This window comes from Nicotiana sylvestris, chromosome 4 (assembly GCF_000393655.2).
Source record: "Nicotiana sylvestris chromosome 4, ASM39365v2, whole genome shotgun sequence".
In the NCBI taxonomy this organism is placed as follows: domain Eukaryota; kingdom Viridiplantae; phylum Streptophyta; class Magnoliopsida; order Solanales; family Solanaceae; genus Nicotiana; species Nicotiana sylvestris.
The window spans coordinates 112,061,097-112,133,185 of NC_091060.1; the positions used below are offsets into that span (position 1 = coordinate 112,061,097).

Sequence of the window (72,089 nt, forward strand, 5' to 3'; positions counted from 1 at the left end):
GTGTATAAAACAAATTTGAATACATATGTAATTCAATTCAAAATACTTTTGAATACATAATACAACTATGTACATGATCATACTAATACATAAATACTACAGAATACAAACATAGGAAATAAAACATAATATAATAATTGAAGATAGTTAAGTTTGAAATATATTAAATACAGTAAAATACGGTGAATACAATCAGAAAAATAGTGAAAATACCCACTAAATTATGCTGAATATGGCAATAATATTTATTAGCAGCAGAATATATAATACAACTATGTACATGAACATACTAATACATAAATACAGCAGAATACATGTATTAACAGCATAACTTAAATACTATTAGTATAACTACGTTTTATTACATTATTGACAGAACTTTTGAAAAACAATTAAAGTTAAAAATGAGTATTGAATCATGAGAATTTAAATACATAAGCATATAAAAAATAAATTGAATTTATTCTGAGTGAGTTGCATTAAGACAAGAAGACGTTCATGTATTCAAAATCAAAAAGGTTGCGTAAAACCACGATAAATTCAGCAATAAGATGAAAATACAATTCGTATAACAGAAAACTATTCTAAAACTATCTTCACAGAAGTATCTGATTCTGTGATTTGCCTAACAATCTTTGCGGGTGCTTCATTGTCACTTATTGCATCGATGTCTAACTTTCGCATAGCATAGTCCCAAAGGAGGGCACCATATCTTTGACGGAGTAAATTGGCATCAAAGGTTGTTTGTGGAACCAATCCATAAGTGCTAAAATTCTCTGCATATGATGAGACTGTCACGACCCTAAATCCGGACCCGGTCGTGATGGCGCCTCTCGTGAAGACAAGGTCAGTCAACACTACCCATTTCAGTATTTAACAGTTAAGCATTAAGAAATAGTCTAATCATGATCAAATAAACCAAGGTTTAAGCAGTTAATAGCATAATTCGCGGAAAATAACCCAACATAGCCTGATACCGGGGTGTCACTAGTCATGAGCATCTAACAAAAAGGAATACTCCAAATCAAACTACAGAGTTTAATACAGAAAATCAAGAACATGAAAAAGTAAGATAAGGAAGAGCTCTAGGCTGCGAACGCCAACAACTACCTAGAGATTCCTTGGATCCGCCTGAGCCGGAAATGATCAGCACTCGGGAGTGGGACCAGATACGCCTGAATCTGCACACAGGGTGCAGCGAGTAAAGTGATACTCCAACTCAGTGAGAAATAATCATAAATAAAGACTAGAAGCAGGAAATCACGTAAGATACAAAGTATGCTATAATGAAGCAGTAAAACCATTAAAATAGTAAACCAGTGAAAGATAGGTAAAAATCCTTAAACTCAAATTTAACTTCATGAAAAGCCTTTTTCAACAATTAAGCATGGTAATTGACAGGCAATTAAGAAAAGATAAACACATAAAGGTTCGTCCCTCGAGCACCATATCAACAAATCCGCCCCTCGTGCAATATCTCAGAATAATACCAGCCCTTCGGCCTCAATCTCACTTCACAATGGGTACCCCGCGCTCACTGGGGGTATGCAAACTCTTGGAGGGGCCACTTATGGCCCAAGCGCAATAGCAAGCCATCTCGTGGCATCATCACTAGGCCCTCGACCTCATATCAATCAAGCCACCTCGTGGCGTATATATCTCAGGCCCTCGGCCTCATAATCAGTATCAAATTTTTCTTCACAATATAGGCCCTCGGCCTTACTCAGTCAAAATCCTCACAAGCCACTCGGGCAATAGTAAAACATGATTCTCAGCCCAAGATATCATTTAAAAGATCATTTAAGTGTTAAAACAGAGTAAACATGGCTGAGTATGAAAACAGTGAAATATAACATGACTGAGTTCAAGTATAAAGTCAAAATAGTGAGGAAATATCAGTAAAAATCCCCAAAGGGTCCAAATAATTGGCACAAGGCCCAAATATGGCATTCAACCCAAATCATGATTATAGCAAATAGATTTCAGTTTACGCAGTAAAATAGTCATTCGGGACGGGTAAGTAACAATCCCCAACAGTGAACGACCCCATGCTCGTCATCAAGTGTGTGCGTCACCTCAATATAGCACAACGATGTGCAATCCACGGTTTCATACCCTCAGAACATCATTTACAATCATTACTCACCTCGAATCGGTCAAATCTCTAGCTTGTGACGCCTTTGCCCCTCGAATCGGCCTTCACTCGTGTCGAATCTATCCAAAATCAAACAAGGACATCAAAATATGCTAAGGGAACGAAGCCCAAGCGAAAATAATCAAAATACGACACAAATCCTGAAATTACCAAAATTTGACCCCCGGACCGATGTCTCGGAATTCGATAATTTTTACATCAACAGAATCCTTATTCTCCCACGAGTCCATACATACCAAGAACACTAAAATTGGAGTCCAAATGGCCCCTCAAATTCTCATTTTAAAGTCTTTTAATCTCAAGCCCTAATTGCTCAATTTTTGGTTTAGATTCCATGATTTATTAGGTAGGTTTCACAATAGAATCGAGTTTTAAGTCCAAAATTCTTATCGCCAAGTGATTCCCCTTGAATCCCTCTTCAATCCCCTTCAAAAAGCTCCAAAAATGACCAACAATGGAAGAAATAAACCTCAAAATTGCGGACAAGATGAGTATTTAAACATTCTGCCTAGGCCTGAAATCCTTCTTCGCGAACGCGGTCAACGCCTCGCGTTTGCGAAACACAAAATGACTTTGACCAAAAAATACTCTTATGCGAACGCGACATACCCATCACGAACGCGATGGTTCCTCAGACTTACTCTTCGTGAACGCACTCCCTCTCTCGCGAATGCGATGAACAACTCGACCTCAAACCCAGTTGACTAATTTCCTCTACGCGACCGCGCACCCCTTCTCGCGAACGCGATGCACAAACACCCATCCCTTCATGAACGCGGAGCCTTCCTTGAAAATGCAAAGGCTAAAATCATCTGCCTTCTCACTAACCCTTCGCGAACGCGAGGACCTACTCGCGAATGCGAAGGTCAAATTCTCTACAACACTTCAGCAGTTATCTGCAATTCCAAACAACATGAAATGGTCCGATTGACCACCAAAAACTCATCGGAGGCCCTCGGGACCTCAACCAAACATGCCAACATATCCATAACCTCATTCGAACTTATTCCAATCTTCAGAACGCTCAAAACAACATCGAAACACCAATTAGTATCGGATTCAAGCCTAAGAATTCTAAAATCTTCTAAATTACGCTATTGATAAAAAAACCCAACCAAACCACATTCGAATTACCTGAAATTTTGCACACACATCCCAAATGACACAATGGAACTAAAGCAACTCTCAGAATTCCATTCCGACCCCTAAATAAAAATCTCACCTATCAACCGGAAATCGCCAAAAATTCGATTTCGCCAATTCAAGAATAAATCTACTCTGAACGTCCAAAACTCATTCTGAACATGCTCCTAAGTCCAAAATCACCTACCAAAGCTATCTGAACCATCGAAACTCACATCTGAACCCTCTAACACATAAGTCAACATCCGGTTGACTTTTCCAACTTAAGCTCCCTCAAAAGAGACTAAGTCTCTCAAATCTTACCAAAATTATTCCGGATTCGATCTGACCAAATCGATACCACATAACACGGATAAACAAAGCATAAAGAAGAAGAAATGGGGGAAACGGAGCAGTAACTCATGAGACGACTGGCTGGGTCGTCACATCCTCCCCAACTTAAACAAACGTTCGTCCTCGAATGAGTCAAGAAACATACTTGAAGCCTCAAATAGGTGAATATATCTGCTCCGCATCTCCCGCTCGGTCTCCCAGCTAGCCTCCTCCACGGGCCGACCTCTCCATTGCACTTTCACTGAAGCTATATCTTTTGACCTCAACTTTCAAACCTGACGCTCCAAAATAGTTGTTGGCTCCACATCATAAGTCAAATCACCATCCAAACTGAACCGTGCTGAAATCCAGAACATGAGATGGATCCCCAATATACTTCTGCAGTATAAAAACATGACATACCGGATGCACACTCGACAAGCTAGGTAGCAAAGCAAGCTCATAAGCTACCTCTCCAATCCTCCGAAGCACCTCATATGATGACCCGACCGGTCGTCTTAAGAATTAATGCCCCGATCCCCTATTAATTGCTTTTCCCATGTTTATTTCTGCTATTTTGATTTGCCGGGATGTTCGATTTTGAGTTTCGAAGAGTTTTAGGACACTTGTCCTTAAATGAGAGCTTAAGTGTTGGAAAGTTGATCATAGTTGGAGTAGTATGAAGACGGCCTTGGAATGGAAATCTGATGGTTCCATTAGCTTTGTAGGGTGATTTCGGTCTTAGCGGCGTGTTCGAATTGTGTTTTGGAGGTCCGTAGCTAATTTAGGCTTGAAATGCCGAAAGTTGAATTTCTGAAGTTTCCGGTTCGATAGTGAGATTTTGATACGAGGGTTGGAATGGAATTTCGGAAGTTGGTGTTGCTCCATAGTGTTTAATGTAATGTGTGTGCAAAATTTCCGGTCATTCGGACGAGGTTTGGTAGACCTTTTTTATCGAAAGCGTATTTTTATGAGTTTTGGAATTCTTAGGCTTGAATCCGATGAAAAATAGGCGTTTTGATGTCGTTTTGAGAGTTTCGAAAGTTGGAACAAGTTTTAATGATGTTTTAGGATTGGTTGGCAGGGTTGGTTGAGGTCCTGGGGGCCTCGGGTGTGTTTTGGATGCTCAATAGTCCATTTTTGGACTTGGAAAGATTGCAAATTTTCTGCTATTGTGTTGCAGAGGAAACATTCATCGCGTTCGCAAGAGGGTCTCACATTCGCGAAGGGAAACTGGGTGAAGCAGCTGAATCATGCTTTATGTTCGCGATGAGATCCCGCGTTCGCGAAGGTATGGACCCGTTGGTCTTCGCGTTCGCGACATGGTCCTCGCATTCGTGTAGGGTCTGCAGGTATGAGCTACGCGTTCGCGAGTGGACCATGCGTTCGCAAAAGATGAAGTTGGCCAGTAGATTTTTTGTGCATCGCGTTCGCGATAGTGGTCTCGCGTTCGCGAAGAAGAACGCGTTTGGGCAGAATATAAAATTTCAAAGTCGATGGTTTAGCCATTTTTGTGAAAACTAAAGCTTGGGAGCTCGGATTTGAGCAATGTATTGAGGGATTTTCAGAGATATCGATTGGGTAACGATTCTTAACTCCTTTTTTCTTGTAACCCATTAATCTAAACATGAATTCATCATTTAATTTCGGAATTTGTATGAAAAATGGGGGAAAGTTCTTAGACCAAGAATTTGAGTTTTAATTGGGGATTTGACATTGGATTGGGATAATTTTGGTATGGTTAGACTCGTGAGAGTGTGAGAATTCTGGAAATGTAAATTTTATCCGATTACGAGATGTGGGCCCAAGGGGCATTTTGGTCATTTTATCTAATTTTGCGTATTAGCTTAGAATTTCTTTATAGAATCAGTTACTTGAAGTGTTATTTACATTATGCAATTGAATTGAATAGATTTGGGCTATTTGGAGTCGAGTACTCGTGGAAAGAGCGTGGTTTCGGATTGATTATTGAGTCGATTCGAGGTAAGTGGCTTGCCTAACCTTGTGTGGGGGACCTTCCCTTTAGGATTTGGTATTATTGTTAATTGAAATTCCTTGTACGTGAGGTGACGAGTGCGTACTTGTGATAATTGTTAAAAATCCAGTTTTCATTAAGTAATTACTAGTATGTTTTCTTTCTTGTTTATATTACTTGCACTTTAAGCTTGTTGTTAGCTTAGGAAAGCATGTCTAAGTGATTTAATTGCTTTATTTGATCAAACTATTTTACCTAAATTCGGTGCAGCATGCTAGACTAGAATTACTTGTTTGCCTTAATATGAAACTAACATTTGCTGAATATATTCCCATGTTGCTGCTGTGTATTTATGTTTGGGACTACGGATGTGGGATTCCGGTAGATCCCCCTTGTCTATTTATTTGGGACTACGGATGTAGGATTCCAGTAGATCCCCCTACACAGTTATATGGAACTACGGGACTACACTCGGTAGATTCCCCCAGTACTGGGTATTTATATTTGGGGACTACGGAACGGGATTCCGGTAGATCATTGGCGCATTATGAGTTGGACTACGGGACAACACTCGGAAGATCCATTGTACATTTACATTTGGGGGTTACAGGACAGTATCCTGGTAGATCCCCGGTTGCTATCTCCATGTTGAGCTGTGTTCCCTCAGTGATTATTTTGCCTCTGTTCTAGTTGTTGTTGCTCTTTATATTCTATGTTATTTCTTACTGTTGCACTTAATTATATTGTCTTATTCTACACTGTTATACTTTGTATTTTATTTAACCTCAGTAGGGCCCTGACCTTCCTCGTCACTACCCGATCGAGGTTAGGCTTGGCACTTACTGAGTGTCGCTGTGGTGTACTCATGCCCTTTTTGCACATGTTTTTCGTGTGCAGATCCAGGTACTTTCACTCAGTCTTATCATCCTTGAGGCGAGGCGCTTCTATAGAGACTTCGAGGTATATCTGCCACGTCCGCAGACAGAGGAGTCCATTTCTATCTTTCTGTAATAGTATAGCCCTTCAGTATTTCCCTTTTGTTAGACAAATTCTAGAGTTAGAGCTTCTTATGTATCTCTTAGCTTGTGATTCATGGGTTTCCGGGTCTTGGAAGTATGTATTAGTTTGAGAGTTAAGTATTGTGTGTGCCGAGCGGCACTTTTAAACACTGTTTTATCACACTTCATTCTGTTTTAATTTGTTTTATTGCGTACTTTGGTTATCTTCCGCAATTTAGGCTTACCTAGTTGTAGAGGACTAGGTGCCGTCACGATGGTTCACGGGGGAGAACCGAGGTCGTGACAAGTTGGTATTATAGCTCTAGGTTCATAGGAGTCATGAATTACAAGCTGGTTTATTAGAGTCTCGTTGATCGGTACGGAGACGTCTGTACTTATCTACGAGAGGCTATGTAACCGTTAGGAAAAGTCCACTTCATTTGAATTCCATGTCGTGCGAGATTTTTGATATCATAATTCTAAACTTCTATCTTCTATTTTCTCACTGATGGTGAGGACACACGCTACCAGAGATGATCAGGCACCCGCACCCCTATGAGAGTCGCCAGAAGTCGGGGTCGGGGTAGAAGCCGAGGATGCGCACGCGGTGCAGCCAGAGCACCTGTGCGAGCTGCCACCGAGAAGCCACCAGCAGTTTCAGCTAGAGCCTAGGCACCGGATACGCCTATTGTTACTACTACTCCAGCACTTTAGGAGACCTTAACACAGTAACTAAGCATGTTTGGTACATTGGTTCAGGCGGGGTTGATTCAGGTTGTACCAACTACTTCATAGATCAGGGGATGGACCCGGACTTCCACCACCCCCACTCTAGAGTATCGAGTTCACATTGTTCAAGTTCCAAGTGTCATGGCGACATAGCTTGTGGTCCCAGTTCAGCGGGTGGTGAGGACCTCTTGCTGAGTAGAGGACAGGTGGGTCCAGGAGAGAGAGAGGACAGACGAGGTCAGGAGAAAGAGTATAGGGAAGTGAGGAGACCTCGTAGACTAGAGAGACCCACTGGTTCTTATTTTGGAGGAAGAGTATGGCATGGTAGAGGTTTTGTAGGTCAACCAGCTCAGTTTGCATCTTAGATTTCACACAGTGTTTTAGGTGTTCAGGGGTCTTAGAGTACCCGTACTGTACAGTTCCCACTGCCACCTCCTCCTAGAGCTTGTTTTGAGTGTAGTGACACCCACCATATTGTGAGGGATTGCCCTAGACTTGGGAGGAGTGCACCTCCACAAACTTCTCAGCCACAGCATGCTCCGTAGAGTTCTTAGGCTATGATCACAGCACCAGTTGCTATCCCACCTGCTCAGCTAGCTTGAGGGGAAGGCCAGGGCAGATATTATGCTCTTCTTGCCCGTACCGAGGCTATTGCCTCCAATTCTGTCATCACAAGTATTGTACCAGTTTTTCACAGAAATGCATCGGTTCTATTCGATCCAGGCTTCACTTATTCTTATGTGTCTTCTTATTTTGCTCTGCATTTGGGTGTATCTCGGGATTCTTTGAGTTCCTCGGTTTATGTTTCTACTTCTGTGGGAGATTCTCTTATTGTGGACTGCATTTATCGGTCGTGTTTGGCTGCTCTTAGTGGTTTTGAGACCAGAGCCGATTTATTATTGCTCAGCATGGTAGATTTTGACATTATCTTGGGCATGGACTGGTTGTCGCCCCATTACACTATTCTTGATTGTCACGCCAAAACCGTGACGCTAGCTATGCTAGGTGTGCCGCATGTTGAGTAGATGGGTACTTTAGATCACACTCAAAGTAGAGTTATCTATTTTCTTAAATCTCAGCGTATGGTTGAGAAGGGGTGTGACACATATTTAGCTTATGTGAGAGATATCAGTATTGACACCCCTTCAATTGATTCAGTTCCAGTAGCATGGGATTTTCCCGATGTGTTTCCAGCTAATCTTCCTGGCATGCCGCCTGATAGAGATATTGATTTTGGCATTGATCTGTTGCCGAGCACTCAGCCTATTTCTATTCTTCTGTATCATATGGATCCTCCTAAGTTGAAGGAGTTGAATGATCAGTTACAAGAATTGCTTGATAAGGGTTTTATTCAGCCTAGTGTATCACCTTGAGGTGCTCCTGTCTTGTTTGTAAAGAAAAAGGATAGTTCTATGCGTATGTGTATTGATTATCGCCAATTGAACAAAGTTACAGTTAAGAACTGTTATCATTTTCCTCGTATTGATGATCTGTTTGACTAGCTTCAGGGCGTACGGGTGTTTTCTAAGATTGACTTGCGCTCAGGTTACCATCAGTTGAAGATTCGGGAACCAGATATCCCAAAGACTGCTTTCAGGACTCGGTATGTTCATTACGAGTTCCTTGTTATGTCATTTGGGATGACCAATGCCCCATCAGGCTTTATGCATTTGATGCACAGTATGTTCCGGCTGTATCTTGACTCGTTCGTTATTGTCTTTATTGATGATATTCTGGTGTATTCCCGGAGTTGGGAAGATCATGAGCAGCACCTAAGGACAGTGCTTCAGACCTTGAGAGAAAAGAAGTTATATGCTAAGTTCTCGAAATATGAGTTTTAGTTGGATTCTATGGCATTCTTAGGCCACGTGGTATCGAGTGAGGGTATTCAGGATCCGAAAAAAGTAGAGGCCATGCAGAGTTGGACTAGACCATCCTCAACTACAGAGATTCGTAGTTTCCTTGGCTTGGCGGGTTACTACCGCCGTTTCATGAAAAGGTTTTCATCGATTGCAGCCCCTATGACCAGGTTGACCCAGAAGGGTGCTCCATTCCAGTGGATGGAGGAGTGTGAGGCGAGCTTTCAGGAGCTCAAGAAAGCTTTGACCACAGCCCCAATTTTGATATTGCCTACAGGTTCGGGGTCTTATACGGTCTATTGTAATGCCTCAAGGATTGTCCTCGGAGTGATGTTGATATAGGACGATAGGGTGATTGCCTACGCGTCCAGACAGTTGAAGATATATGAGAAGAATTACCCTTTCCATGACCTTGAGTTAGCTTCCATTGTTCACATCCTGAAGATTTGGCGCCATTATTTATACGGAGTTCTCTATGAGATTTATACTGACCATTGGAGCTTGCAGCACCTGTTCAAGCAAAAGGATCTAAATTTGCGCCAGATGAGGTGGTTAGAGTTGCTGAAGGACTATGACATCACTATTTTGTATCACCCGGGCAAGGACAATGTGGTGTCCGATGCTTTGAGTCGTCGGGCAGAGAGTATGGGGAGTTTGGCTTATTTACCAGCATTGGAGAGGCCTATGGCGATGGATGTTCAGGCCTTAGCCAGCCAGTTTATGAGATTGGATCTTTCGGAGCCCAGTCGGGTTCCAGCTTGCGTGGTTTCTCGGTATTCCTTATTTAATCGTATCAAGGAGTGTCAGTATGATGACCCTCATTTGCTTGTCCTCAAGGACAAGATTCAGCACGGTGATGCCAAAGATGTGACTATTTGTGATGATGGGGTATTGAGGATGTAGGGTCGGATTTGTGTACCCAATGTTGATGGGCTTCGGGAGTTGATTCTGGAGGAGGCCCATAGCTCGTGGTATTCCATTCATCCGGGTGCCGTGAAGATGTATCAGGATTTGAGGCAGCACTATTGGTGGAGGCGGATGAAGAAAGATATAGTGGATTCGTAGCTCGGTGTCTCAACTGTCAGCAGGTGAAGTATGAGCACCAGAGACCGGGTGGGTTGCTTCAGCAGATAGAGATTCCGGAGTAGAAGTGGGAGCGGATCACCATGGACTTTGTAGTTGGGCTCCCACGGACTTTGAGAAAGTTCGATGCTATTTGGGTGATTGTGGATGGGCTGACTAAGTCCGCTCACTTTATTCCTGTGTGTACTACTTATTCCTCGAAGCGGTTGGCGGAGATCTATATCCGGGAGATTGTTTGTCTGCATGGTATTCCGGTTTCCATCATTTCAGATAGAGGTACTCAGTTCACATCACGGTTCTAGAGAGCCATTCAACATGAGTTGGGTACTCGGGTAGAGTTGAGTACAACATTTCACCCGCAGACGGATGGATAGTCCAAGCACACTATTAAGATTCTTGAGGATATGCTCCGTGCGTGTGTGATTGAGTTTGGAGGGTCTTGGGATCAGTTCTCACTATTGGTGGAGTTTGCTTACAACAACAACTATCAGTACAACATTTAAATGGCACTGTATGAGGCTTTATATGGTAGGCGGTGTAGATCCCCGGTGGGTTTGTTTGAGCTGAGTGAGGTAGATTATTGGGCACAGACTTAGTTCAGAATGATTTGGAGAAGGTTAAAGTAATTCAGGATAGACTCCGTACAGCCCAGTCCAGATAGAAGAGTTACGCGGACCGGAAGGTTCGTGATATTTCTTATATGGTTGGAGAGCGGGTTCTGCTTCGAGTTTCGCCTATAAAGGGCATTATGAGATTTGGGAAGAAAGGGAAGTTGAGTCCGAGGTTTATTGACCCTTTTGAGATATTGAGGTGTGTTGGGAAGTTGCTTATGAGCTTGCCTTACCTCCCAGCTTGGCAAGAGTTCATCCGGTATTTCATGTTTTGATGCTCCGGAGGTATCACGGTTACCCGTCGCACATGTTGGATTTCAGTCCAGTCTAGTTGGACAAGAATATATCTTATGTTGAGGAGCCAGTGACAATATTGGATAGGCGGGTTAGAAAGCTAAGGTCAAAGAACATTGCATCAGTAAAGGTTCAGTGGAGGGGCCAGCCGGTCAAGGAGGCGACCTGGGAGACCAAACAGGATATGCGCAGACATTACCCTCATCTTTTCACTACTTCAGGTATGTCTCTATGCTCGTTCGAGGACGAACGAATGTTTATGTGTAGGAGGATGTGACGACCCGGCCGATTGTCTTAAGAATTAACGCCCCGATCCCCTATTAACTGCTTTCCCCATATTTATTTCTGCTATTTTGATTTGCCGGGATGTTCGATTTTGAGTTTCGGAGAGTTTTGGGACACATAGTCCCTAAATGAGAGCTTAAGTGTTGGAAAGTTGACCGTAGTCGGAACAGTATGAAGACAACCTCGGAATGGAAATCTGATGGTTCTATTAGCTCTGTTGGGTGATTTCGGGCTTAGGGACGTGTTCGGATTGTGTTTTGGAGGTCCGTAGCTAATTTAGGCTTGAAATGCCGAAAACTGAATCTTTGAAGTTTCCGGTTCGATAGTGAGATTTTGATCCGAGGGTCAGAATGGAATTTCGGAAGTTGGAGTAGCTCCGTAGTGTTTAATGTGATGTGTGTGCAAAATTTCAGGTCATTCGGACGAGGTTTGATAAACTTTTTGATCGAAAGCGTATTTTTAGAGTTTTGGAATTCTTAGGCTTGAATCCGATGAAAAATAGGTGTTTTGATGTCGTTTTGAGAGTTCCGAAAGGTGGAACAAGTTTGAATGATATTTTAGGATTGGTTGGTTGAGGTCATGGGGGCCTCGGGTGTGTTTCGGATGCTCAATAGTCCATTTTTGGACTTGGAAAGATTGCAAATTTTCTGCTATTATGTTGCAGAGGAAACATTCATCGCGTTCGCGAGAGGGTCTCGCATTCGCGAAGGGCAACTGGGTGAAGCAGCTGAATCATGCTTTATGTTTGCGATGAGATCCCACGTTCGTGAAGGTATGGACCCGTTGGTCTTCGCGGTCGCGACATGGTCCTCGCATTCGTGTAGGGTCTGCAGGTATGAGCTACGCGTTCGCGAGTGGACCTTGCGTTCGCAAAAGAGGAAGTTGGCCAGTAGATTTTTTGAGCATCGTGTTCGCGACAATGGTCACACGTTCGCGAAGAAGAACGCGTTTGGGCAGAATATAAAATTTCAAAGTCGATGGTTTAGCCATTTTTGTGAAAACTAAAACTTGGGAGCTCGGATTTGAGCAAGGTATTGAGGGATTTTCAGAGATATCGATTGGGTAACGATTCTTAACTCCTTTTTGCTTGCAACCCATTAATCTAAACATGAATTTATCATTTAATTTCGGAATTTGTATGAAAAATGGAAGAAAGTTCTTAGACCAAGAATTTGAGTTTTGATTGGGGATTTGACATTGGATTGGGATAATTTTGGTATGGTTAGACTCGTGAGTGTGTGAGAATTCGGGAAATATAAATTTTATCCGATTACGAGACGTGGGCCCAAGGGGCATTTTGGTCATTTTACCTAATTTTGCGTATTAGCTTAGAATTTCTTTGTAGAACCAGTTACTTGATGTGTTATTTACATTATGAAATTGAATTGAATAGATTTGGGCCATTTGGAGTCGAGTACTCGTGGCAAGAGCGTGGTTTTGGATTAATTATTGAGCCGATTCGAGGTAAGTGGCTTGTCTAACCTTGTGTGGGGGACCTTCCCCTTAGGATTTGGTATTATTGTTAATTGAAATGCCTTGTACGTGAGGTGACGAGTGCGTACTTGTGCTAATTGATGAAAATCCAGTTTTCATTAAGTAATTATTAGTATGTTTCCTTTCCTGTTTATATTACTTACACTTTAAGCTTGTTGTTAGCTTAAGAAAGCATGTCTAAGTGATTTAATTGCTTTATTTGCTCAAACTGTTTTACCTGAATTCTGTGCAGCATGCTAGACTAGAATTATCTGTTTGCCTTAATATGAAACTGACATTTGCTGAATATATTCCCATGTTGTTGCTGTGTATTTACATTTGGGACTACGGATGTGGGATTCCGGTAGATCCCCTTTGCCTGTTTATTTGGGACTACAGATGTGGGATTCCAGTAGATCCCCCTTGTCTATTTATTTGGGACTACGGATGTAGGATTCCGGTAGATCCCCCTACACAGTTATATGGAACTACGGGACTGCACCTGGTAGATTCCCCCAGTACTAGGTATTTACATTTGGGGACTACGGAACGGGATTCCGGTAGATCATTGGCGCATTATGAGTTGGACTATGGGACAACACCCGGAAGATCCATTGGACATTTACATTTGGGGGTTACAGGACATTATCCTGGTAGATCCCCGGTTGTTATCTCTGTGTTGAGCTGTGTTCCCTCGGTGATTATTTTGCCTCTGTTCTAGTTGTTGTTGCTCTTTCTATTCTATGTTATTTCTTACTGTTGCACTTAATTATATTGTCTTCTTATACACTGTTATACTTTATATTTTATTTAACCTCAGTAGGGCCCTGACCTTCCTCGTCACTACCCAACCGAGGTTAGACTTGTCACTTACTGAGTACCGATGTGGTGTATTCATGCCCTTTTTCTGCATGTTTTTCATGTGCAGATCCAGGTACTTTCACTCAGTCTTATCATCCTTGAGGCGAGGCGCTTCTGTAGAGACTTCGAGAAATATCTGCCGCATCCGTAGACCGAGGAGTCCCTTTCTATCTTTCTGTAATAGTATAGCCCTTCAGTATTTCCTTTTGGTTAGACAAATTCTGGAGTTAGAGCTTCTTATGTATCTCTTAGCTTGTGATTCATGGGTTTCCGGGTCTTGGAAGTATCTATTGGTTTGAGAGTTAAGTATTGTGTATGCTAAGCGACACTTTTAAACACTACTTTATCACTCTTCATTCTGTTTTAATTTGTTTTATTCCGCACTTTGGTTATCTTCCGCAATTTAGGCTTACCTAGTCGTAGAGGACTAGGTGCCGTCATGATGGTTCACGGAGGGCGAACCGGGGTCGTGACACCTCAAAAGGCCCAATGAACCGAGGACTCAATTTCCCTTTCTTCCCAAATCTCATAACTCCCTTCATGGGTAAAATCTTCAACAGAACCTTCTTGCGAACCATGTAGGACATATCCCGAACCTTCCTATCAGCATAACTCTTTTTCCTCGACTGCGTTGTACGAAGCCTCTCCTGAATCACCTTCACCTTTTCTAAGGCATCCTGCACCAAGTCTATCCCCAATAACCTAGCCTCACCGGGCTCGAACCAACCAACTGGAGATCTACACCGCCTCCCATACAAAGCCTCATATGGAGCCATTTGAATACTCGACTGGTAGCAGTTGTTACAAGCAAACTCTGCAAGCGGTAGAAACTGATCCCATGACCCTCCGAAATCAATGACACAAGCACGCAACATGTCCTCCAATATCTATAGTGCACTCGGACTGCCCGTCTGTCTGAGGGTGAAAAGCTGTGCTCAACTCAATCTGAGTACCCAACTCTCGCTGCATAGACCTCTAAAACTGCAAAGTAAACTGAGTGCCCCTATCTGAAATTATGGAAACTGGGACACCATGCAAATGAACAATCTCCCGGATATATATCCCAGCCAACCGCTCTGAAGAATAGGTAGTACACACAGGAATGAAGTGCGCGGACTTGGTCAGTCGATCCACAATCACCCAAATAGCATCGAACTTCTTCAAAGTCCGTGGAAGTCCAACAACAAAGTCCATAGTGATCTTCTCCCACTTTCACTTTGGAGCTCATATTTCACCTGCTGACAATTGAGATACCGAGCTACAAATCCCACAATATCTTTCTTCATTCTCCTCTACCAACGGTGCTACCTCAAATCCTGATACATCTTCGCGACACCCGGATGAATGGAGTACCACGAGCTATGAGCCTCCTCCAGAATCAACTTCCGAAGCCCATCCACATTGGGTATATAAATCCGGCCCTGCATCGTTAACACCTCATCATCACCAATGGTTACATCTCTGGCATGATCGTGCTGAACTCTGTCCTTAAGGACAAGCAAATGCGGATCATCATACTGGCATTCTCTGATGCGATCATATAAGGAAGACCGAGAAACCAAACAAGTCAATACTCGATTGGGCTCCAAAATATCTAACCTCATGAACCGATTGGCCAAGGCCTGAATATCAATCGCAAGAGGGATATATGCCAAACTTCCCATACTCACTGCCTTTCAGCTCAAAGCATCGGCCACCACATTGGCCTTCCCCGGATGATACAATATAGTGATATCATAATCCTTTAGCAACTCCAACCATCTACGTTGCCTCAAATTAAGATCCTTCTGCTTGAACAAGTGCTGGAGACTACGATGATCGATAAACACCTCACAAGACACACCATATAAGTAATGCCTCCAAATTTTCAACGCGTGAACTATGGCAGCCAACTCCAAATCATGAATGGGGTAGTTATTCTCATGGGGATTCAACTGATGAGAAGCATAAGCAATAACTCTACCCTCCTGCATCAAAACACAACCAATACCAACTCTCGAAGCATCACAATACATGGTATATGAACCTGAAGCTGATGGCAAAACCAACACTGGAGTTGTGGTCAAGGCTGTCTTGAGCTTCTGAAAGCTCTCCTCACACTCGTCTGACCATTCAAATGAAGCACCCTTCTGAGTCAACTTGGTCAAGGGCGATGCAATAGATGAGAATCCCTGAATAAACCGACGATAATAGCCTGCCAAACCAAGAAAGTTGCAAATCTCTATGGCTGAGGACGGTCTAGGCCAGCTCTGAACCGCCTCTATCTTCTTCGGATCAACCTGAATACCCTCGCTGGACACTACGTGCCCCAAGAAAGCCACTGAACTGAGCCCAAAACTCACACTTGGAGAATTTTGCATAAAGCTTCTCCTCCCTCAAACTCTGCAACACAACTTTCAAATGCTCCGCGTGCTCCTCCTGACTACACGAATACACCAGAATATCATCAATGAAGACTATGACAAACGAGTCGAGATAAGGCTAAAACACGATGTTCATCAAATGCATGAACGATGTTGGGGCATTGGTCATCCCAAAAGACATCACCAAGAACTCGTAATGACCATATTGGGTCCTGAAAGCTGTCTTAAGAATGTCTGAGTCCCTGTTCTTCAACTGGTGATAACTTGAACGGAGATCAATCTTGGAGAACACTCTCGCTCCCTGAAGCTGGTCGAATAAATCATCAATGTGAGGCAAAGGATACTTGTTCTTAATTGTTACCTTGTTCAATTGCCTATAATCAATGCACATCCTTATAGTGCCATCCTTCTTCTTTACAAATAGAACCGGCGCATCCCAAAGTGACACACTAGGCCGAATGAACCCTTTATCAAGGAGTTCCTGAAGCTGCTCTTTTAACTCCCTCAGCTCCACTGATGTCATACGATACGGCGCAATAGAAATGGGCTGAGTGCCCAACACCAGGTCAATGCCAAAATCAATATTCCTGTCCGGTGGCATGCCCGGCAGGTCTGCAGGAAAGACAATGGGAAAATCCCTCACAACTAGAACAGAATCAATACTGGGAGTCTCAGCACCGACATCCCTCACAAAGGCTAGATATGAAAGAAAACCCTTCCCAACAATACGATAGGCTTTCAAGAATGTGATCACTCTACTGGGAACATAATCAGTTACACCTTGTTGCGACCAAAACACTCACGCAAGTGTACGCGATCGACAAGTAATATAGTAGTAAGTAAAGTATCGTTCCCATGAGGAATTGTGATCAACTTATCGACTGATGTAGACTCAAACAATTATCAATTCAAGCTAAATTATCACAAAATATATAAATAACCAATTTACAACTTACTTAATAATTGCACAATAATTCAACACAAAATTACTACACCAATTTCACAATATGTTTATAACAATTTGGATAAATATATTCCCGGGTCATGGACTTGCTAGAAATTATGCTACTATTTTAGCTTAAAATGGATTTATTGAATTATCCGGGTTATTGATTATAGGGTTAATAATATTCATAAGAATCTTTCGAGTTCTTATGCATCTATTCAAGTTAAACTAATACCTATATGTCTATGGTATTAATATTAGCAAGAATGCATTTACAACTCCTATTTTTCAACCAAACAAGGCAATTAAGTATATGTCTATCTTAATTGCGAATTCTTCACCCGATGCCCGAGATTCAAAACTTGTTCTATTTGATTCTATATGCAACCAAGAATTTCCTTTTTCAAGTTTAACTCGAGATTCGTAAATAATATTTCACTGTTAGCTACGCAGTAAAATAATTAGAAGCAGAATCAAATAAATAACCCATAACAATAAATTCAATATCTTCAATCTAAGCTTCAAATAACATAATTATCTAACATCTATGACCCAAGAATACTAGAGTTTTTAGCTACTCATAATCATACAAAAATCAACAATAAAAGTTTTAAACATAATATTAACAAGCAAATAGAAGAAAGTTTAGAAGAACTCTTTGAATCCTTGCTCCAAGATGTTGTTCTTCTTCTAATTTCTTAGCTCCAAGATGAAGCTCCTCCTTCTTTTATGGCTTTTTCTCTCTCAAAATCTGATTTTTTTCCTCCCAATAATGGAGCTTTACTTTATGTAAGTTGAGTGGATCCTCTCAGATTTCCCATTTTGCCCCCAAATAATTAATTTCCCGGACAGGACTAGCGCGGGAGCGCATGACCAACGCACATCCCGCGCATATCGAGTTTCTTTCTGTCCAAATCACTGAACTAGCGCGGGAGCGCATGACCAGCGCTAGTGGGGTTTTCTCTTGTTAAAATGTTGCTGCTCAACTTTTCGTCATTTGACTCCATTTTTCACTTGATTACCATCATAAATCCTCATTTATTTATTGAACTCCTGTGAGACATTAAAGTCATGATTAGAGCTAATTTTTGCATTATTTGAACATTTACAATAGTAAATCATCCTTAAGTTGAGCTAAAACATAGGCTATATTAAACAATTTAGCCTATTATCATACCTCGCCACTCAATCTGTGGCACACCCGGTATAGCCAATGTGACTGTCTTAGCGTGACAGTCCAGAATAGCACGACACGGAGATAGCCAATCCATGACCAAAATGACATCCACCATACACAATAATAAAAGATCCACACGGGTCTCCAAACCCCAAATAGTCGACACACACGACCGGTACATACGGTCTACAACAATAGTATCGCCCACCGGGGTAGATACATGAACAGGTAAAGTAAGAAACTCACGGAGCGTACCCAAATAACGAGCAAAGTATGATGACACATAAGAAAAGGTGGAACCAAGAACAAATAATACAGAGTCATCTCTGTGGCAGACTGAAACAATACCTGTAATAACAGCATCTAAAGCAATAGCATCGGGTCTGCCTAGAAGTGCAAAGAAACGGGCCTGACCGCCACCTGATCGACCTTCCCCTTTGGGGCAACCCCTAGCTGACTGACCTCCACCTCTTACTGGCGGGGCAGGTGGTGGTGAAGTAACTGGCGCTGAAGTCGATGACTGTTTCTCCCGAACGCCTCAAACTGGAACTAACATAGCACATAACCGTGCAATCAACTAATCAATAGCAGACTCTCTCACTTGGCTCAAAGCCATAGATCAAAACACACTCAATAACTCATAACACATATACTCTATTGCTGCCATAATACCATAGTGAGATTAAACTCAATCCTACATAAGCTTGTGAAACACAGACCATCCGATACTTTAACTCTTATGCAAATCTCGCATTCACTCTCGTAACAGTTAAACCCACTCTCTTAAGCGACCCAAATTTAAATTGCAACACATATATTTCACTTATAAATAAGATCTTCTAACATATAACATAAGGGTCACACAACCTCAGAACACTCCGCAGGAGATAACCCACCGGCTTTGCCTCAAACTAGCATTTCTGTATACCTTCCACCGTCCTAAACGTTACGCAGTCACTTAATCTTCCTGAGTCTGAACTCATACCGCAACATGAAATTTACTTCACTCCCAACTAAAAGACATGAAAAGGTTCTTCACACACCCATAACTCAGGGCTATACCTCAAATCAAGATTAAAAAAAATCGAGCACCTAATAGTCCTTCTATCCCCCAGCATACCCTTCTTGTCGCTTCCAAATCACATGAATACATCTCGCAGTCTCATCATACTCATCACGTAACTATCCAATCATCACCTACCTTAATAGGGACATAATATAACATATGGATCCAAAAACACGCGCTCACGAAATCAACAGCTCAGGGCTCAAGCTATAAGCAAAAATCAGGCCTTGAGTCCTCTAGACTGGCCCAACATCAACGCACAGAGATCACATATTGCCCCTCGATCAGGGAATCACAAGACATCAATGCACATCTGATACCGAGCGCTTATGTGCGCATATGAATGCGTGGAAGGAATTCAATGAGTTGCATTTCAAGCTGAATCAAGGACGCACGATAAGAATTTCAAGAATATGAAGCTTTTCTTAAAGGTTTTGCAGCCTTCCGAGGATAAGTACAGACTTCTCTATACCGATCCGCGAGACTCTACTAAACCTGCTCATGACTCGTGAGACCTATGTAACCTAGGCTCTAATACCAACTTGTCACGACCCTAAACCCGGACCCGGTCATAATGGTGCCTCTCGTGAAGACAAGGCCAACCGACACTACCCATTTCAATATTTAAAAGTTAAGCATTAAGAAACAGTCTAAGCATGATCAAATAAACCAAGGTTTAAGCAATTAATAGCATAATTCGCGGAAAATAACCCAACACAGCCTGATACTGGGGTGTCATTAGTCATGAGCATCTAACAAAACGGAATACTCCAAATCAAACTACAGAGTTTAATACAGAAAACCAAGAACATGAAGAAGTAAGATATGGAAGAGCTCCGAGCTGCAAACGCCAACAGCTACCTAGAGACTCCTCGGATCCGCTTGAGCTGGAAATGATCAGCACTCGGGAGCGGGACCAGATACGCCTGAATCTGCATATAGGGTACAGGGAGTAAAGTGAGTACTCTAACTCAGTGAGTAATAATCATAAATAAAGACTAAAAACAGGAAATCACGTAAGGAACAAAACATGCTATAATGAAGTAGTAAAACAATTAAAACAGTAAACCAGTGAAAGATAGGTTAAAATCCTTAAACTCAAATTTAACTTCATAAAAAGCCTTTTTCAGCAATTAAGCATGGTAATTGGCAGGCAATTAAGAAAAGATAAACACATAAAGGTTCACCCCTCGGGCACCGTGTCAACAAATCCGCCCCTCGGGCAACATCTTAGAACAATACAGCCCATCGGCCTCAATCTCACATCACAATTGGTACCCACACTTACTGGGGGTGTGCAGACTCCTGGAGGGGCCCCTTATGGCCCAAGCACAATATCAAGCCATCACGTGGCATCATCACTAGGCCATCGGCCTCATATCAATCAAGCCACATCGTGGCATACATATCTCAGGCCCTCGGCCTCATAATCAGTATCAAATGTTTCCTCACAACATAGGCCATCGGCCTTACTCAGTCAAAATCCTCACAAGCCACTCGGGCAATAGTAAAACATGATTCTCAGCCCAAGATATTATTTAAAAGATCATTTAAGTGTTAAAATAGAGTGAACATGGCTGAGTATGAAAACAGTGAAATATAACATGACTGAGTTGAAGTATAAAGTCCAAACAGTAAGGAAATATCAGTAAAAATCCCCGAATGGTCCAAATAGTTGGCATAAGGCCCAGATATGGCATTCAACCCAAATCATGATTATAGCAAATAGATCTCAGTCAAATACGCGGTAAAATAGTCATTCGAGACGGGCTAAGTCACAATCCCCAACAGAGCATGACCCCACGCTCGTCATCAAGCGTGTGCGTTACCTCAATATAGCACACGGATGTGCAATCTGGGGTTTCATACCCTCAGAACATCATTTACAATCATTACTCACCTCGAACCGGTCAAATCTCTAGCTCATGACGCCTTTGCCCCTTGAATCGGCCTCCACACATGTCGAATCTATCCAAAATCAGAACGACGACATCAAAATATGCTAAGGGAACGAAGCCCAAGCAAAAATAATCAAAATACGACAAAAATCCCGAAATTACCAAAATCCGACCCCAGGGCCCACATCTCGGAATTCGATAATTTTTACATCAGGGGAATCCTTATCCTCCCACGAGTCCATATATACCAAGAACACTAAAATCGAAGTCCAAATGACCCCTCAAATTCTCATTTTAAAGTCTTTTAATCTCAAGCCCTAATTCCTCAATTTTTGGTTTAGATTCCATGATTTATTAGGTAGGTTTCACAATAGAATCGAGTTTTAAGTCCAAAATTCTTACCTCCAAGTGATTCCCCTTGAATCCCTCTTCAATTCCCTTCAAAAAGCTCCAAAAACAACCAACAATGGAAGAAATAAACCTCAAAATCCCGCACAAGATGAGTATTTAAACATTCTGCCCAGACCTGAAATCCTTCTTCGCGAACGCGGTCAAGCCTCGCATTCGTGAAAGCACAAAATGACTTTGACCAAAAATATCCTCTTACGCAAACGCGACATACCCATCGCGAACGCGATGGTTCCTCATACTTACTCCTCGCGAATGCAAAAGTCAAATTCTCTCCAACACTTCAGTAGTTTTTCTGCAATTCCAAACAACATGAAATGGTCCGATTGACCGCCTGAAACTTACCCGAGGCCCCCAGGACCTCAACTAAACATGCCAACATATCCCATAACCTCATTCAAACGTGTTCCGACCTTCAGAACGCTCAAAACAACATCAAAACACCAATTTGCATCGGATTCAAGCTTAAGAATTCCAAAATCTTCTATATTACGCTTTTGATAAAAAACACAACCAAACCACATTCGACTGACCTGAAATTTTGCACACATATCCCAAATGGCACAACGGAACTATAGCAACTCTCGGAATTTGATTCCAACCCCTAAATCAAAATCTCACCTATCAACCGGAAATCGCCAAAAATCTGATTTCGCCAATTCAAGCTTAAATCTACTCTGAACCTCCAAAACTCATTCCGATCAAGCTCCTAAGTCCCAAATCACCTCCCGAAGCTATCCGAACCATCGGAATTCACATATGAGCCCTCTAACACATAAGTCAACATCTGGTTGACTTTTCCAACTTAAGCTCCCTCAAAAGAGACTAAGTATCTCAAACCTTACCAAAATCATTCCGGATTCGATCCGACCAACTCGATACCACATAACACGGATAAACAAAGAATAAAGAAGAAGAAATGGGGGAAACGAAGCGGTAACTCATGAGACGACTGGTCGGGTCGTCATAGCGACATACAAATCACAATCCCTAAAAAAGTAGATTGACAACAGTTAAATGTAATACATATATATAATCTTTTATTTGAGGTCGGTGTCACGACCCAAATTCCATATTAGGCCATGATGGCGTCCAACACCGTTGCTAGGCAAGCCAACACTGATTATATAGTAAACCCTCACTCATGTGGATAGTACGTGATATCTTCCATTTTAGATTTGAGAAATTTATAGTATTCAAAAACTAAAGCATATTTAAGTGAAATAAATAAATGCAAATCTCAATAATTAAGACAATCCAAAAATATCATAATTCTACTAATGTGTGTGCCAAGATCTGGTATCACAAGTGTGTAGGAAATCTAGTAGAATATACAAAATCATACTATCCTACTGTCTGAAAAAGAAATAGATAGGGACATAAAGACAAAAGAGAGACTCCAGCTGCTGCAGATTGGCTGGGAAGGGCAGCTCACCGGAAAGTCTCGAGTTGAGATGTCCACTCTATGCGCCGGACTGATGGCCAGATGCACTTGCCTCAAAGCATGTACAATCAAGTACAGAAGCGTAGCATGAGTACATAAAAATATGTACCCAGTAAGTATCTTGCCTAACCTCGTAGAAGTTGTGACCGGGGGTCGACTTCGACACTTACTAGGCTAGCAAATATATAATAATATGAAGTTCAACATATTTAATTCACAGTGTATATAGATAACATCAAGATCAAACAAGAATAATTATTGAAAATCCTTTGCTCCACTAAACAAAACTAAGCATTTTCCTCATTTAAAATAGTGATCTTTCCAGCAATAAGTAATACAAATTATAAGGGTTACGGTTCCATTAGCACGCACAAATACCACCGAGGACGATCAGCCCAATCCAACATAAAAGTAGAATGTGCATTGCCGAGGGTCGAACGGCATGAACCATATATGCATCTATTCACCCCACTCGCAAATCATACATGCAACGCGGTAAAAAAAACATAACACCGCTCGCGAATTACGTGCGATGTGGTAAACCTAATATTTTCATCAGTTAAACACAACAATTCTTAAATTCCCTTTTTAACAAAATGAATACAATTCACTTGAAGCCCCTAAGTCTTTAGATTTCCTTCAACTTACTTCCTTTCATACCGTTAGCATATATAAGCAATTAATATCAACCACGAAGCATGATGTGATCCTGGAACTACCCGGACATAACAAGAATAGTAGCCACGTACGGACTCTCGTCACCTCGTGCGTACGTAGCCCCCACAGTTAATCATATATTAATTAAGTACACCTATGGGGACATTCTCCCTATAAGGTTAGAAAAGAGACTTACCTCATTTCGAGCCTACTTCCAATTCAAGAATATGTTCCAACTCTCAAATCGGAGCCGCACAATCCAAAATTATTCAAATAGTGTAAAAGTCCATTATTATAGGCTTACAAAATCATATCCTAGTTATTAAAGCTATTATCCAACCCTAAGGGAAAGGTTCCTAAAATTCAACCCAGGGCCCACGTGCCCGGATTCCGAAAATTTTCGAAGGAAGTTGACACCCATAACCTAAGGGTCAAGAATATATGGTTTTTACTCCATTCCATAACGAATTTTGTGGTTAAATCTTGTTTTTATCAAAACCCTAGGTAATACTCTAATTCCATGATTTTTCACTAATCTTTACATGTTAATCTACACAAAATCCAAGTATTTAACTCACAAAGTGCAGGGATCACTTACCTCTAAGAGCTTGGTGAAAATCTTCTCTCAAGAGCTCCAAAATCTCCCAACTTTTGAGTAGAAAATGAGACAAAAATGGCTAACACCCGCAATAAATAAAGGTTACTGGCTTCAGTGATTTCCGCATATGCGGTCCTAGGCCGAGCCTGCAACTACCGCAACGGCGGAAGGGGGTCCGCTTCTGCCGAAAGCAAACTGCTTCTGCGGCTTCGCTTCTACGGAAGGTAAGCCGCTTCTGCAACTCCTGGGCTAACCACCCTTGGCCGCTTCTACAATTGATCGACCGCTCCTGCGGTCCCGCACCTGCGGCTGGCCAACCGCATGTGTGGTTATGACAGGGACCAGGAGCTTCAGCTCCTTCTAAAATTCCTAACTCAACTCGAGCCTTGTTCATTTGATGCTCGAGGCCCCCGGGGCTCCGCCTGAATATACCCACAAGTTTGAAATGATAAAACGGACTTTCTCGAACCCTCGGAACACCCGAAACAACACTAAATCTAAGAATCACCCCCTAAAACTAATAGAATCAAACTTATGAACTTCAAGTTCTTCAATTCATATCCAATGCGACAAAACACACTTATACTACTCAGATTGACACCAAATTTTGCATGCAAGTCTTAAATGACAATACGGAACTATTACCGATCTCGGAATTCCTTTCGGACCTCAATAACACAAAAACCCGTTCCAAACAAAATATTTAAGAACTTCAAAATCCTTAAGGAATCAACTTTCACTATTAGGCGACAAAACGCTCCTGGTTCATCCAAAACCTGATAGGACATACGCCCAAGTCCGAAATCATCATACGAACTTGTTGGAACCTTCAAATCTGGATTCCGAGGTCATTTACTCAAAATGTTGACCGAAGTCAAACTTGACCTTTTAAGCCAACCTTAAGGAACCAAGTGTTCCGATTTCAACCCAAACTCTTCCAAATTCCGAACCAACCATCCCCGCAAGTTATAAATCTATAAAAGCAAGTACGAGAATTCTTATTTAGGGGAACATGGTTCTAGAAAGCAAAACGACTAGTCGGGTCATTACAGTAGGAGACCTCTTAAACAAACGTTCATCCTTGAATGAGTTTGGATTCATATCTAAAGTGCCGATAAGCATGGATATCTGCTCCCATGTCCTCCTCGGATTCCCAGGTTGCCTCCTCGGCTGGTTGGCCCCTCCACTAGACCTTTACAGTAGAAATCCTCTTATATCTCAATTGGCGACCCTGCCTTTCAATAATGACAATTGGCTCCTCCTCATAAACCAAACTCTCATCTAGCTGAATAGTACTGAAGTCTAATACATGAGACAAGTCGGCGTGATACCTCGAAGCATAGATATGTGAAAAACTAGATGGACCCTTGTTAAGTTGGGAGGTAAAGCAAGTTCATAAGCAACCTCCCCAACTCGCCTCAACACCTCGAATGGGCCTATAAACCTTGGGCTCAACTTGCCCTTCTTCTAGAATCTTATAGCACCCTTCATCGGTGAGACTTTCAAGAGAACCTTGAATGCTACATCACGAGCCTTCTAGTCCACGTAACTCTTCTGTCTGGACTGTGTTGTGCAAAGTCTTTCCTGAATCAACTTTACCTTTTCCAAGGCATCACTTACCAAGTTTGTACCATACAACCTAGCCTCACTAGGCTCAAACCACCCGATAGGAGAACGACATCGCCGACCATATAAAGCCTCAAATGGAGACATCTCATTACTGGATTGATAGTTGTTGTTATAAGCAAACTCGGCCAAAGGCAAGAATTGATCCCATATCCTCCAAAATCTAAACTATCAACTCCGACTATCCGTCGGTCTGAGGATGGAATGTTGTGTTGAACTCCACACGGGTCCCCAACTCACTCTGAACAGCTTTCCAGAAATGTGAAGTGAACTGAGGGCCTCTATCTGATATGATGGAAATAGGCACACCGTGCAACCGAACTATCTCCCGAAGGTAGATCTGAGCCAACCTCTCTAATGTATAAGTAGTCATCACTGGAATGAAGTGTGCTGACTTGGTCAACCTGTCGATAATGACCCACACCGCATCAAACTTCCGCAAGGTCGGCGGAAACCCAACTACGAAATCCATGGTAATGCGCTCCCACTTCCACTCAAGTATAGGCATCTGCTGAAGTAGGCCACCTAGACTCTGGTGCTCATATTTAACCTGCTGGCAATTCAAGCATCTAGCCACATACTCAACTATGTCTTTCTTCATCCGTCGCCACCAATAATGTTGCTTCAGGTCCCGATACATCTTCATAGCACCTAGATGAATGGAATATCGTGAACTGTGTGACTCCTCTAGTATCCTCTCCCTTAAGCCATCGACACTAGGAACACATAGGCGACCCTGGAGTTGCAGAACACCATCCTCGTGAATAGAAATCTCCTTGGCACCACTCTGTAGTACCGTCTCTCTGAGAATTTCCAAATGCGGATCATCGGACTGCCAAGCCTTAATCTTCCCCAGTAGTGAAGATTGAGCAACAACACATACAAGGACTCGGCTGGGCTCTGAAATATCTAACCTCACCAGTCTATTAGCCAAGTACTGAATGTCCAAAGCTAGTGGCCTCTTCTCTGCTGATATGAACACGAAGCTACCAATACCCTCTACTTTCCTACTCAAGGCATCTACGACCACGTTTGCCTTGCTGAATGATAAAGAATGGTGATGTCATAATCCTTTAGAAACTCAAGCCATCTACAATGCCTCAAATTGAGATCCCTATGCTTGAAAAAATGCTGCAAGCTGCGATGATCAGTACAAACCTCACATGACACCCCATACAGATAATGCATCCATATCTTAAGAGCATGAACCATCGCTGCTAACTCTAGGTCATGCATAGGGTAATTTTTCTCATGAATCTTCCGCTGACATGAAGCATATGCAATAACTTGCCCCTCTTTCATCAATACACATCCCAAGCCAATGCGTGAAGCATCGTAATATACCATATACATCCCCGAACTAGAATGGAACCCTAGAACCGGTGATGTAGTCAAAGCCGTCTTAAGCTTCTGAAAGCTCGCCTGACAGTCATCGAACCAATAGAAAGGAGCACCCTTCTGGGTCAATCTAGTCAGAGGTGATCCAATAGATGAAAAGCCCTGCCCGAATCGACGGTAATAACCTGCTAACCCCAAGAAACTCCTGATCTCGGTCACTGAAGTAGGATGTGGCCAACTCTGAACTGTCTCGATCTTCTTGGGATCCACCTTAATACCCTCTCCTGACACAATATGCCCCAAGAATGCCACTGACTCTAGCCAAAGCTCACACTTGGAGAACTTTGCATATAGCTTCTGCTCTCGCAAGGTCTGAAGCACTACCCTCAAATGCTGCTCGTGCTCTCCTAGGCTGCGGGAGTATATCAAGATATCATCAATAAAAAGACAATAACAAAGGAATCAATATAAGGCCTGAACACCTTGTTCATTAAGTCCATAGACGCCGCTGGAGCATTAGTCAAGCCAAAGGACATCACCAGAAACTCATAATGCCCATATCTGGTACGGAAAGCAGTCTTCGGGACATCTGAGTCCCGAATCTTCAGCTGATGATACCCTGATCTCAAGTCGATCTTAGAAAACACCCTAGCACCCTGCAACTGGTCAAACAAATCATCGATACGAGGCAATGGGTACTTGTTCTTGATGGTAGCTTTGTTCAGCTGGCGGTAATCAATGCACATCCGCATTGTCCCATTCTTCTTCTTTACAAACAATATTGGTGCACCCTAAGGTGACACACTTGGTCTAACAAACCCCTTTGCTAACAACTCCTCAAGCTACTCCTTCAACTCTTTCGGAGCCATACGGTACGGTGGAATAAATATAGGCTGAGTACCTAGAGCCAAATCAATGCAAAAATAAATATCACGATCCAATGGCATGCCAGGAAGATCAGAAGGAAATACATCGGCGAACTCCCAGACTACCGGTACTAAATCATTCATCGGAAACTTTGCGGTGATGTCCCGACATAAGCTAGGTACGCCAAACAACCCTTCTCGACCAGATGTCGAGCCTTTAAAAAAGAGATAACCCAACTGGATGCACTAACGGAGGAACCCTTCCATTCTAATCTTGGCAACTCTAGCATCGCTAATGTATCAGTCTTGGCATTATAATCAAGAATGGTGTGATATGGAGATAACCAATCCATACCTAGGATGACCTCAAAGTAGATTATATCAAGTAGCAAAAGGTCTGCTCTAGTCTCAAAAACATAGAATGTAACCACACAGGACCAGTAGATCCAATCCACGACCACAAAATCGCCCACAGGAGTGGACACATAGATAAGAGTACCCAAAGACTCACGAGGAATGTCCAGGAAATGAGCAAACAGAGATGACACATATGAATATGTAGACTCTAGATCAAATAATACCGAAGCATCCCTACCACATACAGAAATAATACATGTGATCACAGCATCTGAGGCCACTGCATCTGGTTTGGCCGAAAAAGTATAGAATTTAGCTGGAGCGCCGGTTGACTGAAGAGTAGATGACTGAACTCCCCCTGCCTGGCCTCCACCACTAGGACGACCCCTACCTACCTGTCCCCTACCTCTGAGCAACCGGACGGCTGGTGCTGAAATCATAGGCTGATAACCCTACTGTACTTCCTTGCCTCGAAGTCTGGGGCAGGTCCTCTTTATGTGACCCGGATCTCCACACTCGTAACAACCCCGCAGTGCTATAGACTGTTGTCTTGAAGCCTGACCCTGATGGTGCGAATATCCACTAGAAGAACCCTGATGTCCAAAATACCCACCGGAGGAACCCTGAATAGCTGGTGGGCGGTGAAACTCTCCAGTATCGCACTGAAATAAAGCCTCACTGGAGCACCTCGAGGAGGAGGTGGTAGTGCTAAATATGGGGGCCTGCTGGACTGGCCCCTCCCAAACTAACCTCTACCCCTAGCTGGGGCACCTCTAAACTCTCTAGAGAATCGGGCCCTCTTGTCATACTGTAACTGTTCTCTGCTCCTCTGGTGGTAACCCTCAATTCTCCGTGCAATCTCTACCACTAGCTGGTACTCAGTCCCCATCTCAACCTCTCATGCCATACTAGCTCGAATGTCGGGGTATAGCCCTGCAACAAATCTTCACACTCTCTCTACGTCCATAGGAAGTATCATAAGTGCATGGCGAGACAACTTAGAGAATCTCGCCTCATAGTTGGTCACAGACATCTACCCCTACTCGAGCTGCTCAAACTCCACAACTCTTCCCTCTAGGAGGGTGGAATATACCTGTCCAATAGAAGCCGTGTAAACTGATCCCAGGTCATGGGAGGAGAACCTGCTGGTATGCTGAGAAGGTAAGACTGCCACCATCTACGGGCCCTTCCCTCTAATTGGAAGGCGGTGAAATCCACTCCATAGGACTCCAATATCCTCATGTTGTGTAGTCTATCCCTGCACCTGTCAATAAAATCCTAGTCATCCTCATAACGCTTACCTCCAAATATAGGAGGGTGTAGCATGGACCATCTGTCCAATAGCTTCTACGAATCGCCGTCCATAGCTGGTCTGAGCTTAGGTGCCACTACTGTAACTGGCTGAGCACCGCCCGCGGGTAGAGTACCCGGAGTATGATATACGATAGTTGCATGCCTAGGAGCTTGAGCAGTAGGGGTCTGTGCTCCCCGTCCTACCTGAGATATGGCCGGGTTTGCTGAAATAAACTAGCCTAAGTCATCGAGTCCATGAACCGCAACATACGGCCCATGACCTCTTAGAAGCCCGGTGCTGTCATGAAATCTGCCAGGGCAGGCTCTGCTGCGAGCACCTCGCCCTGCTCCTCGATTTTGGGGCCCCCGTTGGGTCCGCTAGTGGTGCAACTGCGGCAGTTCTAGGACGCCCTCATCCCCTACCTCGGGCTGGTACCCTCCCCAGGCCTTCGCTTCGGCCTTTAGTAACGGTCGGAGTAGCTCCTCCAGGGTCTAAAACGTCTGTCGTACGCATCCTCACTATCTGTGAGAGAATAGAATAAGGAAATTTAGTACATCATCAACTGTACGATAAGAGATGAATAAAGAGTAGTTTCCTAACACCCTATAGTCTCTCGAAGATAAGCACAAACGTCTCTGTACCGATCCGAAAGACCCTACCAGGTTTGCCCATAACTTGTGAGACCTACGTGAACCTAGTGCTCTGATATAATGTTGTCACGACCCAAATTCCATATTAGGCCGTGATGGCGCCTAACACCGTTCCTAGGCAAGCTAACACTGATTATATACTAAACCCTCACTCATGTGGATAGCATGTGATATCTTCCATTTTAGATTTAAGAAATTTATAGTTTTCAAAAACTAAAGCATAGTTAAGTGAAAGAAATAAATGCAAATCTCAATCATGAAGACAAGCCAAAATATCATAATTCTACTAATATGTGTGCTAAGACCTGGTGTCACAAGTGTGTGGGCAATCTAATAGAATATACAAAACTATACTATCCTACTGTCTGGAAAAGAAATAGATAGGAATATAAAGACAAAAGAGAGACTCTAGCTGCTGCAGATCGACTGGGAAGGGCAGCTCACCGAAAAGTCTCGAGCTGAGATGTCCACTCTATGCGCCGGACTGATAGCGAGATGCACCTGCCTCAAAGCCTGACAATCAAGTACAGAAGCATAGCATGAGTACATAAAAATATGTACCCAATAAGTATCTTGACTAACCTCGCAGAAGTAGTGATGAGAGGTCGACTTCGACACTTACTAGGCCAGCAAATATATAATAATATGAAGTTCAACATATTTAATTCACAGTGTATATAGATAACATCAAGCTCAAATAAGAATAATCATTGAAAATCCTTTCCTCCGCTAAACAAAACTAAGCATTTTCCTCATTTAAAATAGTGACCTTTCCAGCAATAAGTAATAAAAATTATAAGGGTTACGGTTCCATTAACACGCATAAATACCACCGAGGACGATCGGCCCGATCCAACATAAAAGTAGAATGTGCATTGCCGAGGGTCGAACGGCACGAACCATAGATGCATCTATTCACCCCGCTCGCAAATCATACATGTGATGCGGTAAAAAAATATAACCCCGCTCGCGAATCATACATGCGACGCGGTAAACATAAATTTTTCATCATTTAAACACAGCAATTCTTAAATTCCCTTTTTAACAAAATGAATACAATTCACTTGAAGCCCGTAAATCTTTAGATTTCCTTAAACTTACTTCCTTTCATACCATTAGCATATATAAGCAATTAATAGCGACCACGAATCATGATGTGATCCTAGAACTACCCGGACATAACAAGAATAGTAGCCACGTACAGACTCTCATCACTTCGTGCGTACGTAGCTTCCACAGTTAATCATATATTAATTAAGAACACCTATAGTGATGTTCCCCCTTCAAGGTTAGAAAAGAGACTTACCTCGTTTCGAGCCTACTTCCAATTCAAGAATGTGTCCCAACGCTCAAACCGGAGCCGCACAATCCGAAACTATTCAAATAGTGTAAAAGTCCATTATTATAGGCTTACAAATTCATATCCTAGCTATTAAAGCGATTATCCAACCCTAAGGGCTTCCTAAAATTCAACCCCGGGCCTACGTGCCCGGATTCAGAAAATTTTCAAAGGAAGTTGACACCCATAACCTATGGGTCAAGAATATATGTTTTTACTCCATTCCATAACAAAATTCGTGGTTAAAACTTGTTTTTATCAAAACCCTAGGTTTTACTCTAATTCTATGATTTTTCACTAATCTTTACATGTTAATCTATCCAAAATGCAAGTATTTAACTCATAAAGCATAGGGATCACTTACCTCTAAGAGCTTGGTGAAAATCTTCTCTGAAAAGCTCCAAAATCGCCCAACTTTTGAGTGGAAAATGAGCCAAAAATGGCTAACACCCGCTATAAATGAAGGTCACTGCCTTCAGTGATTTCTGCATCTGCGGTCCTAGGCTGTACATGTGACTACCGCATCTGCGAAAGGGGGGTCCGCTTCTGCGGAAAGCAAACTGCTTCTGCGGCTCCGCTTCTATAGCCTTGGGCTGACCACCCTTGGCCGCTTTTGCGATTGATCGACCGCTCCCGCGGTCCTGCACCTACGGCTGGCCAACCGCAGGTGCGGTTATGACAACAACTAGGAGCTTCAGCTCCTTCCAAAATTCCTAACTCAACTCGAGCCTTGTCCATTTGATGCTCGGGCCCCCCGAGGCCCGGCCCGAACATACCCACAAGTTTGAAATGATAAAATGGACTTGCTCAAACCCTTGGAACGCCCGAAACAACTCTAAATCTAAGAATCACCCCTAAAACCAATAGAATCAAACTTATGAACTTCAAGTTCTTCAATTCACACCCAATGCGACAAAACACACTTATACCACTCGAATTGACACCTAATTTTGCGTGCAAGTATTAAATGACAATACAGAACTATTTCCAGTCTCAGAATTCTATCGGACCTCGATAACACAAAAGCCCGCTCCAAACCAAATATTTAATAACTTCAAAATCTTAAGGAATCAACTTTCACTATTAGGCGACAAAACACTCCCGGGTCATCCAAAACCCGATTCGGATATATGCTCAAGTCCGAAATCATCATACGAACCTCTTGAAACCTTCAAATCCGGATTCTGAGGTCGTTTACTCAAAATGTTGACCGAAGTCAAACTTGGCCTTTTAAGCCAACCTTAAGGAACCAAGTGTTCCGATTTCAATCCAAATCTTCCAAATCTCGAACCAACCATCCCCGCAAGTTATAAATCTGTAAAAGCAAGTACGAGAAGTCTTATTTAGGGAAATGGGGTTCTAGAAAGCAAAACAACCAGTCGGATTGTTACAATCGGAGATTATGTCATTGTTAGTATAGGAAGTGATATGCGGCGATAAAATAGGCGGATGTTTAACAAAGGGTTTTATTTCCTGCATACAAAAAATAACTAAAAAGATAAAATATATGGTTGAAAATACAAATGAATACAATTAGGTTAAATACATAACTCATTCGTGAATCCAACATAGTACATTGATAACTAAAATAGAAACTTTGAGTTATGGCAATAACTGTTGTTTTAAATACAGACGAATATAGTTAGGCTGAAAATACAGATGAATATAGTTAGATTAAATGCATAAATAATTGATGAATAACATAAAAATGATAGAAATAACAATGTACTTAAAAATGTTGTTGTATGAGCTCAAATACATATAAATAAAACAGTCAAAAATCACTGTACAAAATAAAAATCAGTATATGCCTTATCGAATACATATAAATACATCTAAATACAAGAAGAGAAAACCACTGTACTAACTAAAAATAATGTATGCGGACTCGAATACATATAAATACATCTATAATTACCTTATCGTTCTGTGTTTACGAGCTACTTCCTTTAGCGACCTCTTTTCCCTTGCTCCCAGAAGCATCATCCATAAGTTTTCTTCTCTTTTCCACATTTTCTCATCTTGACCTTGTTTCATAGGGTCATTGTGTATTTTTTTCTCCTTTTGGCTTCAATGGTTGCTGATGAACCTGCAAATACAGGTTCCTCTTGAGTGATTTGCAAATCGAAAGATGGCCGTTCAAAATTGAGTGCTTTAGTGGGTATACCTCGGGTAACCCTCTTCGAAGTTGTTGAATCATCCATTGAAGAGGAAATTTCAAGTATTCTTCAGAAAACCTAAGAATGGTGAATATTAAAAAAACTGTTGAAGAGAAAAAGAAGAAGCTTTAACCGGCCAACAACCTAAAAACTTTAACACTTACCACAACTTTTTGGAGAAAAAAAAGTTAAAAATTGAGAGAGATAATGACGTTGTAAGAGAACTATAAAGCTTGTGGAAGACAATGGGGATAATCGTGGTTGAACAACATGGAAGCCAAATTTGCTGTGAGAGAGAGATCATGGAGAGAGAAATTAGATATACTGTGCGGTGATTTTGGGAGAGAATATGTGATGACCCAAAAAGTCATCACTTGATTTAAAAGTCAATTCTGCATTCCGAAGCCTTAAAATCTCCTTTTATCTCACCTCAATTTATGTGCATGGTCCGGACGTATATCCGAAACGCTTTTATGTGAAAATTTGATAAAATGCTAATTTTGCCATTAAAATTGAATTTAAGTTGACTTCGGTCAATATTTTGGGTAAACGGACCCAGACCCATGATTTGATGGTCTCGGAGGGTCCGCAGAAAAATATGGGACTGGGGCGTATGCCCAGAACTGAATTCTGAGGTCCCAAACCCGAGAAATAAATTTTTGAAGAAAATTATTTAACTAAAATTATAAGAGTTTCTAAAAATTTAAAGATGTTTGAATTTGATGGTATGAGGCTAGTATTTTGGTTCCGGAGCCCAGTAGAGGTCTTATATGGTATTTAAGTTGAGCATGTAAAATTTGGTAAGAAACGAAATTCATATGACGTGAATCGAACCCTCAGTTGTAAAATTTGAAACTTAAGAGTTCTTGAGATTTTTCTTTGATTTTTATGCTAAACTCGTAGTTCGAGGTGTTATTTTTGTGATTTGATCGTGCGAGTAAGTCTGTATGATATTTTTAGGTTGGGGTACATATTTGGTTTGGAGCCCCGAGGATTCGGGTGAGTTTCAGATAGGCCACAAGATGTTTTTCACTTAGAAAAGTTGGAGGTTTTTGCTATATCTGGTGTCTGATGCACCATGCTTCGCGATCGCGTAGTCACTCTCGCGATCGCGAATGGGAAATCGGGCTGGGGAGGCCCATTACGAACGCGATAAAGGCCTGCCCAGTTTTTTTAAAACAGTAGCAAAACGAGAATTTCGCCCACGACTTCATATTTTCAAAACTAGAGAGCACTGGGCCGATTTTCAAGAGGCAAGTTCTTCCCCAAAATATTGGTATATGATACTAAACCTTTTTCTTTCGATTTCTCTTTGCATTTCATCAATCTTCATCCAAAAATCTAGGGTTTTTATGGTAGAAATTGAGAATTTGGGTAGAGTTAGAGCTTTTTGAATAATTAAAATTTAGACCTCATTTTTGGGTCGGATTTCGAAACTAATTGCATATTCGGACTCGTGGGTGAATGGGTGATCAGGTTTTAGTCCGAACCTCGAGTTTTGACTAAGCAGGCCCGGGGTTGATTTTTGACTTTTTGGGAAAAATGATAGAAAACCTACAATTAAGCATTGAGTATGAATTCTTTAGCATTTATTGTTGTTGATAAGTTAATATTGACTAGATACAATTGAATTGGAAGTGAAATCAAAAGGAAAAGCGGTGTTTGAGGCTTGAGTTTGGTCGTGGAAATTCGAGGTAAGTGTTTGGTCTAACCTTAGCTTGAGGGAATAGGCGTTGTGCCTTATTTGCTATGTGCTAGTGTAGTGTACGGCGTATAGGTGTGGTGACGAGTATCTATACGTTGGTGTCAAGCATGCCCGTGAGTCTTAAATTGTGATCGTTGTGTTTCTTGATAAGTACTACTAATGCCTAAATTGTTGATTATCCATGTTGAGCAAGACTTATGATTATCTTCTTGGTATTTGTTTATTGTTGAGCATTAGCTCCAGTTGGGGTTCATTTGTGAAGTTAATTGTTGGTACAAGTTTGGTTATAGCTGATTACCTTGCCGGGACGTATTTAATTCTTATTGTTGATCCCCTTGCTGGGATGTATTTATTCTTATTGTTACTTCCCTTGTCGGGATGTTGTTGTTGCTATTGTTTGCGTGAGGAAAGAGTGATAAAGCACGAAAGGTGATGCCGTGCACATTTATATTTATGCATATGGTAAGGAAAGAGTGATAAAGCACGAAAGGTGATACCGTGCACATTTCTAATATTCATTTGGTGAGGAATAGCGATAAAGCACGAAAGTGATGCCGTGCACATTTTCTTTGTTGATTGCATAGTGAGGATTGGGAGTAAAAGCACGAAGCGTGATGTCGTGCATTCTTTGCCTATTTGTCATGATTTCTAGTTGCTATTGATACAAACGCCTTAATTGTTTCATCCTGTTATTTCCGTGTTTCCTTATGTTGTTATTCCCCAAAACATGTTTCCCCCTTCCCGTGCTTTTGAATTGCTTCTATTACTGTTATTCTACTAGATACTGTTTAACTGCAGGTTATGTTGTTTGTTGTGTCCTAGCCTCATCACTACTTCGCCGAGGTTAGGCTCGACACTTACTCAGTACATGGGGTCGGTTGTACTTATGCTACACTTTGTACTCTTTTGTGCAGATCCTGGTACTGGAACTTACAGACCTTAGCTAGGGGTTGTTGCCTTCAGTCCATCGGAGACCCGAGGTAGTCCTGCAGACGTCCCCAGGCCTTGGCATCCCCTTCCTATCTTGTTTCTTTCTGTTCTTTTCTATTTCAGAGACAGACATGTATTTATTTTGTTCAGACCTTATTTGTAGTATTCTTAGATAGTCTGTGAGATTGTGACACCAGTTCTGGGTGGTTTATATTTATAGATTCGTATTGGTATTAGCTTAATCGTTAAATTTTGTTCTTCCGTATTATTATTTCCGCTTTTTATAATATGTTAACTTGCATTTGTTAAGAGATTAAAAATGAAAAGGGTAAATTAATTGGAATAGTTGGCTTGCCTAGCTTTCACTAGTAGGCGCCATCACGACTCCCGATGGTGGAAAATTCGGGTCATGACAGAATAACTGAAAGAATGAGAGAGAAAAATATTAGACAATGTATTTAATGCCTTAACGGTAATGTATACCATAAATATATATTTTGCTATAGAAAATAAAAGATAACTATAGAAAATAATATTTTAAAAGGATTTTTATTTATAATAAATATGGTTTAAACCTTAGCTACACAAGTTAAAATTTCCTTAAAAATTGCACGGGGCGCCCTATTTGGTCGCCACCATTTAACCTATACCCATTTTTTTAAAACTTTTAACTTGTACCCACTTTTTAAACAACTTCAGCCCCCTTTCTCCTCCTCCTTCTCTTTCTCAAAGTTTTATCTTTTCTTTTTCCATAAGTAAGATTCATCCCTATCTGATTCTTCTTATTTCTCCTGTGAGTCCTATAAATTTTCACGCCAACCTATACATTTGAAACAACCAATTTGCTTTCTTTGCCACTTCCTATCACGTGACATGCATATATATATATATATACACACACACACAACTGACTTGGTGATTTGTTTGATTAATTACTACTCGTAATTACATAATCTGGTAAGTAGCAACAGTAAAAGTCATGAAACTACCAGGCAAATAATCATACAGTTCTGTATAAGGACAAAAAAGTGAATGAATGAATGAATGGATTTAATCTGCCTCTCTAATTTCTCTGAGGATATTTACATGTTTCGTGGATCCTATGCAAAGTAGAGAATCTAACACAGTTTGCAAGTTTGTGGTGCAATGTTCTCCTATTGTCTCTAATTAATTTTCTTTCAGGTTGGTCAAGATGGTGTGACAAATGAAATTATAAATAAACAAAAACTTCAGCTCTATAGCTGAAGTTCCCCAGTTACAAAGACAAAAACTTCAGCTCTAGAGCTGAAGTTTTACAGTTACAAAATAAAACTTCAGCTCTAGAGCTGAAGCTTACAAACAAAGCTGAAGTTCGACAGTTACAAAACAAAAACTTCAACTCTAGAGCTGAAGCTTACAAACAAAAACTTCAGCTCTAGAGCTGAAGCTTACAAACAAAAACTTCAGCTCTTGGACAGTTACAAAATAAAAACTTCAGCTCTAGAGCTGAACTTTAGGGCCGGCTACTAGAATACTGAAGTTATGCGAAAAAACAAGTACGGCTGTAATTATTTTTACAAAACGAACATAAATTAAAACGTGATACAAAAATTGGTATAGATGCAAATGCCCCGGAATTTCCGATAGAAAGTCCTCGTTTTCAAAATCCGACTGAATCGGCCTATTAACAGCCTAGTCTAAACGCACCAAATATTTTGAATTTTGAAAAGAAAAAGAGAAAAAGGAGTTCCCACGTGTCCTCACATCCCACCCAATGCTTTCCCTCAAAGCAAAAGAGAGGAGTAAGATAAAAAGCATATCTACCTAAAAGGGCAAAAAAGAAGATTAAAAGAAATAGAGCTAACAAAAGAAAATAGAAATGAAAAAAAAAGGAAAGGAAATGGGAAGAGGAGAAGACAAAGGAATCAATAGTCGGCGCCCTTGTCTACGCCGACCAATCATCACGTTCCTTTCAGCCCCCCCAACCCCCTTATCCCTGCTAATACATGAGTAACTCATTATATAAATGCCGTAGTAATTCCTCCCTCACCCCGCTTTCTTTCTTTTCTCATTTTATTTTCTTTTCTTCCGCCAATTTTTATACCGGAAGATGCTTGTTTATTGATTGTTTTGTTTTTTGTTCGCATTTCGTTTACTTTTTTTCTTCTTTTCTGTTGTGGGTTTAAATTTTGAGAATATGGGTGAAGTGGTTGCGGAAACCCAAAATCAGACAGCTGTAGTAGTTGACAGTAATAATACTCCGATTAAGGATAAGAAGAAGAACCGTCGATCTAGACGATCTAAGCAAATCTCTCCTCCTACAGGTACGTAATTTTCTATAGTATGTTCTATGTGATTTTATTTTGTAGGATTTCCAAGTTAGTTTTCCGTTCTTTCACTTGTTATTGTTTTATTGGATTTGGCCGGGCATTACTACTATTTGATGACGGTGAACCTCTATATTCCACTGGTATCTCCCACCAGTGATAACTGTGCTCCCTAAGGCAGAAATCACCTAGGGGATGCATTATATTATTTCTTGATTTATTAGGGAAAATTTTTGCTTTATTTTTGGTTTTCTTGCCTGGTGATTGTGCTTTCTATTATGGAAGACTTTTAAGCACAGTTGAATTAATCATAGTCGTCTATTTACGGGCTTGTACCCAATATTCAATCAAATACCTAAGAAAAAGAAATCTATTCAGCCATTAGTTTGTCTGCATGTGCATATATTAATACATGTATGTTTGCTTCACTCCGATTTGTCAAAACAAAAGGAACTATATAACATGTGTGCTTAGAGTAGCTAGTCTCATCGGAACGCATTAGTCTGGTGAAAATTAGAACTTGATGCTAGAGTTGAAGTGCATGTATCTTCTTCTTTGTTCTTATATGTTAATTATATTTGCACTTCATGTTTATTGTAAGATATTGTACTTCCTCTTTGGTTTCTTTGACAATGGATGTAACTAATTTAACCAAATTTTTAATTATCATGTTTGCCTTTTAGTGCTGTCTAAGTCTTTTGCCCTACTAGGGGAAATAGTTGAACTCATCCTGCATAAAAGTTTGATTGTGGTTTGAAATAGTCTGTAGTTTGTAATTTCCTCTCACTTCTTTGAGCTTGTACTTGGAACAGCAAGTAGTTCGCTGACTGTCTGTCTTGGGGAATCGAATTTCAAGGGAGATGTTCCTATCTTGGATCATGAAGGATCTAAAGAGCTTTCATTGCCTAGAGCATCAAACATTGCTTTTACTTCGTTGCCTACGATGCATTTTAATGAACATGCAGCGGAGAGCGAAAGTTTCCCTGTGCAGCTAACATTATCACCCGGTGTTGGTGGACAAATATATTCAGGTTCATGCCCAGATCCCATTGTATACGGAGACCCGCCAATTACTTCTTACCCCCAGAGGAAATATTTTGCTCCACATTGGCCAGCAGAAGCTGTTCATAAAGCACTAGAGGTCAGCCTCGTAACTTGCTTGAATACTTGTATATTGGTAAATGAAGTAATTAAAAGAATGTGTCGTTGAATGAGAGTTTGATGATACGTTTCTGTTGTTCTGCAGAGGGGTCATATCTTTAAAGCATTGTTTCGTGTCAACGCCCACAATAGACTTGAGGTAATCTCTAGTAACATTTGCCATGGTCTTTTTGCTACTCCATTTTTTGTTTATGCATCAAATTTGTAGTTCTTCTGGTGCTTTCATGAGATTCATAATCATATAACCCCTGCTTCTCAGGCCTATTGCAAAATTGATGGTGTGCGAGCGGATGTTCTTATTAGTGGGCCTGCAGTTCAAAACAGAGCCGTAAGTGTGGTGTATCTTTTATTTCTTGCTTAATTTCTTAGGTGTCGGTTTGTTTATTAGTTACATTGTGTGCCATTCTGCAGGATAACATTTTCTTTTCTACACTTTCTTGCAGGTTGAAGGAGACATTGTTGCTATTGAAGTTGATCCTCCTTCTCTTTGGACTAAAATGAAAGGATATACAGCTGGTGTTGAGAATTCCGCTTTGGTAGATGATGGTATGTTGGAGTCTGACAATTCAGAATTTGTTAGAGAGAATTGCAAAGGGAAGAACAAGGTAGATGCAGATTTTGAGTCCAGTAGGTGCGGTAATTGCTCTAGCCCCTTAGAAAATGCAGTATGTAATAGAAGTGGGCAATCCTTTGGAGAAGTGTCAAATCCAGAAGAAAAAGTACCAGTTGAGAATGATTGTGTCAATGGACATAATTTGACTGTGTCGAAACCTTCCATAGTTGGGTGCTCTAGTGAAATGAATGATGCTTTGCATGCGACCGAGAGATTGTCCGTCACTGTGAATTCATTCCCATCTAAACGACCAACAGGAAGGGTTGTCGCTATCCTTGAGGGTTCACCTCGTCGGGACACTATCACTGGTTTTCTCAGCGTCAAGAAGTGGATGTGGAGTAGAGAAGGTTACAAAAGGGACTCGAAGAAGAATAGACATTTATCGACTGCCTTGAGCTGTCAGTATCTCATGTTAACGCCAAATGATCCTCGGTTTCCAAAAATGATGGTACCCTTTAAGAGCCTGCCAGACTTTATTTTGAAAAGATTGGAAGCTGGTGATGTGACATTGGAGATGGACCTAGTAGCTGCACGGATTGCAGACTGGGCAGAAGAGAACTATATTCCAGAAGCTCATGTCACTGACATATTTGGACGAGGTGGAGAAGTGGAGCCGCAGCTTGCTGCAACCTTATTTGAAAATGCAATTGATTCTTCAGAATTCTCTCAAGAGGCCTTATCATGCCTTCCAAGTATCCCTTGGGAAATACCTAAAGAGGAGCTTCAGAGTAGAAGAGACATCAGAAATTTCTGTGTTTTTACAATTGACCCTGCTTCTGCCACTGATCTTGATGATGCACTCTCTGTTGAAAGGTTGTCTGATGGTAATTTTAGAGTTGGGGTCCATATTGCTGATGTCTCATACTTTGTTCTACCGGACTCGGCTTTAGATGAAAATGCCCGAGCGAGGTCAGCGAGTGTGTATTTGTTGCAAAGTAAATTGCCCATGTTGCCACCGTTGCTCTCTGAGAATTTGGGTTCGCTTAATCCTGGGGTGGACAAACTTACGTTTTCTATTTTTTGGGACATCAGTCTTACTGGGGAAGTTAGACAGCGCTGGATTGGCCGCACTATAATTCAATCTTGTTGCAAGCTCTCTTATGAGCATGCTCAGGATATTATTGATGGATTGCTTGATGATCCAAGTTCTTATAAAGGAGAACGTTCTTGGCCAGTGTTACATGGCCTTTTTAAATGGTCTGATGTTGTTACATCTGTGAAGAACCTTTATGAAATCTCTAAAATCTTGAAGAAAAAAAGGTTTGAGGATGGTGCTTTATCACTCGAAAGCCCCAAAATAGTTTTCTTATTTGATGAAGAAGGGATACCTTATGATAGTGTGCTCAGTGGAAGGAAGGAGTCGAACTTCCTTGTTGAGGAGTTTATGCTTTTGGCTAACAGGACAGCTGCTGAAGTTATAACTAGAGCTTACCCTTCTAGTGCACTGCTGCGAAGGCACCCTGAACCCAACCTACGTAAGCTCAGAGAGTTCGAGTCCTTCTGCTCTAAACACGGTCTGACATTGGACACATCTTCCTCTGGCCAGTTCCATAATTCATTGGAGCGCATTAGACAAGAGCTCACATACGATTCTGTGTTATTGGATATTCTTATGTCTTACGCCTCAAGACCCATGCAGTTGGCAGCTTACTTCTGCAGTGGAGACGTAGAAGATGAAAATGATCGGGGTCATTATGCCCTTGCTATTCCTTTATATACGCACTTTACTTCTCCGCTCAGGCGCTATCCGGATATTCTGGTGCATCGGATGCTTGCTGCAGCTCTAGAAGCTGAAGAGGCATATCTGAAGCTCAAACTGTTGCAAAATCCAGATGGGGGAGAAATGACACGCGAAAGATGTTTGACCAATGTATGCTTTGATAAAGATGCAATTGGATCACCTGAAGCTCAAGAAGCATTATCTGCAGCAGCTTCAAAACATAGGGTTCCATGTGCAAAAACTATTGCTGGTATTGCTTCCCATTGCAATGAAAGAAAGTTGGCTAGCAGGCACGTGAAAGATGCTATTGAGAAACTCTACATGTGGGTACTTCTAAAAGGAAAGGAGGTATGTAAATTATGTTCAAAGCATTATACTTTTATACAACAAAAAGAAAGGTATTTGGAGGTAACAATTGGCATGGGCGGATCCACCCTTTAGGGTGGTATGGCACCCACTAGGTTGGTAAAATTATCATATACTTATGTAGAAATTTTCTCAAACTAGGTTAAATATTTGATCCTGCCACGCCCAGTCTCAAATTAGATAAAGGTGCCATGATTGGTAAACCTTTTTATCAAGTTCGAGTTTATCTTGAACCTTATTTGACTTTTCCTTTTTGTTGTGCTTTTTATTTCCTTTGTCCCAGTCATTTTCCTTTTTGGATACCTCCCAATTTCCTATATGTCGTTTATTATTTTATTATAATTTTTTCCTCTTTTCTATTATTTTATATGTGATCTTTAGCAAGAACACGTATAAAAGAGCCTCCAAAATTTAAAAATTCAATAAAAATTTGTGCTATTCTATGATTGTTAAATACAATTTAAAACTCTTTACTATTAAATTATGATGAATATTTCACAAGCATTGACTAGAAAAATATGAGATTTATGATTTTAATTTTTGGGATTTGTAGTTTATCTGATTCTGCATTTACTTATGGGCTATAATTTACCTATTGATGATATTTTTTTTCTTATTTTGAGTGGTGGAATTCCTTTATTGAAGACGTTATTTTACTTGTGCAAATTTATTTTTAGCATACAAAAAAAGATATAGTTCCCTAGTGAATATTAATTTTACTTGTATTATTAATAATAAGGGTGTGATTCCTTTTTAAAAATGCTAATTACATTTGCTTCTTGATGTTTTAGATGTATTTTTCATACAATAACATACTCAGTGAAATCTCATAAGTAGGGTATGGGAAAGAGATATAATTTTCATATTTGCAAATGAAAAATGTCTATTAAATTACCCGAATAAACTAAAAAAAATGAACCGAACAAATATTCCGAACAAAATCTATATTAGTTATTACAAGGTGTACATTAAAAGAAATTGTGGCGCGTGCCACCTTCAAATCTTAGATCTGCCTCTGACATTGGTGTTATGACCTTTAATAAATGCATGTTAAAGCTAAATGCTTGTTTATAATAGACAAATATCATGCACTTGCATGAGATCTTCTGCCCGTGTTGTGGCGTGCCGGGTGGGGGTTGTGGGGTGGGGTGGGGGGATCATTTCTTGATGGTTTGAGGCTATATCAGTGCGGCTGCAATTTTGCACCCGTATTGCTTGAATTGTGAAATGCTACCAGGTCTTACCTGGATGTTTGTAAGTGATAGATCTCAAGCTGAACTTCAGCCGCTGAAAAAGGGGTAGGCAGTGGCCTCAACTTGGCAGTATTTTTGAGAATTTGGCAAACACATAAGCTTGTTATATTTTGAGTAAAGAGCATGCAGAAATTTGGAAGTTAGGTAAAGTAGGGTGTAAGAGAGACAGTTTAAGGGCTGAACTTACAGACCGAGGAGCAACATAATGCTAGATAAACTTAATAATATCATGTAATTTAAGCTACTTTATTCATTAGAATATCTATTGGATAATAACAAAGATACAGGTCTCGAGACTTTCTAAAATTTAGCAGCTCACAGCATCGTCTGGCACTGGTTGGAAGAAGAAGTGGGAGGAGGATATGGAAATTTTCTTCTCTGTTTTTTGTTTAGATGGATGAACAGGAAATACAGTAGAAACTTAGATAATACCTCTCTATTTTGCCAGCGTTTTAGGTTCTTCATTAACGAAACAAAATATCGTTCCTTTTTTTGGGTGGCTTGTCTACTATTCTTTTCGCGCACCTTCCCAAACAAAACATTGGTGATTCTGTGTTTCCTCTCAGATGAAATCGAAAACTTATGTGATGCTATCAGAATGGGGACATGCAATTAATCATGATTTAAAAACAGAAGGGCAAAGTGGAAGAACAATGAAGATCCCTGTATTGTTAAGTGTTAACTATGCTGCAAGTTTGTTTATAGAAAGTTCCAATAGCTTTACTTGTGAAAGAAGTGAGGATAGCCGGACCTGAATACTTGTAACTTTCTTCCTCATACTTTATCAAAGCTTTCACTCGTGTGTCAATCATCATTTTAAACCGAAAAGGGCTAAATGGCAGGATAATAATGATATTGTGTACTCTTGTGCTCTAAGTTTGTCTCTAGTATGTTGCAATAGCTACACATGGAAAGATGTGAGGACAATAGAACCTGAGTACTTGTATAACCTTTTTCTTTGCTCTTTATAAAAATTTCCACGATGAAAATAGTCCTCAGATCACGTACTTTCATCCTTGTACATTATCAAATTTGCACTGACGAGAATAGTCCTTTGATTATTCATGTGTTATCCTCCATGCAGGTATTGTTCTCACAAGCAAGAGTGATGGGTTTGGGACCACGATTCATGTCCTTGTACATACACAAGCTAGCCGTAAGTTCTTTTTACCTTGATTGATTGATCTATTTACTCCCTCCATTTCAATTTATGTGACACTATTTCCTTATTAGTTCGTTCCAAAATAATGACATATTTCTCTATTTGGAAACAATTTAACTTTAAACTTCTCATCTTCCCTTAACGAGAAGCTTTTATAGCCATACAAATGTTATAACATTTTAATGACCACAAGTTTTGGAAGTCTTACTTTCTTAAACTCCTAAACCGAGTTAAACTGCGTCATATGAATTGAAACGGAGGGAGTAGTATTTACAATCCAGAAGCTTCCTTTAGGACCAGTTTTCTGCATCAGATTATGCTTGCTATGTACATGTGTCATGCCCTATTCTCAAAATGTCTTGTTTATATTGTTACATACTTCCAGACTGAACAGCGCATATACTATGATGAAGTTGAGGGACTGACTGTGGAGTGGCTTGAGGCTACTTCGACATTGGTACTTAGTCCGTCTACGAATAAGCGCTTTAACAGGAGGGGTAGTTCAGGGAAGTGCAGGTCACTTGAAGAAGTAGCACTCATTGTGAGCCCATGCGAGTTGAACCAAGAATTGGATTTATGTGGACTGAATAATAGGGGAGGGAGTGGTGTATTAGAGATTAGAGATGCTTCAAAATCTGGTCTCTCTTGTACAGCAAAGGTTGAACCTGCTGTTTTCCCTGTGACTCTACGGCTTCTTTCAACAATCACTGTTGCTCTTCATGCTATTGGAGGAGGGAATGGGCCGCTTGATATTGGGGTAAGACTGTTTATTAGTTCATATTTCAGGTAATCTGGCCTTTATATGTGAATTTCACTGGTTAAACAGAATTCACGGATGAAAGAGTGATATCTTGGAAGTACGCAACTCCGGTGTAGATATTACAGTAGTTTATAGGTTGAGTAGATTCTTGGACAGGAGAATCTTCTGACTAGCATGCGTGATACACTAGAAAGGACGTAATGCTGAACTGACTTCTAATAGTAGGTGTAGATAAATGGGGTCTCTTAAAGTGGCTGTTTCTAACCAAAGCTATCTGTTTTATACCAAAGCTATCTTTAGGAAATGGCCCTTATTTTTGGTGGCCATTTCCTTCCCATAGAAGTTTGCTGACTGTGCTGCATCGACATTCTAATGTTCTGATGCCAATTTCAAAGACAAATTCCTGTTTAATATTTTTCCTTAATGTTTCTGCTGGACTATGACCCATTATTTTTTAAGTTGGGAGTCCTGACAGTTCTCTGCTTTTGTATGGTCGTTGATTTCGGGGTTGTAATTCATGGCTACATAAGTACTGTACTTCTTCAGCTCTTAAAAGATTCTCCTAATATGCGATGGCAATATGTTCTGTTTTCTTTTTTATAATCTGATTGTGTGAGACTGAGATGGAAAAGGATACCAATATATGAGAGAATCTGAAGGTTAGAGGCAAAAAAGGTAAGTTCTCATTCACTTGAGCCTTGGTAGGCAGTCATCAAGTATGTCTACTAGCAAGAAAGTGATTTTGATGGCATCTTGATTGTCTCAGATTTGACGGGGTTTGGGTGGATGACTACGAGTCAAAAGCTCGACCTTGTTTTGATAATAAAGAATCGCTGTTTAATATTGCACTTGGATAAAGAAGAGTAAGGATATTCATCACCTCTATTCCCTTTTCCATTTTATTATGTTTACTGGTCTTCGATTTGCTTTAACTTCCGTTAGGTAGAGCAATGACCCTCATTCAAGGTCATGCTTGAGTCCTTTGCCAGGATCAGCCTCCACTTTCTCGTGCATCCAATTAAAATTTTCTTGTTGTATTTATGACAATTAAGTTTATAATTCATCAAAAAGAAGAGCTGAATCAGGTAGTACCGTTGTTAGAAAACCTATTATGGTGTAATGTAGTCTCAGTGACTCACTTCTCCTGTAGTTAAGGCATTTATTTATACCTGTTAAACGTGAAAATGTTAGGGATAAGTGTGTTAAAGGTGTTCTTGAGACAGCCTTGGGGTTCGCCTATGATAGGCACACTTGGGACTGCTGGGATGTACTTCTACGAAGTTCATTAATGTTGTCATTGACCCTCAATTTTTTTTAATTAACTATTTATTCCAAGAAATTCCTCTGCGTCAATCTTAAATCAGTGGAAGATCCTGGGTTTTGCAGTCCAGATATAGATTAATGTCCAATGTCATCGGCAGCAACCACTAGTGGCGGTCTGTCCTGCGTTTTTATTTGGTTCTAACAAAACCTCAAAAAGAGTTACACAATCAAGATTATAAAAAGGAGACACGTAGAATAGACAATCCGAGTATAATTTATTATGAAGATAACTATGATACGAAGAAGATTGCTACTACAATAATTTACCAGATAATGTTTGTTGGTGATAAACTAGAAACTGTTATAAATATATTATATTATGGATGTTTATTTAGTACTCCGTTGTAAATAAGCTTCCTGAAGAAGCTTATCCATATGGGACTCCACCGTAAATATGTTTATCTATTTAGTACTCTATTGGAAATAAGCTTCCTGAAGAAGCTTATCACTTCGGTACCCGGTTATGGATAAACATTACCCTAGGTAGAAGATTATCCATACCGGGTATAATAAGCTTATCCATTCAGTACTCCGTTATGGATAAACATTGCTCTCAGTAGAAGATTATCCATATCTGGTATAGTAGCTTATCCTTTCAGTACCCAGTTATGGATAAACAACCCCCGGTAGAAGATTATCCATATCGGGTATAATAAGTTTATCCTTTCAGTACTCCGTTATGGATAAACATTGCTCTCAGTAGAAGATTATCCATATCTGGTATAGTAGCAGCTTACACAGCAGCTTCCTTTCTTCTATAAATAGAAGAGATTTCAGTTCATTATGTACATCAGTTTGAATTCGAATAATATATCAGTTTCTCTCTATACTTGTCTTTACTTTATAGTCTTTATTTTATAACACGTTATCAGCACGAGACTCTGCCATCTCGAGCAAATATTTTGAAAGTATCTGAGGTAAGAACTTTCTTTTCCTAAATAATGTCAAATCTTTCTAAACTTGAATTTGTAGCCCTGGATATATCGGGCAAAAGCTACATGTCTTGGGTGCTTGATGCTGAAATTCATCTTGATGCGATGGGTCTGGCAGACACCATCAAGGATAAAAATCAGGCATCAAACCAAGACCGTGCCAAAGCAATGATATTCCTACGCCATCACCTTGATGAGGGCCTGAAAATGGAATATCTCACTATTAAAGATCCAGTCATACTGTGGAATAATTTGAAAGATAGATATGACCACCTGAAGATGGTCGTTCTTCCACAGGCACGTTATGATTGGACTCATCTAAGGCTACAAGATTTTAAATCTATCAGTGAGTATAATTCTGCTATGTTCAGAATTATTTCCCAATTGAAATTATGTGGTGATAATATTACTGATCATGATATGTTGGAGAAAACTTTCACCACTTTTCATGCCTCGAATATGCTCCTGCAGCAGCAATATCGAGAGATGAGATTTAAAAAGTATTCTGAACTTATCTCACATCTTCTTATAGCAGAGCAACATAATGAGCTATTAATGAAAAATCATGAAAGCCGACCTATTGGTTCTTGTCCATTCCCTGAAGTGAATGAGACAAACTTCCACCACGCTAAACGTGGAAGAGGTCGTGGCCCTAGTCGTGGTCATGGCCGTGGTCGGGGAAGAAACCCCAATCATGGTAATAATAATGCACCAAAGAAGCCTCCTCACCACAAGCAGTGGAAAAGGAAGGAACAAAAGCATGAAGCGGTGCAAGCGCCAAATGCAGAAAATGCATGCTATAGATGTGGAGGAAAAGGGCACTGGTCACGTACCTGTCGTACGCCAAAGCACCTGGTTGAGCTTTATCAAGCCTCCCTGAAGAAGACAGAGAAAAATGCTGAAGCAAATTTTATTTCTGAAGATAATTTAGACTTCATGCATTTGGATGTAGCTGATTACTTTGCACTCCCAGAAGGAGAAACAAGTCATGTAATCGGTAGTGAATCTGTAGAAATGTAAATATTTTAATTTTTGTTGTTTGTAATAGATAGTATGGTTATGTAATTGTTGTACATAAATAAAAGTTATGCTTTGATAATGATGTTTACTATAATATATTTTATTTATGTTATTTTGAAGAATATGGATAACCCTCAAATTATGTTTGGATCAAAGACAAATCATGAAGATATTTGTGTTATTGATAGTGGAACAACTCATGCCATATTCAACGATCAGAAATACTTTTCTTATTTGCATAAGGAAAAAACAAATGTTTCAACAATTTCTGGTAATATAAGTTTGATTGAAGGCTCTAGAAGAGCCATAATATTTCTGTCTAAGGGAACAAAACTTATTATAGACAATGCATTGTTCTCCTCCAAGTCCCGAAGAAACTTGTTGAGTTTTATAGATATCCGCCGAAATGGATATCATGTTGAGACAATAGATGAAATGAACAGGGAATATCTTTGTATTACAAAGAATATTTCTGGCCAGAAATGCATTGTAGAAAAGTTACCAACTTTATCTTCTGGCTTATACTATTCAAAAATTAGTACAATTGAAGCACACTCTATCGTAAACCAGAAGTTTACGGATTCAAATACTTTTGTGCTTTGGCATGGCCGTTTGGGCCATCCCGGATCAATAATGATGAGACGAATTACTGAAAATTCGAGTGGGCATCCATTAAAGAACTTGAAGATTCTTACAAATGACGAATTTTCTTGTGATGCTTGTTATCAAGGAAAAATGATCACTAGACCATCACCAATGAAGGTTGGTATTGAATCCCCTGCCTTTTTAGAGCGTATACATGGGGATATATGTGGACCTATTCACCCACCAAGTGGGTTGTTTAGATATTTTATGGTCCTAATAGATGCATCTTCAAGATGGTCTCATGTGTGCCTACTATCATCTCGCAACCTGGCGTTTGCAAAGCTATTAGCCCAAATAATTCGATTAAGGGCACAATTCCCAGATTATCCTATAAAGGCTATTCGCCTTGATAATGCTGGAGAATTCTCATCTCAAGCTTTTGATGATTATTGTCTATCCGTTGGGATAAAAGTTGAACATCCTGTAGCTTATGTTCATACTCAAAATGGCTTTGCAGAGTCATTTATTAAACGCCTGCAATTGATAGCAAGACCACTACTTATGAAAACAAAATTGCCCACTACTGCTTGGGGCCATGCTATCTTGCATGCATCATCACTTATCTGTGTCAGACCGACACATTATAATAAATATTCTCCGTCACAATTAGTTTTTGGTCATGAACCAAATATTGCCCATCTACGAATTTTCGGATGTGCTGTATATGTGCCAGTAGCACCACCACAACGTAGTAAGATGGGACCACAGAGAAGGATAGGAATATATGTTGGGTTTGAATCACCCTCTATTATTCGCTATCTTGAACCATTGACAGGAGATTTATTTACTGCTCGATTTGCAGATTGTCGGTTTGATGAAACAAATTTTCCACAATTAGGGGGAGAGAAAAAGGAAATCAAAAGAGAAATTGTGTGAAAAATTTCATCATTATCTCACTTTGATCCCCGTACCCCTATATGTAATTAGGAGGTCCAGAAGATCATCCATTTACATAATATAGCAAATCAAATGCCAGACGCATTTACTGATTTGAAAAGGATAACTAAGTCATATATCCCAACAGAGAATGTGCCTATCCGAATTGATGTCCCAGTAGGACCATCTACTAGCATGAGAGATAGTGAACCTAAAGCACGCCTGAAGCGTGGTAGGCTTTTGGGTTCTAAGGATTGAAATCCTCGAAAAAGAAAATCGGCAAATGATCAAAACGATTCTATGAAGGGATCTCCTGAAGAGACCCAAAATCTGATTAGTTCTGAGATTCCTGAAGAAATCAATGAACCCGAAGCTCATGTGAGTGAGGAACTTTTAATAAGTTCGATCGGTGATGGGATTAATTTAAATCGATCTGAAATAGTGGTGGATAATATTTTTGCATATAATGTTGCACTTAATATTATGCAAGATAGTGAGGATCTTGAACCTCGATCTGTCGAAGAATGTCGACAAAGATCTGATTGGCCAAAATGGCAAGAGGCAATTCAATCGGAATTGAAGTCACTTGCTAAAAGAGAGGTCTTTGGACCAGTAGTCCAAACACCTACTGGTATAAAATCAGTTGGTTATAAATGGGGTTTTGTGCGAAAAAGAATGATAAAAATGAAGTTGAAAGATACAAAGCTCGCCTTGTTGCACAAGGATTCTCACAACGACCTGGAGTCGATTTTGATGAAACATATTCACCTGTTATGGATGCCATAACATTTCGATATCTCATCAGTTTAGCACTACATGAAAAGCTTGAAATACATCTAATGGATGTAGTTACAGCTTATCTGTACGGTTCACTTGATAATGAAATTTATATGAAAATTCCTGAAGGATTTAAAATGCCTGAAGCAAAATCTCAGGAAATGTATTCAATCAGATTACAAAGATCTTTGTACGGTTTAAAGCAATCTGGGCGCATGTGGTATAATCGCCTTAGTGAATATTTGCTGAAAGAAGGTTACATAAATGATGTTATTTGTCCATGTATTTTTATAAAGAAAATGACATCAGAATTTGTTATACTTGCTGTTTATGTTGATGACATAAATCTTGTTGGAACTCCAGAAGAGCTCCAAAAGGCAATTGAATATCTTAAGAAAGAATTTGAGATGAAAGATCTTGGAAAGACAAAACTTTGTCTTGGTCTGCAAATTGAACATTTAGCAGACGAGATCTTTATCCATCAATCTGCCTATACAGAAAGGGTCTTAAAACGCTTTTACATGGACAAAGCGCACCCATTGAGTACACCAATGGTTGTTCGATCACTTGAAGTGAATAAGGATTTGTTCCGACCTCCAGAAGAGGACGAGGAACTCCTTGGTCCCGAAGTACCCTATCTCAGTGCAATTGGTGCACTAATGTATCTTGCTAATGCTACAAGGCCTGACATAGCATTTTCTGTTAATTTACTAGCAAGATATAGTTCTTCTCCTACACGGAGACATTGGAACGGGATTAAGCATATATTGCGATATTTAAAGGGAACTCTTGATATGGGTTTGTTTTATGCTAACAAAGATAGTGCAGACCTTGTTGGTTATGCAGATGCAGGTTATTTATCTGATCCCCATAAAGCTCGATCTCAAACCGGCTACGTATTTACATATGGAGGTACTATCATATCATGGCGCTCCACAAAGCAATCTATTGTTGCTACTTCTTCAAATCACGCTGAGATAATAGCTATTCATGAAGCAAGTAGGGAATGCGTATGGTTGAGATCAATAATTCATTTTATTCGAGAAAAATGTGGTTTGGAATGTGAGAAAAGACCCACAATTTTATACGAAGACAATGCTGCATGCATAGCCCAATTGAAGGGAGGATTTATAAAAGGAGATAGAACGAAGCACATTTCACCAAAATTATTCTACACACACGATCTTCAGAAAAGTGGTGACATTGATGTGCAACAAATCCGTTCAAGTGATAATCCAGCAGATTTATTCACTAAATCTTTGCCAACTTCAACTTTTGAGAAGATGGTATACAAGATTGGAATGCGGAGACTCAAATATTTGAAACAAGGTTTTCATCAGGGGGAGTAAAATACGCGATGCACTCTTTTTCCCTTACTAAGGTTTTTTCCCATGGGGTTTTCCTTATAAGGTTTTTAATGAGGCACCTAGCAATGCGTCTTACTAAATATGTGTACTCTTTTTCCTTCACTGGGATTTTTTCCCACGTGGTTTTTCCTAGTAAGGTTTTAATGAGGCACATTATCTTTTAATGAACATCCAAGGGGGAATGTTATAAATATATTATATTATGGATGTTTATTTAGTACTCCGTTGTAAATAAGCTACCTGAAGAAGCTTATCCATATGTGACTCCACCGTAAATATGTTTATCTATTTAGTACTCTATTGGAAATAAGCTTCCTTAATAAGCTTATCCTTTCAGTACCCAGTTATGGATAAATATTATCCCCGGTAGAAGATTATCCATACCGGGTATAATAAGCTTATCCTTTCAGTACCCAGTTATGGATAAACATTACCCCCGGTAGAAGATTATCCATACCGGGTATAATAAGCTTATCCTTTCAGTACTCCGTTATGGATAAACATTGCTCTCAGTAGAAGATTATCCATATCTGGTATAGTAGCAGCTTACACAGCAGCTTCCTTTCTTCTATAAATAGAAGAGATTTCAGTTCATTATGTACATCAGTTTGAATTCGAATAATATATCAGTTTCTCTCTATACTTGTCTTTACTTTACAGTCTTTATTTTATAACAGAAACAGAGAAATAGTAGAGAAACATAGGGAACTAACATTTTCTCTAACATCCCCTATTGGGAGGTTAACAAATAAACTTTGATGATGATAAATCAAGTCAAATAAAAATATATTGAACAAGGCATAATAATTTATTATGATTTGATCCATTGATCTATATATTATTTATCATTAGTATAAAAGAGAAAAAGTACAGTTCAGTGCATTAAGTTCCCGCTATGCATGGGGTCTTGAAAAGGGCCGGATCACAAAAGTATATTGTAGGCAGCCTTATCCTACATTTCTATAAGAGTCTGTTTCCACTAGTATAAAAGAGAAACAAACAAAAAAAATTAAAAGAATAGTCCCCTTTAAATAGAACTCCCGTAAGGGTTACATCATGGATGTTGTGTTCTAATGAAAAGGAATTTATAAACAAAATTTTTTCCTTTCCAAGAAAGAGATTTGTCAAATATAAAGAAATTTATATTTTCTTTTAGGAAAATAAATCATTATGGTTAATAGTCTGATCTTCCTTCAAGCAAAAGAAAATTCAAATATGGTGAAAGTTAGGGCAAATTCAAACAATTCCCCTCTTTGACCTGAATTATCTTGATAATACTTGATCCGCCTTCTTCACATAATCTTCATTATTGCTGCTTGTCATGATTAAAAGTGGGTATGATTTGAATTTGGAGCCCTGTGCATTAAAAGTGAGCACGAATTAAAAATATTGGAGTCGGATGTTAAAAGTGGGCATGGTTAAAAATGGAGTTCATACGTTAAAAGTAAGCATGTGTTAAAAATAATTTTATTTGCAGCATCAGGAATGGTGAATATATGATTGAAAATTTATCTCCAAATGTAGTACTCGTATTATTTTTGGACAAAATTCTTCATTGTCGTCAAATTAGTTGCAGCTTGATCAAAATCCACCTTAAACCTGTCTTGAACCTCAATGAATTATTGGCGCTGATACCACTTGTTGGGATTAAAATAATAAGGCGTCGTGCAGAAACTAACAAAGCAATATTTGACTACGATAGGTCAAGAGGACAAATAGAAATATACTAAACAAGACATAATAATTTATTATAATTTGATCAAATTACCTGCATATCATTCATCACTAATATAAAAGAGAAATAAATTGAGGGAATAGTCTTCTACTAAACATAACTCTCATAAGTGTCACGCCCCGATCTTGCGGAGCGCGACCGACGCTCAACTGAGATACCCCAGTCAAGCAAGCCTATTAAATACCTTCTACCCGAACTTACCCATGAATAAGGTGAAGGTGCATTTTCATGAATTAGACAATAAGAAGATCACGTGAACAATACAATTTCATTACTATTAGTTACTTCGTTTATAGTTTCCAAAATACATTACATATTCATAGTTTACAAGTGGAAACGTGTGATACAAATACAAAACCTTTAGTTCAACTTTTTCAAATTCAAGATACAACTCACACTATGTCTATTGAGCCACTAACGGATACACAAGAGTATTATGATGGTGCTGGTAAAAAGGCTCGTGTTATACCTCAAAACATTATATATAAGGAACAAAATATACAAGACCCCAAAATAAAGTGGAGCTCACCAAGTCAGCTGGGAAGAGGGTGTACCGCTATCATTGATTGATGCTCCTGCTGTGGAACCACATGCATCCATTAAAGATGCAACGCCCCCGGCCAAAGGGAAGGGGGTGTACCGTTGTTACTGATTGATGTTGCGTGCTGTGGAACCACCTGCATCCATTAAAGATGCAGCGCCCCCGACAAAAGGGGTGTTAGTACATATGGAATAGTACTAGTATGTTACACTAAACACTCTCTTAATAGAACGAATAACAATACAATGGGAAAGAAATGGAATCAATGAGTTCCTCAAACAATATAGCAATATCAAATTAAGAGTAAATTTCAAGTAAATAACAATGTTTTAGGTTGGGAGATCTTTAGTACCGATACATCATTGTGTTTTTAGCAAGGAGTCCGATCTCGGCCCGATCGGCTAAGCCATCTCACCCAGAGACATCCAATCAAAACACCACCATGTGCGCGGCATGACATCCGATCTCAGCCCGATCGGCTAAGCTGTCTCACCACAATGTCATGTGGATCGACATCATTACCTACTTTCAGTTTAATCCCGAAATTGAGGACTAAGGAGTAGAATCTTACTTCCAAGATGAAGACTTTGTAAGCTTTCCTTGTTGAATTTCAAGGTTTGAGCAAGGATTTGATGTATGGAGATGTTGGCACCTTTCCTTCTCTCTTTAGCTCCCTTCCCCTCTCTCTAAACACTATATTTTTGCCTTCTAAACAAGTCCCAATGGCTTTTAATCAAAATGGCGTCGGGTTATAAAATCAGAAAATAGACCCTCCGAACTCAACTCTGCAGTTGCAGAGTGCACCATAGATCAGGTCTACAGCCTGCAAGATGGACCGCAAAAATAGTCCCAAAAACTGGGATGGCCTGCCCAAGTCTATGGCCATTCTGCGGCTCGCAAAACAGTTATGCTGTCGCATAACGCGCCGCAAAATCTCCCTCCAGAATTTTTCTTGCTGGATATGAGACAGATTGTGCGGCATGCGAAATGATTATGCGGCCGCATAATCGACTGCAAATTTCTCTCAAAATTTGGCTTAGGCCCTGTTGCATTCTACGACAGATGTGCGGTCCGCAAAGTGATTCTGCGTCCACATAGTGAACAACAAAAATGTCCCGTTCTGCAAAAATTTTCTTCCAATTCCCTGATGCACTGTACACCCCAAAAAGTCTGTACCGCAGCGAGTTAGGTGAAATTTTACGGGGTCTTACAGTAAGCAGAGGCTTATCTTGCACTATAGCTACGAGTTCAACTGAATCATAACTTTCGAAAAGGGGCGTAAATTTATGCGTAAAAATATATTAAATTGTAAGAAATAGTGAATATGAACCCATTGTCGCACCTCCTTTTCACCGCACCCGCGGGGCGCGTGGGGAGTTTTCTCCAATTGAAGGACAGTCGAAACGGGATTTATTTAATTATTTAAGAGTCGCCACCTGGGAATTTTAAGGCGTCCCAAGTCACCAATTTCAATCCCTGGATCGAGGAGAATATGACTCTGTTTATTATTCTGCGAACCAGAAATCCTGAGTAAGGAATTCTGTTAATCCGGAAGAAGGTGTTAGGCATTTCCGAATTCCGTGGTTCTAGCACGGTCGCTTAACTGTTTTTATTACTGGCTTAATTATCTTGATTTTATTAAATATATTTTGTTACGTGATTTTCTACCGCTTTTACTTATAAGGACCCTTCTTTGAATCGAATTACGCGTACGTATATTCGTGTTATAAAATTAAAAAAAACGTGGAATTGTGTCACGCGTACGTGTACACAATAACTTTTGATAATATATTTATTAAGCAATCATTTTTCGAGGAATCAAGAATATTTGTTTTTCTTAAATATTGAACCGCACATCGCGGGTTTTTATGAAATTAATTTAACGCCTTTGAAAAAATCCTTTTATTAAATATTCGCTCTAAATTGCGCGTACGCATAATCCGAATTTTTTGCTTTTAAAAAATATAATCAGGGTACGCGAACGTATCCCTAATTGCGCAAAATATTTGTAATGATATTAGGAATTTTTCCACAAATTGTTTATTATATTATGAGAAATTTTCATTTAAGATATCCCTTAATTCTCGAAAAAGAATTCACAATTTATTGAATGTTGCCTATTGATTATAATTTCCGCATATAACAATGTTCATTCCAACTACTCAAATTCAAAATAAAGAATAAGAACATGATTAATACTATTCTTCACAAATACAACATATATACATATATCGAAGAATGAGAGGCATATGAAACTCACAAAATAATTTATGAAGTGAAGAAGTGTTTTTGGACAATTTTTATTTATTTCTTATTTAGTGCAAATTCTATTTCTACTTACCATTGATATAAGTATTGCAATTTATGCTTGTACACCTCATTTTTATTCTCATATATTTGCTTTTAATCTAATAGGCCTAATTATTTGGTTAATTTATTTTATAAAGGTAGATAGGCATTCGAGTTTATAGGAAAGGAATTATTATACAAGCCAATTCAATAAAATTACCTTACATGCAGCCTAGTTGTATGTCGTAAACATTCATAACGCTTTAAACAATCGTAACAAGCTATATCATATCACCTTTCGCCAACGTTTATACACACATCTATTATCTTATAAAAATATACCATCAACACCATCTTAACCTTATTTAACAATAGATATCACTACTGTAGTTTTCTTGGCACTTCTACATCACTTCTTACTTAGCTAACAACAAAATTAAATAATGACCAACATTCATGCCATATTCCCTACTTTGACAATTTAATATGATTAAACTAATGAGATAATGAGCTAACATTATTACAAATCTTTATACGAACTTTCAAAGTAATACAATTAGCTCATAGCTATCAAATTGAATTCACTACTAATTAACTAACATGAAACAAAAAATGAAATTTGAACTGATAAACTTGGACAAATAGAAAACAGAATTTCAATTCAAGCTTCATTGATGAGTCATGTTGAATCTCTTTCCAACTTAAAATTTAAAAGACATGTACCTGAAAATGAAGGTGGAAGGAGTAAATTTCAGCGGTAGCAGCAGTAACAAACTCAGCAAAATACCAGTATTCCCACAGATTTAAACAATAATAAGACCCAAAGAACCCAGATGCACAGTGACAGCACTCTTTAGGAAATTTCAGAATTTTTTAACTGAACAATGATATTGAACAAATCCGAACAGATTTACTGAAAAAATAATATTAGATTTCAGTTTTCTTTTCAGTTTCAAATTCCCATTTTTCTGACTTTTTGTTTCTGCTGCTGCATCTGTGTGTGTGTGTGTGACTATTCTCTTTTGTTTCTTTTCTGTTTCTTTTTTCTCTTTTTAAAAAAAAACTATCACTGAAAACTGATATTCAGTCCTAACATCTCTATCTGAAAATTGATTTCTCTTTCTCTCCAAATTCCTTCTTCAAAATCTGATCTTAAAATCTGTTTTTCTTTCTTTCTATCTTCCTTTTTCAGATTTCTGTTTCTGCTTGATTTTCCTCTATAAAAAAAAATTTCTTTTCCCTCTGTATTTTTCTCTGTGTCTGAAAAACTCTCTCCCTTAAGTCTCTCCAGCTCCCTGTATTTATACAGGGCTGGTCCTATACAAATTAGTGTTGGATGGACCCTTTTCTCCTTTAAAAATCAGAAAGTTTTTCCATTAAAACTACTTTTGAATATTTTAAAACTAAGTGCTATTTATCCTGTTTTTCAGCAGCCCATTATCCCTTGTTCCCCATTAGTATCATTAACTAATAGCCATTATTATTCCATTATCAGCACACTATCACATTATTTCAATCTCAATAGTATCCCCTGAAATCCTGATGTTATTACTGAAAAATCAGAACCTACTGCAAAACAGATTCTAAAATCTGTATAAACTTAATTATCTTTCTGATTTACAGCTATAACCAATCCTATTAACCTCCTAACACAATTGTATTTGACCAACTTTTGTAAACTTGAATTCAAACTTGACATTACAGCAATATTACACTGAATTCAGAACTAACATCATAACAACATATTACTGAAATTATCATAACAATTCAGACTGGACTTAACATTGAACCAAGATCAAACACACACAGGGTCATGGTCAATATACTGACAATGCCCTGTTCAGAAAACAATACATACACATCATACATTTGAATTTACTGGTTTATTAAACAAGAACTAACTGATTAACAATAACTAATTAACTGGTTATAGTAAAATAATCTATTCAAGACAGGCTGTCTCAGTCAACATTTTCAGAAGCAAGATTCACAATACAACTAATCGACGAACTTAATCGAGTCGATTACACACATTGTAATTAATCACAACCAACAGAAACAATTCACATTCGGATCAAGTAGATAGGTAGGAAACAGAAATGACAGAATTAATCAAAACAAAAATATAAAAAATTAACAAGCTATTAATACAGACAACAATACGCGTAGAATACACAAAAAGAAATAGAAAAAAATACCTCTGAATTTTAATCAGACTCGAACTCAACTCGTGCTTCGGATTTTTGTTTGAAATCAAACAGGCTTTATTCGAAGTATTCTCAGTTGAGAATACCTCGATTAAAGTCTCTTAGACCTCAACCCTTTACTCGAAATCGGAAAAATTCCAAGATTGGAAATTTTTAGGGTTTCAGGTTCTTGGATCTTAAATCCGAACATTTCCGGGCAGATTCGAAGGGAACCAAACATGATACAAGGGTGAGGGTAGCCTAGGGGTCATTTGGTGTTAGTTTGAAACGGATCTGAGTTTGTTCTTGTTTGGTCCGAATCTTCAAAAGAAGATTCGAGAAGTTCAGAACTGATTCGAGCCAAACTAACTTCAGATCCATAACAAGGCATGCTAGGGGGTACTATGGTGTTAACTAGGGGTTGTTTGGTTTAGATCTAAACTCGGCTCGAATCTTCAAATGAAGATTCGAGAACCTTCAGGAGGATTCGAGCCCAACGGCTAACATATTTGGATAGAGGAGGTTCAGGAGATTCTATGGTGTTATTTTGGTGACCGGCGGCGTTGATGCCACCGGGTTTCAGGCGATGGAATCCTAGGGTGGCTAGGGTTAGGAGTGGGGGTTTGGGGGACGATGATGAACAGTGTAGGAGGGGGGGGGTGTTCAGTTAGGGGCCGGGGTAAGGGCTTGGGACTTATATAGGGGTGGGGTGGAATTGATATCATCCGTCCGATCAAGTAAGATGAAGGGCCAGGATTAATTCATTAAACCAAACGACGTCGTTTGGTTTAAAGTTGGGTCAGACTGAATTGGGTCAATGGGTCGGGTTATGGGTTGCGGGCAAGGGCATGGGATCTTGACCGTTGGGTTGGATTTGATCCAACGGTTTCTGAGAAGCCACGACCAAACGCTGTCGTTTTGGTTCGTCTGGTTTGGACCGGACCTGGGCTAAAGGATTGGGCTGTAGGGGGGTTTAAAATGTTTTGGGCCTGGATTTTAATCCAGGTCCGATTTTGTACAACTTGTATTTTTTTTATTTTCTAATTTCATTATTAAATAACAAAATCTTAATTAAAATTATAAAAACAAAATTACCCTTACAAAGATATTAATTACCTTTTTAACAACTATTAACACATAGACAACATTAATCACACAGTGGAAAAAATAGAACAAAATGCATATTTTTATGATTTTATTTAAATTAACTTAATTAAATGCATACTTAAATCCTAGATATACATGAAACATGTATTTTTATTTTAATTTTGTTTAATTATAACAAAGCAAACATTTTACGGACATAAACAAATATTTAACACCACGCAAATTCAGAAATTACACAGTAAAAGAAATTAGTTTTATTTTTGATTTATTTGGGAGTAGTTTTCGTGAGGCAAAAATCACGTGCTCACAGCTGCCCCTCTTTGTGCGGAAACTCGAAGAGTTTTCGTGCAAAGATAAAGTGAGCGGATACGAGCGATTTTTGCCCGTTCGAATACTCCGTGGGAAGCATTTTTTGAAAGATTTGACCGAACCTCTGCTTCGAAGGTTTCCTACATATCCTTGGCTATAAAGGAATCAGGTCAATGTAGTTCGGGAATTTTTTGGTAGCTGGGACTACCATGGGACTGTGATGTTACTGCTGCTTCGTGCTGTTTTTACTGCTTGCTGACCTCCTTATTACACCTTACTTTAAAGGAAATACAAAAAGCTAAACTAGACTACGGTACATGAATTATAAAAATCTCATCTAGATCGTGCCCTTGCGTTTCTTGTTGTCTTGATATCTTGGTGACTCTTGGGCATTTGGCTTATTCCGTATTCCTTTTGGAACTCCTGTTGTTTCTTGCTGGGGATTCTGTTGGACTCCTCTGCTTTATTGATTCTAAGTGTGCTCCTTTCTCATATGAGCGGGCTTTTGATTTCAACACTTCAATTTCATTCCCTCGTTCTTCAGGTGAGTGCCTTGACTACTTCTTTTCTTTCTTCATCCTCATTCTCCAGGTGGACGCCTGACTTCTTCAATTCTTCATCCTCATTCTCCAGGTGGACGCCTGACTTCTTCTTAACTTCTTCATCCTCATTCTCCAGGTGGACGCCTGACTTCTTCTTTTCTCATCCTCATTCTCCAGGTGGACGCCTGACTTCTTCAATTCTTCATCCTCATTTTCCAGGTGGACGCCTGACTTCTTCTTAATTTTCATCCTCATTCTCCAGGTGGACGCCTGACTTCTTCTTTTCTCATCCTCATTCTCCAGGTGGACGCCTGACTTCTTCAATTCTCATCCTCATTCTCCAGGTGGACGCCTGACTTCTTCAATTCTCATCCTCATTCTCCAGGTGGATGCCTGACTTCTTCTTTTCTCATCCTCATTCTCCAGGTGGACGCCTGACTTCTTCTTTTCTCATCCTCATTCTCCAGGTGGACGCCTGACTTCTTCAATTCTCATCCTCATTCTCCAGGTGGACGCCTGACTTCTTCAATTCTCATCCTCATTCTCCAGGTGGACGCCTGACTTCTTCAATTCTCATCCTCATTCTCTAGGTGGACGCCTGACTTCTTTAATTCTCATCCTCATTTCTCCAGGTGGACGCCTGACTTCTTCAATTCTTCATCCTCATTCTCCAGGTGGACGCCTGACTTCTTTAATTCTCATCCTCATTCTCCAGGTGGACGCCTGACTTCTTTAATTCTCATCCTCATTTTCCAGGTGGACGCCTGACTTCTTCAATTCTCATCCTCATTCTCCAGGTGGACGCCTGTCTTTTTTTTAACTTCATCCTCATTCTCCAGGTGGATGCCTGACTTCTTCTTAATTTTCATCCTCATTCTCCAGGTGGACGCCTGACTTCTTTTTCTCATCCTCATTCTCCAGGTGGACGCCTGACTTCTTCAATTCTCATCCTCATTCTCCAGGTGGACGCCTGACTTCTTTAATTTTCATCCTCATTCTCCAGGTGGACGCCTGACTTCTTCTTAATTTTCATCCTCATTCTCCAGGTGGACGCCTGACTTCTTTAATTCTCATCCTCATTCTCCAGGTGGACGCCTGACTTCTTTAATTCTCATCCTCATTTTCCAGGTGGACGCCTGACTTCTTCAATTCTCATCCTCATTCTCCAGGTGGACGCCTGTCTTTTTTTTAACTTCATCCTCATTCTCCAGGTGGATGCCTGACTTCTTCTTAATTTTCATCCTCATTCTCCAGGTGGACGCCTGACTTCTTTTTCTCATCCTCATTCTCCAGGTGGACGCCTGACTTCTTCAATTCTCATCCTCATTCTCCAGGTGGACGCCTGACTTCTTTAATTTTCATCCTCATTTTCCAGGTGGACGCCTGACTTCTTCTTAATTTTCATCCTCATTCTCCAGGTGGACGCCTGACTTCTTTAATTCTCATCCTCATTCTCCAGGTGGACGCCTGACTTCTTTAATTCTCATCCTCATTTTCCAGGTGGATGCCTGACTTCTTCAATTCTCATCCTCATTCTCCAGGTGGACGCCTGATTTTTTTTAACTTCATCCTCATTCTCCAGGTGGACGCCTGACTTCTTCTTAATTTTCATCCTCATTCTCCAGGTGGACGCCTGACTTCTTTTTCTCATCCTCATTCTCCAGGTGGACGCCTGACTTCTTCAATTCTCATCCTCATTCTCCAGGTGGACGCCTGACTTTTTTAATTTTCATCCTCATTCTCCAGGTGGACGCCTGACTTCTTTAATTCTCATCCCCATTCTCCAGGTGGACGCCTGACTTCTTTAATTTTCATCCTCATTCTCCAGGTGGACGCCTGACTTCTTCAATTCTCATCCTCATTCTCCAGGTGGACGCCTGACTTCTTTAATTCTCTTTACCAGGTATTTCCTGACACAAATATTGTATTTGCCCCTGTTTTAAATCAAAGAAAACTTCGTTAGTTTAAAGCAGGGTGGTTGGCTGTGGTATTCTTGCAGATGGTGATGCTTCTCTTCGTCTCTCTTTATTGCCTTGGAATGGTTGAAAAGACTGTTTTGTCTTTGTAATTGATCCTTGACTATAGGATTCCCCTCTGTATGTTTTCCTTCAAAACCTTTCAACTGTAATCATATGCCTCTTCTGACTTTGCTGATCCACTTTTGATTTCACCTTTCTTACACCCATATTTTATCTCCCACCTTTCGTGGCTGTATTTTGTAACCTTGAATCTTGGTAGTATACCTTGACATTCCTTCTTATTTGTTTGGAATAAAACTTATCTCAAAGCTTGGAGAAAGTAAGATTATTAGTAACGAAATACGCTGATTTCGACAATTATAGAATGAAAAGAAAAATCCAATTTTTGGATGACTGTTGGAAAAGGAATAAAGGACTTATCTGATTGGAATTACTGGCACCAATGATCAGGGTATGCATTTCGGATTAATCAACCCAGTCTTTTAATCAATCTCCTTTCAATTGTCTCAAGGAGTTTTCATCGATAAATTTTCCTTCATTTTTCACTTCTTCACTTCCTTTTCGCCTTATGGTGCCTACGAAGGTTTTCACCAATAAGACTCTCTCATTTTACTTTTCTCTCAACTTCCGTCGCCTTATGGTGCCCGTGTGGGTTTTCACCTATAAGACTCTCTCATTTTTACTTTCTTTTCTTGTTTGTACCAGAGTGTTATGAACCATCTTCATTTGCTTGTCTCAGCATTTTTCTAAGATTGATCGAAAGGTCTTTTTGGTATGGGGTTAGAAATGGAAAAGGTATTAAAAGCTAAATAGCTTTGGTATGGGTTTAAAATTACAACTCTTGGAATCTTTTCTTATTTCCAATACAATTCCCGCCCCAGTTTCTTGATTGGGGTCTCTTAATATTTCTTTTCCGTGCACATTGTGCATGTGGTGCACCTTATGACCGAGCCGTGAGGCGCCTACGTATCCTTCTTTGAGGAATCAGGTCAAACGTAGTTCACTACATAATAGTGATGATTTTGATTTTTTTTTATTTTTTTTTATTGATTCCAAGAGAGGGTAGGAAAGAAACAAGTATGGCTCAAAGGGGAAGCAAATGGTATAGTGTTTGGATAGCAGAATAAATTGCCTTTGTCATTTCAATCTTCGAAATAGTGCTAAATACAAACATTCAAAAAGTTATGCATAATATCTCTTTACCGCGTCAGAATTGATCGCCATATCTATGCATTTGCCTTCAATATCTGTTAAACATAGTGCACCATTCGATAATACTCTGGTCACAATGAATGGTCCTTGCCAATTCGGGGCAAATTTGCCTTTTGCTTCAACCTGATGTGGAAGAATACGTTTCAGCACATGCTGACCTACTTCAAACTTCCGGGGACGCACCTTTTTGTTGTATGCTCTTTCTATTCTTCTTTGATATAATTGACCATGGCATACTGCGGTCAATCGTTTTTCATCAATCAAGTTTAACTGTTCTAGACGGGTTTTGACCCATTCATCATCATCAATCTTTGCTTCGGCGATGATCCGAAGGGAAGGAATCTCAACTTCTGCAGGAATTACTGCTTCAGTGCCGTATACCAACAAATAAGGAGTTGCTCCTACTGAAGTGCGAACAGTAGTGCGGTATCCCAATAATGCAAATGGTAATTTTTCATGCCATTGTTTTGATCCTTCTATCATTTTCCGAAGTATCTTCTTTATGTTTTTGTTGGCTGCTTCTACTGCTCCATTTGCCTTGGGCCGATATGGGGTAGAGTTGCGATGTGTAATCTTAAACTGTTGACATACTTCCTTCATTAAGTTGCTGTTAAGATTAGCACCGTTATCTGTGATGATCACCTTCGGGATTCCGAATCGACATATGATATTTGAATGGACAAAATCGACCACAGCTTTCTTGGTCACTGATTTGAATGTCTTGGCCTCAACCCATTTGGTAAAATAATCGATAGCTACCAGAATGAACCTGTGCCCATTGGATGCTGCCGGCTCAATTGGTCCAATCACATCCATGCCCCAGGCAACGAAAGGCCATGGTGCCGACATTGTGTGCAACTCGGATGGTGGAGAATGAATCAAATCTCCGTGTATTTGGCATTGATGACACTTGCGCACAAAACTGATACAATCTCGCTCCATGGTAAGCCAATAGTAACCAGCTCGGAGGATTTTCTTTGCCAACACATATCCACTCATGTGGGGTCCGCAAACTCCTGAATGTACTTCAGACATGACAGTTGTAGCTTGTCTGGCATCTATGCATCTTAATAATCCAAGATCTGGTGTTCTTTTATACAAAACTCCTCCGCTTAAGAAGAATCCATTTGCCAATCGCCTAATGGTCCTCTTTTGATCTCCTGTGGCTTGTGCGGGATATATCCCCATCCTGATATACTCCTTGATGTCGTGGAACCATGGTTCTCCATCAAATTCTTCTTCAACCATATTGCAATAAGCGTGCTGATTGTGGACTTGAATATGTATTGGATCTACATAAGCTTTGTCCGGATGGTGCAACATTGATGCCAGGGTAGCCAATGCATCGGCAACCTCATTATGGATTCTTGGAATATGTTGGAATTCCACTGATTGAAACCGCTGACAAAGATCATGTAGACATTGTCGGTATGGTATGAGCTTCAAGTCTCGGGTTTCCCATTCTCCTTGAATTTGATGTACCAAAAGATCTGAATCTCCCATGACTAAGATTTCTCGGATACCCATATCGGCGGCTAGCCTTAACCCCAAAATGCAAGCTTCATATTCAGCCATATTATTGGTGCAATAAAATCGTAATTGAGCCGTAACAGGATAGTGATGCCCTGTTTCAGAAATGACTACAGCTCCTATTCCGACTCCTTTTATGTTAGCGGCTCCATCAAAGAAAAGTTTCCAGCCAGGTTTTTCAATTTGCTTCATCTCGTCGATATGCGTTGTTTCTTCATCAGGAAAATAAGTTTTTAACGGCTCATATTCCTCATCGACCGGGTTTTCGGCTAAATGATCGGCCAGTGCTTGAGCCTTCATTGCAGTTCGAGTCACATAGATGATGTCGAATTCTGTGAGTAGTATCTGCCACTTTGCAAGTCTTCCTGTTGGCATAGGCTTTTGAAAAATGTATTTCAACGGATCCAAACGCGAAATGAGGTAAGTAGTGTAGGACGACAAATAGTGTTTCAACTTCTGAGCTACCCATGTTAGGGCGCAACATGTCTTTTCCAGATGAGTATACTTAACCTCATAAGCTGTGAATTTCTTGCTAAGGTAGTAGATGGCCTGTTCTTTTCTGCCGGTGAGGTCATGTTGCCCCAATACACAACCAAATGAATTTTCCAAAACCGTTAAGTAAAGAATCAAAGGTCTTCCTGGCTCTGGCGGGACTAACACGGGTGGTTTCGACAAGTACCCTTTTATCTTATCGAACGCTTCTTGACACTCATCGGTCCATTTGACTGCAGCATCCTTTTTCAACAATTTGAAAATTGGCTCACAGGTTGTTGTGAGCTGAGCAATAAACCTGCCGATATAATTTAACCTCCCCAACAAACTCATTACTTCAGTTTTGTTTCTTGGAGGTGGCAGTTCTTGGATGGCTTTGATCTTTGATGGGTCTAGCTCGATGCCTCGTCGACTGACTATGAATCCCAGCAACTTTCCAGATGGAACTCCAAATGCGCACTTGGCAGGGTTAAGCTTGAGGTTGTACCTGCGAAGTCTTAAGAAGAACTTCCTCAAATCCCCAACGTGGTCGGCCTGATGCTTTGATTTTATGATCACATCGTCCACGTATACCTCAATCTCCTTATGTATCATATCATGAAACACTGTGGTCATTGCTCTCATATAGGTTGCTCCGGCGTTCTTTAAACCGAATGGCATTACCCGGTAGCAATAAGTTCCCCATGGTGTGATGAATGCCGTCTTTTCTGCATCTTCTTCATCCATTAGAATTTGATGATATCCGGCATAACAATCCACGAAAGACCCTATATCATGTTTGGCACAATTGTCGATCAAAATATGGATATTGGGTAATGGGAAATTATCCTTTGGACTTGCTTTGTTGAGATTGCGATAGTCGACGCATACTCTAATTTTGCCGTCTTTCTTTGGTACAGGAACGATATTAGCTAACCAAACAGGATATCGAGTGACTCGAATGACCTTTGCTTCCAATTGTTTGGTGATTTCTTCCTTAATTCTCACACTCATATCAGGCTTGAATTTTCTCAGCCTCTGCTTGACAGGAGGCACCGTTGGATCGGTGGGCAATTTGTGGACCACTAAATCAGTGCTCAAGCCCGGCATGTCGTCATACGACCATGCAAAAACATCTTTGAATTCTATGAGTGCTTTAATTAACTCCTCTCGGATCTTTGGTTCGAGATGGACACTTATTTTAGTTTCCCGGACATTACTCGTGTCCCCTATATTGACGTCCTCGGTATCACTCAAGTTAGGTTTGATTTTTTCCTCAAAGTGAATTAACTCTTTACTAATCTCTTCAAAAACCTCATCTTCATCATATTCTGATTCATAATCACAATATATTTCTTGAATTATTACTTCAGAACCAGATTGATTTTTAAGACTGGGCTGAGGATTCCTCATGCATGCCATATCACTAGAGCCAGCGTAAAAGGAACTGTATAGGAAAGAAGAAAAAGAAAAGAAAACTATCAGGAATGATAATAAAAAGGAAACTGCTTTTTATTGGATGATGAAAGATAACAAGGTTTTGCACACTTCAAACCAACTGTAAGATAAACTTTGGGATTACAACCTTGAAATAACCCAAACAAACTGAAAGAAAATCAAAATAAACTACCAAGACTCCTTTCGAATTGGGAGAGGAGTGGCTTTCCAATTATTGAGCTTTGTTTCTGGTCCAACGAATTGAACTTCTGCGTTGCTACACCCTTCTCCGCCTTCCAGCATATTCACATCACTAAACTATTTCTCGAACCTTTCAATTAATTCCTCCTCAAGATTAACCCGAGATTTAGGAATTGTTGTTATCGGGCGATTTTTAGCACCGGTCTTGACAAAAGACTTTGACAGATGTGGTACTGGTTTTGGAAGAACCCATGCTTGGTGTTTCAACTTCCTGGCCCTTATCACGTCATTGGCGGTGGGTATGAACCCTAAACCGAATGTTCCCCAGTTCTCGGGGAGAGATACTGGTTGTACAATTCCTTGCAAAGATAAGCCCAGACCTTTGCCGGGTATAAAGCCATTCTTCAGCATTTCATAAGCTACCATGACTGATGCAGAGGATATCTTTGGATTCGAAAGGTATTTCCCTTCTGGAATTTACTCTATCGACACCGTGTCGGACACTTGGTATACCCATGGTCCTTGGTCAATTTCTGTTCCTTCGACTGGTACAATGGTACTGTTGTGAGCATTTAAACTTTCTTCTCCATGCACGACTATTTCTTGATGGTCCCATTTAAACTTGACAGCCTGATGTAGTGTTGACGGGACTGCTTTAGCAGCATGGATCCATGGTCGACCCAACAACAAGTTGTAAGAAACAGTCATGTCCAACACTTGAAATTCCATGGTGAATTCAACTGGCCCTATAGTTAGTTCCAATACTATGTCGCCAAATGAATCTCTGCTTCCACCGTCAAATCCTCGTACGCAGATACTATTCTTTTGGATCCTCTCCTCTTTAATTTTTAATTTGTTTAAAGTGGAGAGAGGGCATATGTTTGCACTGGACCCATTGTCAACCAATACCCGGGTTACTACGGAGTTTTCACATTTCACGGTGAGGTAAAGAGCTCTATTATGCTCGGTACCTTCCGCAGGCAATTCATCATCGGCAAATGTAATTCTGTTTGTCTCAAAGATTCTGTTGGCTATTTTTCCCAAATGATTTACAGAGATCTTTTCAGGAACATGAGCTTCATTCAGGATTTTCATCAACGCCAGACGGTGTTCCTCTGAATGGATCAGTAATGACAACAATGAAATTTGAGCGGGGGTCTTCTTTAATTGATCCACAACAGAATAATCATGGAGTTTCATTTTTCTTAAAAACTCCTCCGCCTCTTCTTCCGTCACAGCTCTCTTTGTTGGCATTGGATTGTTTTTAGTTTTTCTCAGCTCTTCGGGAGTAAAACATCTTCCCGAACGAGTCAAGCCTTGCACCTCACACACTTCTTCCTTGATTTCTTTGCCCTTGTACATTACAGTCACCCGTTCATAGTTCCATGGGATGGCTCTGTTGTTGATGATCGGCAACTGGATTACAGGTGCAATAATAACCCGATCTGTACGTGCTCCTTCCACGAATACAATGGGTTTGTTAGCAACCCCTGATACTATCACTTTCGGCCTTTCTTGTTTTGCGGCAACTTTGCTCGATGATGCCTCATCGACTATCATAGATGTTTCATCATCATTTTTGTTCTGCTTAGACACCGGCTTCTCCTCAATTAACTGCTTATCTGGCTTTCATGAGTCTTGATCATCATGACAGTTTGTGACGGCTTTTTTGTCTCTCCATCAGCTTGTATGATTTCTATCATGTTAGCCTCTTGATGGGCCGGCATTGGATTTCTATTGATATTTGGAGCTTCAGGGGTTTGAACCTCGATTTTATTAGTATCAATCAGATCTTGTATTGCATTTTTCAAATGCCAACATTTCTCCGTATCATGGCCTGGTGCACCGGAGCAATATTCACAGCTAATGGTGTAATCCAGGTTCTTTGGTGGAGGATTGGGTAGTTTGGATTGTATTGGTCTCAACATGTCTAGCTGTCTCAGCCTGTGGAACAGACTAGTGTAAGACTCTCCCAATGGAGTGTAAGTTTTCTTTTTCTGTTCCCTTTCTCCCCTGAATGCTGGCCTAGGCCTGAAACCTGGTCCGGGATAAGCTCGTGGGTAAGTATTTGGTGTGACAGGAGCACGCCAATTGGTGTGAACAGGTGGCTGATTGTATGCTTGAGCATGGTTAATGGCAAAATGAGGCTCTGAAGGGTGATAGTAATGTTGGGATGAATCATGGTGGTAAGCTGATTGGCGAGGTCGTTGTTGATTATAGTAAAGCGGTGAACCTCTGGGTCCCGGCCAAATTCCTGAATCAACTACTGCTGCTTCCTCCCTCTTCTTTCTTCCGATTCCTCCTACCCCGCCTTGAATAGCTTGAGTAGTTGCCTTAATTGCTGAATAGCTCATGATTTTATTTGTCTTGAGGCCTTCTTCCACCATACCTCCCATCTTCACTACCTCGTTGAATGATTTTCCAACCGCTGAAACCAAGTGGGCATAGTAAGTTGGTTCCAAGGCTTGGAGGAAGTAGTCTACCATTTCGCTCTCCTTCATAGGAGGATCCACTCTTGCTGCCTGTTCTCTCCACCGAAAACCATACTCTCTGAAACTTTCATTGTGTTTCTTCTCAAATTTGGTCAAAGATAATCGATCTGGGATGATTTCCAGATTGTATTGGAAATGGTATGCGAATGCCTGTGCCAGGTCATCCCAGGTGTACCATCTTCCATGGTCCTGGCGTGTATACCACTCCAAAGCTGATCCGCTTAGACTTTGACTGAAGTAAGCCATCAATAATTCATCCTTTCCCCCAGCTCCTCGCATCTTGCTACAGAAACCCCTTAAGTGGGCTACTGGGTCGCCGTGCCCGCTGTATAGGTCAAATTTGGGCATCTTGAAGCCAACTGGCAATTGTACATTAGGGAATAAGCATAAATCTTTGTATGCTACACTGACTTGCCCACCTAATCCCCGCATGTCTCGGAACGACTGTTCTAGACTTTTGACCTTCCTGAACATCTCTTCTTGTTCAGCATTTTTGGCTGGCTTGTCAATTTCGGTTGGGAGATCAAACCGAGGAGCAGTTGAATTGATTTCGGAGGCTTTGAAGGTGGGCTCCGGGGGGTAATATTGGTTGTCTTGGGCCTGAAATGTAGGCTCACTAGGAGATTTGTGAAATGTAGCAGGGGGAGGTGCTACGAAAACAGGAGTCATAGGTGGAGGAAGGTACGGAACTGGTTTTGGAGGTGGAGACTGTGGTGTCTGAGAGGTGGTGCCTCGGTAGTGCTGATAAATGGGGAAACTTGGGGATAATTCAGTGGTGATATTATCCTGAGTTTGGGTCATTGATGGAGCAGGGTTATTTGGGTAAGATGGGGGTAACTGTCCTGTAGACCAAGCTTGGTACATTTCAGCCATTTGCTGCTTGAGCTTAAACATCTCTTCTTTCATTTTCCCGACATCCATCTCTTCTATCTCCATACCTGTGTCAACATCTGGGATAGACATACTTTCGGGTATTGGTCCTTTTGATCTTGTGTGATAGTGATAATATGCCAGTATACTCTTTAGAGAAACTAACTGCTTGAATTCTGAAAATGAACAAACTTGTTAGTTTTGAGAGTTTAACACATATATAATCACACGTTGAGATGCAATGCTCCTAGACAAATAATCCCTTTCTATTATGCATTCGCTCGGTTGCTTGTGTCGTCCCAGCTTTC

The 72,089-nt window shown here is 40.2% G+C and overlaps 1 protein-coding gene across 1 annotated transcript; it reads left to right on the forward strand.

The window, feature by feature from the left end:
- The first annotated feature begins 38,439 nt into the window (after positions 1–38,439).
- LOC104212476 (DIS3-like exonuclease 2) lies at positions 38,440–46,571 on the forward strand. The gene is made up of 7 exons (XM_009761754.2): positions 38,440–38,902; positions 39,718–40,046; positions 40,152–40,205; positions 40,326–40,394; positions 40,510–42,747; positions 45,103–45,174; positions 45,566–46,571. Exons 1-7 carry the CDS (start codon positions 38,776–38,778, stop codon positions 45,968–45,970), a joined length of 3,294 nt encoding a protein of 1,097 aa, XP_009760056.1. The 5' UTR covers positions 38,440–38,775; the 3' UTR covers positions 45,971–46,571.
- The last annotated feature ends 25,518 nt before the right edge of the window (positions 46,572–72,089 follow it).

Coding starts and splice junctions, on each gene's coding strand:
- LOC104212476 (XM_009761754.2), top strand. CDS start 38,776: ATGGGTGAAGTGGTTGCGGAAACCCAAAATCAGACAGCTGTAGTAGTT. Junction 40,395..40,509: donor CTGCAGTTCAAAACAGAGCC/GTAAGTGTGGTG, acceptor ACTTTCTTGCAG/GTTGAAGGAGACATTGTTGC. Junction 42,748..45,102: donor TACTTCTAAAAGGAAAGGAG/GTATGTAAATTA, acceptor TCCTCCATGCAG/GTATTGTTCTCACAAGCAAG.